The sequence below is a fragment of the Corylus avellana genome, chromosome 6, assembly GCF_965113065.1.
Source record: "Corylus avellana chromosome 6, dhCorAvel1.hap1.2, whole genome shotgun sequence".
In the NCBI taxonomy this organism is placed as follows: Eukaryota; Viridiplantae; Streptophyta; class Magnoliopsida; order Fagales; family Betulaceae; genus Corylus; species Corylus avellana.
Window position 1 is genome coordinate 23,258,897 of NC_142495.1, and position 63,129 is coordinate 23,322,025.

The 63,129-nt window shown below is 35.4% G+C and overlaps 3 protein-coding genes across 6 annotated transcripts; 1 reads left to right on the forward strand and 2 right to left on the reverse strand.

The window, feature by feature from the left end:
• Window positions 1–1,372: 1,372 nt before the first annotated feature.
• Window positions 1,373–40,319, reverse strand: ABCC13 (multidrug resistance-associated protein 11). 2 transcript variants are annotated; one of them, XM_059599841.2, is made up of 36 exons: window positions 40,227–40,319; window positions 38,544–38,584; window positions 38,356–38,443; window positions 36,906–37,061; window positions 36,669–36,800; window positions 35,637–35,737; window positions 34,621–34,684; window positions 32,612–32,863; window positions 32,192–32,261; window positions 31,374–31,434; window positions 30,562–30,649; window positions 28,750–28,868; window positions 26,904–27,001; window positions 26,115–26,181; window positions 24,737–24,854; window positions 24,510–24,626; window positions 24,286–24,366; window positions 23,952–24,206; window positions 22,879–22,980; window positions 22,724–22,791; window positions 20,676–20,807; window positions 20,410–20,557; window positions 19,775–20,055; window positions 19,476–19,635; window positions 10,185–10,360; window positions 9,972–10,083; window positions 9,812–9,865; window positions 9,284–9,406; window positions 5,896–5,994; window positions 5,187–5,279; window positions 4,907–5,017; window positions 4,678–4,839; window positions 4,345–4,532; window positions 3,989–4,178; window positions 3,080–3,247; window positions 1,373–1,736 (listed from the first exon to the last, which is right to left on the reverse strand). In XM_059599841.2, exons 1-36 carry the CDS (start codon window positions 40,266–40,268, stop codon window positions 1,656–1,658), a joined length of 4,398 nt encoding a protein of 1,465 aa, XP_059455824.2. In that variant the 5' UTR covers window positions 40,269–40,319; the 3' UTR covers window positions 1,373–1,655. The 2 variants fall into 2 exon arrangements, with proteins under 2 accessions (XP_059455824.2, XP_059455825.2); XM_059599842.2 differs by lacking the exon at window positions 32,612–32,863.
• Window positions 40,320–45,597: 5,278 nt separating this feature from the next.
• Window positions 45,598–53,093, forward strand: LPA3 (Low PSII Accumulation 3). Of its 3 annotated transcripts, none has more exons than XM_059603129.2 (12): window positions 45,598–46,071; window positions 46,930–46,960; window positions 47,244–47,336; window positions 47,414–47,476; window positions 48,230–48,341; window positions 48,876–48,961; window positions 49,871–49,929; window positions 50,022–50,124; window positions 50,212–50,272; window positions 51,773–51,855; window positions 51,951–52,049; window positions 52,755–53,093. In XM_059603129.2, exons 1-11 carry the CDS (start codon window positions 45,731–45,733, stop codon window positions 52,047–52,049), a joined length of 1,131 nt encoding a protein of 376 aa, XP_059459112.1. In that variant the 5' UTR covers window positions 45,598–45,730; the 3' UTR covers window positions 52,755–53,093. The 3 variants fall into 3 exon arrangements, 2 of the variants coding, with proteins under 2 accessions (XP_059459112.1, XP_059459111.1); XM_059603128.2 differs by having other exon boundaries at window positions 51,951–52,031; XR_009440900.1 differs by lacking the exon at window positions 52,755–53,093 and having other exon boundaries at window positions 51,762–51,855; window positions 51,951–52,031.
• Window positions 53,094–53,499: 406 nt separating this feature from the next.
• Window positions 53,500–57,528, reverse strand: LOC132187225 (putative cyclic nucleotide-gated ion channel 8). The gene is made up of 7 exons (XM_059601465.2): window positions 57,470–57,528; window positions 56,585–57,170; window positions 56,258–56,470; window positions 55,625–55,929; window positions 55,247–55,358; window positions 54,852–55,088; window positions 53,500–54,225 (listed from the first exon to the last, which is right to left on the reverse strand). The coding sequence occupies exons 1-7, from the start codon at window positions 57,526–57,528 to the stop codon at window positions 53,500–53,502; spliced, it is 2,238 nt and encodes a 745-aa protein (XP_059457448.1).
• Between the last annotated feature and the right edge of the window lie 5,601 nt (window positions 57,529–63,129).

Below are 63,129 nucleotides of genomic sequence, written 5' to 3' on the forward strand. Positions count from 1 at the left end.
GACGTCATTTTGTAGTTTCCGTCCAGACTGACGGTTTTGACTAACAGAGTGGCCAAAATGCGACAGTTTGGTAGTTTAGGGGGCTACTTTATGACTTTTGGAACATCAGGTGGCTAAATCGAAAACGGCTGGTAGTTTGGGGGGCTTTTTTTATATTTTTTCCTAATTTTAAAGACACGTCAGAGAGTGTGAGTGTATGACTGCATGTATCATTACTCTTTTTCATAGGTGGTCCATTTACATGGTATACCTAAATCTAGTGTCTATGATAGAAATGTGAAATTTGTACGCCAATAGGAAAAAAGTTCAAATTGTCTAGTGCTTTTTCACCCGCAAACGGATGGGCAAACCGAAATGGTAGATGAACCAATAGTTAGTTTTTGTATTTCTGTTGGTTGAGGTGTAGAGATTGTGTTGAGCTGCTTGTTTATGCAGCAATGCTCTGGTTAACTTTGGAGGGATGTGTTGTAATCAGTTTTGTTTTAAGTAAAATTATGCTTATTCATTAAAAAAAATAAATGTGCATGAGAATTGAGACACAGAATGGATGTTGGACAATCTCCTGCTTGGAAGCACCTACCTCTGATAGGTAAAATAATTATGATTGTGATTCTGATTCCTTAATGACTTGTATTTTATTAATTGGAATATCAAGTTGATTGGCACGATAGACTTGCACTTTGGTTGGTTTTTCGCCTAATACGCTTTGATGTTGATCTGAAATCTGAATCCATCCTCCAAAAAATTCAATCACTACTCCCACGAAATCAGAGGTGGTGGATTTCTCCTTGATGCCTGGGAAGTATTCATAAATAATCTACTTAAAAGAACTTCAGGACCACTCTATAATTCGAAAATGTAACCTAAAACTGATCCTGTTCTAGCACGTTAAGCTAAAATAATGGTAAAGAAATCTTTACTTTCATCAAAACATTCTGCTGAAAAGCAATCTTCATCCATAAGGGATGTTCGATTCGTCTTTGGAAGGTGATCCGCGAAAAGGGTGTATTCTTCAAGAACATTTTGTTGATTCTAGTCAAGCAAATCGTTTAAACACAATCCTCCCCTATTCTGAGAGCCTCACATGTAGGGCAACAATTATGGGTTGCTACCAAGCCTACCATACAATGTGTCGCCTCAGTTGATTGGGGGAAGGGGAGCATTTTATGATTTGCCTGTATACCCATATTGCTTCCTTAGATGGCATGCTTTACATCAGTTTAATCGCAAATTTCAGATTTTCGACCATGATATTCCAATATCTAAAAAAAAGTATTCGAACAGTTTTGGAAAGATCAGAACCTTTTTACGATGAGTTCACGATCAGGCGGCGAACCCCAGGTTGAAATGATAATAGTTTCAAATGGTCACATAGGAAATGAGTTAGCATGTTATAGAAATTCAATATAATTGTTGCATCTGGTTTCAGGTCTTGATTTCTACTATAAGCAGACCAGCTTAGAGCATCATATCTTGAAATTTATACACAAATCCACTATAGTTCTCAGATGAGGTGAATGGTGAGTTTTAAATACCAATGTAGTTGCCTGTTCGAATTGAGGTGAGTTATAGTGAAAAATCGGATCTGCAATGCAAGGCAAAACACTCACAGACCATGTTGTCAGCTTTGAGTGCGGTTGTACTTGGTTGGGTATTCACATTGTAGAAGCTTTAGCAAAACCTGAAAATCTAGAGAACTCGTCTTGAAGGAGAGCCTGTGGGTTACCCTGTTCAACCTATGCAAGTAAAAAGATTTTAAGAGGTTAATCCAATATAAAATGGCAAGGAAACATCTATTCAGCGACTACCAATTAGAATAAAACATTAGATAAAATTTTATTGAAATACTCAAATTCATAAATGACTTGAATGTACCACTTTTTCTTTCTTTACCAATGTAAAGTGCATACATACACTAGATATGCCAGCTCTCAAATGTGCTAAAGAACAAAGAGACAGATCCATAAACTTGATCACCAATTTGTTTAGCAGTTGACATTCATGATTCTTATCAAATAAAGCTGAATATTAGTGGTAATGCAGCATTGTGCGCTCAAGAAAGTATCCAACTTGGAAAAGTTATGAGATTGTTCATAGGCATTACCAACTAAGATATTAGGGCATAATACAAACAAATTTGTATACCATTTGTTATGTATAAGTTCCAGAGACCTAATACCTGTACTACAACTTCTTGATAGAATATTTCATTGAAAAATGCTTATGCTGCTCTGGACATTCAAAATTCTACATAAAACCAGTGTAACTATTGTTCATGGGCAAGGGATTTATGTCCGCATATGGTCCATCCACTTAAATCAATGATTATATATGAATCTAAACCAAATTAGCCAAGAAAATTAATTAATAAACCAAATATGATAAGGATAAAGTATTAAATCACTGTGTACTAGGGTTGCGCCCCTCTGCGCCTTTGATAAATATATCTTTACTTATCAAAAAAAAAAATAAAGTATTAAATCACTAATTGTTCCAAAAACTTAAGTTTATAGAAAATTATGAATTTAATTATTTAATTAATATTTCATTTGATTATTTTCTTGAAATTTGTTAAAATAATAATTAAGTGATTAAATTTATCTCTTCTTATGAGTTTAAGCTTTTGAAATAACTGGTAATTTAATATGGTATTAAAGCCAAAGGTCTTGAGATCGAACCTTGACTTCGTCAATTCACTCAATTTAAATTAAATATTCGACTTGTTGGACCCCACCTATTAAAATGGAGTTTGAGCCCATGCGAGAGGAGGAGTGTTAAAGTAACGATTTAGTTCTTCCTATGAGCTTAAGTTTTTGGAATAACTGATAATTTAACAAAATCAATTCATTAAATTCAAGAATTCAGTCCTAGTCATCCTAATTTATTAGGCTCATTCTCATCATCTGTTAGCCGTACCATTGTCCACACCAAAAGATATTTAATATTATCAAAATTTGTAACAGATTTCTTCTCCTTTTTAGAATATAATATCTGGGGAGGAAACAAATGAATCAATAACAAAAGACATACACCCATAGCACACACAAACGCATACAGAAGCACACCAAGATAAGCATACCAGGATCCCATGGTCAAGAATGAGGATATTGTCCATGTTCAAGACCATGGAAATGCGGTGAGCAATTGTGATCACTGTCATGCCTCTGCATTCAGTAGATATGGTATTTTGTATTACTGAAGCGGTTTGAGTGTCAACATTGGCCGTGCACTCATCCAAACACAGTACCTGAAATCATAATACTGTCAGTACTCTCTATTTCTCTCATATTATACCCCCTCCCCATCCCCAAAAAAATTAAAAGCAATACATACACACACACACACAATAATTTCTAATAAACTACTTTGCATACAACATACATCACAACCCTCTTGTTATCTTTTCCATTTGTTTATCACCTTTCGTTCTCTCTTCATTGTTTTGCTAGAAATCATAATCTGTTTCAAATTCTCATGGATGACAGAAAGAACAGGAGCATATACAATAAAAAACTAATGCGGTCTGTAAACTCCAAATGCACCCCCATAGGAGAGTGATTAGGATGTACTAATGAAGACAACTGACATAAATTTACCATGGCACTCAAGCATACATAAATTATTTTAAGTAGAATGTTGTCAAAAAAGAAAAGGACTAACATCTCTGGAATGTAACGATTCAACTGAAGCTACAATTATTACCAAGCTAGAAAGGTATGCCGGATTTCTGTTGCAAAACCGAGTAGGGATAGGCATCTAGGATCCATATGGAAAAGTGAATTTGGTTCTTTATATTTACTTTAAATCATGCAAGAATGAATTTATTGCTCAGAAGTTTGAAGAGATTATTTCCCTAAATAGTCTATTTCTACACTATCAATAAATTTAATATTAAGTGCTTTTCATGCTTGGATGAATTCATCCTAGAACTTTCTGCTTGAAACTTTAGTAGGTAGATAGTGTGGGCATCCAATCAGAAAAACATGACCTTCGTAGACTTGAGGAGTGCACGTGCAAGGCAAAGCAGCTGCCGTTGCCCAACAGAAAATGACATCCCAGCTTCCTTTATGTGAACATCTAGCCCTCCAGCTGCTTCTACTTCATCCTTGACATGGCATTTCTCCAGAACCTTCCAAATCTTAAAGTCGTCACTAACCCGGAATGGATCTAGATTATCCCTAGGGATTTGAAAGAACACAGTCAATGTAATCATATGATAATGAAACCATAACATAAATAACACTGATATATCTGAAAAAGGCACAATAGCCAAGAAATTATATCTGAAGAACATATAATCAACAAAATTGCATGAAAAGTATAAAAGACATTTCCATGGATTACCTTAATGAACCATCAAATAAGCATGGACTCTGGGGAACAACAGAGAAATGTGAACGGAGATCTCTAACAGGAACATCAGCTATGTTTATCCCATCCACCAAAATACATCCACCACTTATTGGTGTAAGGCGGAAAAGGGCATTCAAAACACTAGATTTTCCTGCACCCGTTCTTCCAATGATTCCAACCTTGAAAAAGGTGAAGAGGAAAATGCCAATGATGTGGTAAGAATAATCCAAATAAAAGATATGAAGCCTTAACTGAATTTAATCAATAAATGCGAATCCTGCACAAAACTGAATAATCATGATCTACCTAATTATATGCACCTACCTGCATCCCTTCCACAATCGTAAAAGAAATTTCATGAAGCGCATCTGGCAAAGATGGCATGTATCTCAAAGAAACATTTTGAAATTCAATCAGTCCTCGAGTTGGCCAATCTGGATCCAAGGATTGGCATCCATGCAGTTCTTCTTGAGGAATGTCCATATACTAAAGAGAACATAACCAAATGTAAGTAATCAGAAAAGGAAGTATCTATGGAAGTCTATCATAGTACCTGAAGAGCTCTTTCAACAGAAACCATTTCCTTCTCTGTTTCAGTAAAACTTGATAAAAAGCTGCCCAGCAAAGTCACAATTGGGGCGGCATAGGAAAGAGCCAATCCTACCTGTAAAAGAACACAGCAGTTTCCACTGAATTCCAGGTTTCACAGAGTATGCAAATAATTCAAGTACAATAAAAATTTAGACTTCTATCTAGTAATCAGAATATTATAGGTAGAAGGAATTGAAATGCATAATGGCAGTCAAAGATATACAAGGAGCAGAATAACGTACCAACCCTGGGGTGCCGAAACTAACTGGTAAACCACCATGAGATCCAATAACAGCCATCAGGGCAACAAATGAGATGATAAATGCTGCTAACAACTGGAAGAAGATGACTGGTCACCATACTAGTCACAGTAGGCAATAAGTATTATCCTAAACCACTAAGCATATGGCATAAAAGTTACCCTTTAAGTGTCCGATCACAATCCTCCATTTTGAAAAGTCAATACCAAGTTATAACTATCACCCTACACTATAAAGCACATATTTTTCTTTGAATGACTCCTTACCTTAATGTTTAACCATTCTTAAGTTAAGTACTGGAAGGGTAATATTTAAAAGCTGTAGTAGAATTAGCCAATTTCAAGAAATTTATTACAACCTCCATAGGACCATAGATTATTGAAGTAATGTTGTATATATCAAAAAGCGTAAGGCGCCCCTTAAGTACGCAGGAAAACCAACGTTAGCCCACAAAATGACCCCGTTAAGAGAGCCCTAATCCCCCCCAAAAAAAAACCCTAGGCCCGCAAAACAGACCTAGATTATTGACTTCTTCAAAGAGGATAATCTCTATGGGGCAGAGTATTGTCTAGAGCAAAGCTTCAGATCAGGGAACCAGCCTAATGAATCGAACTTCAGAGTAAAAAAAGTTTTATTAGATTAGATGTCAGTAAAAAACTATCATGAAGTCATTTCAATTCTTGTGATATACCTGAAGACGCAGGGAAAGCCACAAACTTGCCGTCAATTCGGTGTAAGAAGTTTGCTGGTACAATGTAACATGCTGAGTGAATGTGGTGAAGAAAAAGTCCTGCCCAAAACAAGCATCGATTAATTCCAAGATTTATAGATGTGATTATCAGCACAAATTGCCGATCATAATCAATACAGATAAATGTGAAAACAAGATTGGCAGAGTAGCTCAATAAAATAGGGGAAACCTTTTGTTTTAATAAAAAGGAACATACAGAACATTAAGTACTCTTTGCATTGGTATACTAGAGCAATACAATAAATTTAGCATACCTATGATAACAATGTTGTTTTTTTTTTTTTTTTTTTTTTTTTTTTTTTTTTTTTTTAAGAGTAATATATATGAGTAAGGGAAATCTTATAATTTTACCGTTAATATGATAAAAACAGAGAAGCTGCCACTCAAGGGTTGAGCTCTCATAATCTTTTTCACATGCTCTCTTTTTCTCTAGTTGTCAATGCCACATGGTATCAAAACACCAATTTAAAACCATAACCCTAAAGTCATTATTTTTTCTCTCATCTTATTTCCTTTTCTCTTCACTTTTCTCTTGTTTTTCTTTCCAAACCCTAAAACTTTCACTACCCCAAATAAGTCAAAGCAAGTATTAACGAGATTTGTTGTATGGACTCTGTATAATCGTGCAGCATAGATTAGAGATCATTGGGAGGTTGTATGTCACATATTAAGGTACTTTTTTTTTTGATAAGTAATGTAGTATATATCAAAAAAAGCGCAAAGCGCCTCTAAGTACACAATAATGTATACAAAGGAACCCAACCAAACACCCTAACAAACCAAAAAACCCAGAAAAACCCAATCAAACCAAACACCCAACCAAAAGGGTATACAAGAGACCCAACCAAAAACCCAAGAAAAGCCCTAATGCATCTAAGGTGGAAACCTAGTGCACCTTAGGGGGAAATGAAAAGGCATTTTTCAACCCCAAAAAACCCCGCCGACGCCGGCCCTTCACCGGAGAGATGGTTTTTTAACGTTCTAACAACTATGAGGTTGTTGGAATATGTAAAGCAGATTGGTGGGGAGATCATCTTCACAAACGATCTGTGCCAGCTTTTTGTACTTGTATTGGTAGTAATTTGGTAACCCAGAGCGGAAAGTGGTGGCATGGTCTAGCCTTGAAGTTGAGTATCGAGCAGCATCAAAGTTTAGTATCAAGGAGCATCGAAGTTGAGTATCGAGCTATGGCTCTTATAGCATATGAAATTAATTGTGTGAAATTTCTTGTAAAAGAATTGGATTTTTATTGTTTTTTGATAAATAAGTGATTTATTGAAAAGCGCAGAGGGGCGCAATCCTAGTACATAAGATCTATACAAAGAAAGGCTCCACTAAAGGCTAAAAGAGGAACATAAAGACAAAAATTGAAGCATAATGAAAAACTGACACTTTGAAAGCATCAAGCCCAATGAAACAGAGTCTGGATAAACAGCTTTTTGAGCTCTTCCAACAACCTTTCTTGATCTTCAAAATATCTTGCATTCCGCTCTCTCCAAATAGTCCACATTAGACATAGTGGGGCGATACGCCACACCTCCTTTGCTAAACTATTGTCACTCTGACCTCGCCAACAAGTTAACAAATCTGTCACCTCTTCAGACATGACCCAAGTGACATAAAAAAGAATAAATAACACACTCCATAAAGCTCGTGCCACTTCACAATGAAGGAGAAGATGGTTGACAGATTCGCTACTTTACTTACACATACAACACTATTCCACCACAATAATACCTATCTTGCGCAAATTATCCAAAGTCAGAATCTTTCCTAGTACAAAATAGCACCTAAATAAACTCCTTCTAATGCTTCAAGCAACACACCAGCATGAAAGCCACGCCGCAATCTATTCCACACAAGCCCCCAGCAGTCTCACATTGTAGCAGCACTGTTGATTCACTGCTATACTCAACTAGTCCACATGCTCGTACCAGTCCATGCAGAAGGTTTCAGTCCTCATGATCACAACAATTTCATAACAGCAAGCAACCCTCATCCACTTGCATGCCTTCATGATTGCTTCCTGCATACTAGCAAGACAATACACCCACTTGTGCAGTGCCTGCTTTCTAAGCTAGCAAAGCCTTCCAATGGTCCATGGTATTTAGTCAGTACATGAACAGCCCAACACTTGCTCACTGGCTGCTTTTGTCCCACACAAATGAGTACTTGCCCCAATGCCAATACCATCTCCTGACTTTGTTTGATTCAGTTCACAACATCATCACTATCCATATGGCCAAACCATAGCATACTCAAGTCCATGGTCATGCTAACATAATGCCAGCCAACACTAAGTGCATATGCAGCCATGCACATGCAGGCCCACAGCTGCCAAGAGTACCCCTTGAGTAGGGAAGCCACAATCAATCAACACAAGGCATCAATATCACTTGCTGCCTGCTATGTGCACCAATATGCAGCAACCATTCGGCCCATGGCATGGCTCCCTCATGCCATGGTCTTGTGGCTAGTATAGTTGCAAGGTGCCAACCATGCCCACCACCGAGGCACCCCAGTAATGGCTGTGACAGAACACCACCACCAGATGAAGCCGATGTCCCAGTCGGACACTCAATAATAAAGGTATGGCTCCCACATGTCAGGAAAAAATATTATTTCATTTACATAAAGTATTATACATAGTGAGCATAAGGCAAGGCCTGAAGACAATGCCTTGCACCTAATACTGCAAGCAGGAAGGCTGTATGAGCTGTCTGTGTTTCTCTATGTTTTCTTTGAAAATATTATTTCCTTTACATAAAGTATTATACATAGTGGGCGTAAGGCAAGGCCTGAAGACAATGCCTTGCACCTAATACTGCAAGCAGGAAGGCTGTATGAGCTGTCTGTGTTTCTCTATGTTTTCTTTGAAAATATTCGCCAAACTCTCAGATTTTAGCATGTTGAATGTAAATTAATTTACATTTTTAAGCCTTTGGTACCACTATTAGACGTAGTAAATATAAAGCTAGCAGAACGTTGTACAAATGAAGTACAAAAAATTTGAAGGGAAATTTACCATAATATATAAATTGCTCTAGTTTTTGAATCTGTAGTTTGAACACTAATAACTTTTTTTTTGATAAATAATGTATATGTATCAAAAGCGCAGAGATGGGTGCAACCCAAGATCCTCTACTGAACTTCAAAAGAATCCAGGGTTTGAAGAATTATACACGCATTTTTTGAGCATATAAAACATATTTGTGCCTCCAAGTGTGTTGTACTTTTCTTTTTCTTTATTTGGTTCCTTCCAAGTGACTATTTTTTCACCACATAACGCCATTAGACACACTTCGAAAAATAAAATACAAATATCTACCTCAGACTTGAATGCCCTTATAGTTGATGATCCATCCAGTGTTTCTGTGAAGGATGCATATATGGGAGAACGAGAAACACTGTCCAGCCTTCGCAGTTCCCTTGATGTTGACCTGTAGAAGAACTGAAGAACTAGACAGTTAGCTAGTCCAAGTTTTATTCTTTCCTTGTATGGACAACCAATATTAATATCATAAAGTTCACAAAAGCATTGGAATCAATTCCTATGTATTCAAAATATGCTATACATAATTGTCATCCCCAATAAGTTCTCATTTTTAATCAGCGACCAGCATGATTACATAAGAAACCAACTTTAGAATGATGCATCACATATTGTCATAATCTCATATATTGAAAAGGTGCAATTAAATCAGAATGTCCTCACCTATATGGGGTGTATTTGAGCAATGCACAGACTACAGAGAATTTTGATAAAGATCAAAAAGCTAATTATGGGTGCGCTTGAGCAAGCGTGTGCGCACCTATATAACATGAGTTCAAGCTTTTTAATAATATAGAGACCTACCTGAAGCTTGCTGTAGATATACCAAAACGGCAACAGCAAGAGCAGGAAGTAGACCTACATTTATACATCAAACCATTGAATAACTTTATAATTGTGAAAGACAGTTAAAAATGGATTTACAGAAGAGTACACAAGCAAAGTGGCCAAATTTTATGTGTACCTGTACATATGACAAAACTACAGCAATCCCCAGCAAGCCAACAAAATTGGCCAATAGAATGTTGAGAATGAAAGGAAGAGAGTCATCAATTGTATAGAGATCAGAAGACAACCTAGAAATAAAAACAAAAAAAAGATTTTTTTTAAAAAAAAAACAACTTATGGAGTATACATAAATTACTAGAATCATCTCCTGGAGGCATGTTATTCTAACCTGTTGAGTATCCTTCCGCCTGGTGTCTGATCAAAGAACTGGACAGGTGCATTAATAAGCTTATGAAGCAGTGTGTTATGCACCTTAACTGCAGCTCTTAAACCCCCAAATGCAAATGAGAATGCCCTCACCAATGTAAGAAAGGAGTTTATGATACAAAATATGGAAAGTATAACCTGCAAAAACAATTACTAGACCAAAATTAAAGCAGCAAAACAAACATTTCAATTACAAGTTCCCCAGAATTCTAATTCGCATGCTCTTTTCAACAACGAAATATTATGGTGAAGGGAAAATAAGATATGTAGCAATGTCTAGACTTTGTATCAGCAATACACTGTTCCTTCCACTCCCAAGTCCTGACCTATTGAAAACAAACACACATAATCACATAAAAACTCCCAAAATTAAGATCAATGATCTCCATTTGCGGAATCTCAAGGTACTGCAGCTTAAAGGTCTGTTGACTGAGATTAGCATCTTCCGACAAATAATCTGTTAATATTTTGACTGCATTTCTAGAAAAGCCATCAGATTTATCATTTCTTAGTTGTCTTCTTAAACTCGGTTCAAGCTTTAGTTCTGACATTTACTTGTACAATCAGTTGAAAGAAAAGGGAAAAATAGTCTTATTGTACTTGATTATTAATTGATTCTGTTACATCGTTTACATAGAGAAGTGATATAATCTAATATAGAAATATAATAAATGAAAAAAAAAAAATGGAAATAAAATCAAATCGGCCGTTTGGGAAGTTTCGTTCTCCAACATTCCCCATCAAGTTGAGGCGAAGATGTCTCGCATGCACAGCTTACACAGCGGAATGAAAAAACCTATTGGATAGTCCATCAAAATATCTGCTAGTTGCTCTATTGTCAATTTCAATGTATTTAGTACAATCATGCTGGACTGGACTATGAGCAATACTAATCGCAACCTTCTTGTCACAGTATAGTCTCAGGCTCCTGAAAATCAAATCCAAGTTCTTTCAGTAGAATCTTCAACCATAAATAACTCACATATCCTATGGGTCATGGCTCGAAATTCAGCTTCTACACTAGATCAAACAACTACTGATTGTTTCTTACTACGCTAGGTAACAAGATTTTCTCCCACAAGAGTGCAATAACTCAAAGTAGATCTTCGATCCGTGACTGACCCAGCTGAATCTGCATCCGTATAAGCTTCTACTTTTCAAGTGATCATGTTGAGCAAACAACAACCCTTTTCCTAGTGAAAATTTTAAATATCGAAGTATTCAGTAAACTACTTCCATATGAGACTCTTGGGGAGAACGCATAAACTGACTCACTATGCTAACTACATAGGCAATGTCTGGACAAGTGCGCAACAAATATATTACTTGCCAACCAACCAATGATACGTGTCTTTATCCACTAGAGGGCTCTCATCACTTTCTTCTAACCTTATATATTAAATTTTGAGGAATAGACTAAAAGACAATTTGGATACAAAAGATCGATAGAAGGGTGAAAGATGTTGATTGGATACTTTTAAACCACCACTTATCCCAAAAGCTTAAGCTGATAAGAAGGAGTAAATTTAATCATTTAATCAATACTTTAACACTCTCCCTCACATGTGGGCTCAAACTCTTAAATAACTAAGACAATGTTCGAACTCATGACTTTAGGCTTTGATGCCACGTTAAATCACCACTTGTACTGAAAACTTAAGCTAGTAAGAAATAGTAAATTTAATCATTTAATCAATACTTTAATAGATACAACTTAGATATAAGATGTTGAGTACAAGATCTAACGCCTTTACGTTGAGCAACAGGCAAATTCATATCATCGATAACAGGTATTGAAGAATTTAAATCAGGGGTAGAAGTACTATTAGCTAAGTCAAGGTCAGATGTTCGGCAAGTAGCATCAAGAATAGCCTTACTTTTTTGGCGTCTGGAGTAAATTCTCAGCTCCTCCACTGGCAGTGGCTCCTATGACTCATTAGTAGGAGACTCATCAACAAGTGGTTGTTGTTTGCCACGCTTTGGCACAGGAACAAGAACAAGTAAAGGACTAGGCATATCACCCATTTGGGAAGTTTCTTTGTTCAACACAATCAAACATAGCTTCATTACTCATTTCAAAATTTTCCCAGACGAGAACAAATTTAAAAATCCTAAAAACAATATAGTTTGTATGAACGGTTTAGACACAAAAGGCGGAGGCTATTATATTATTCAACTTATGTTAACCTAATACAGGCATCCTATTATATAGGATTAGGAAAATACTATAAAGACTAAAATACCCCCAAAACCCTAATGACTCAAACCCTAACTCTTCTAACACTCCCCCTCAAGTGGGAGCATATACATCTTATAAATCCAGCTTGGAAGATAAAAGCAAACGAAAAACAACTAGAAAACAAATTCTAACACTCCCCCTCAAGCTAGAACTGCTTGGACCACACAAGTTAATTAAATAAAACTTCAACGCCAGTCGAAAACTCGTTGGTAACTTGAACAACCATTTGATCAGTTCTCGCCGAAAAACACCAAGGCCGGTCAGATGCAACGATCACTTGATTGGTTCTCGCCAGAGAATCCAAGGCTGGTCGGATACATCGATCTTGGGATTGGTTCTCGCCGTAAAACACCAAGGCCAGTCGAATGCAACGATCACTTGATTGGTTCTCGCCGGAGAATCCAAGGCCGGTCGGATACATCAATCACAAACAACAAATTTTCACATGATTAACCAACAAAATTCACCGGAAAACAGATACTGGAAAAACAAAACAAAAAAAAAATCGTTGAAGCTTCGCTGGAAATATGCCGGAACTTTGTCGGGGCTTCAAAACTGGCCGGAAACACACAGAACTGGCCGGCAGTACCTAAAAACACAAGAAAAACACTGAAAAACAGAACAGAAACAGTCACTGGAGGCTCGCCGGACCTTTGCCGGAGACTCGCCGGAGCTTGCCGGAGAAGACAGAACACTCCGGCCACTTCAACAACAGCAACTACAGAATCAATAGAGGGCCACACAGTAACGTTTCAACACCAAAAACATCAAATCGTTGGAATTTTTTTTTTTTTTTTTTCTTTTCGATGGCCGCTGCAACTTTTCCGGCCACCACAGAATACTCCGGCCTCTTCAGACAAGACAGAAAACCACCACAGAACCATCCAGCTAGCATCACAGAACATCAAAAACAAACAATATATATATATATTCACCGGAAGGAGTTTCGGTCACCCTAAAACAAGAACAAAACAGCTCTACGGAGCTCTTTGAAGGTACTGCCCGCGTGGGTTAGCCCACACGGGCAGTGCGGCCACCAAGTTGAAAACTAAACTACCCAAGAATCGAAACAAGCTCTGATACCATGTTAATAGTGTTGATGCAAGAAGTTTAGAGGGAGAAAAGGAGGCTAATTGTATTATTCAACTTATGTTAACCTAATACAGGCATCCTATTATATAGGATTAGGAAAATACTATAAAGACTAAAATACCCCCAAAACCCTAATGACTCAAACCCTAACTCTTCTAACAAACACAATCAAACATAGCTTCATTACTCATTTCAAAATTTTCCCAGACGAGAACAAATTTAAAAATCCTAAAAACAATATACAACAATTCAGAATGAAAAGAAAGGCCTCCATGACAATCCTAGGGAGATATTCTGTAGCCTGCCCTATGCAGTGGAAGGATATAGTACACATAAATAAGACTTGGTTCCCATTTCCAGTCCATAATACACCCTGCCATTCTTCTATTTATTCATGTTTTAATAATTATTTACTTTGGATCTCATATTTGTCAGTCAGATACGGTCTATATGTATCATATAGCCATAATTAGTCTTTCTAGTTATGGCATGTTCTTGTATTATAACTGTAGTATATTGTCATTAATAGGTAGATTTTAGTTACCTTATTTGTTTCCCTAGATTGCTGTAATCACTGAGATACAGTCAGTAATTACCTAGACAATTTCTATATAATACGAGCAACTCTCACATTGAGAGGTATTCAGTACAATTGACATGGTATTAAAGCCATCATCTAAATTAGGGTTGTTCTAGGTTTTCAGTTACCTGTTGTTTTTTTTGGCGGTCGATAACTTCAGGGGAGTTGTCGATCATTCTGGTGGGTTCTAAACTGCTATTTGGCAGTTTTTTGTTGAGGGTAGCGGCAGTCTACATAGATTAGTGGGGCAGGTTCAGGTGTGGCTGATTCTATTTTGGTGTGGTGCGGAGTGTTTCCGGCGATCTGTGGTGGTTGTCAGCAGACTTGGGCTTTCGGCGATCTCCTTGGTGGCTGTCGGCGATCTCCTTGGTGGCTGTCGGCGATCTGGGCTGTCGGCCGTTTGGCGTTGACAGTGCGTTGTGGTGATTTTTTGGGGCTGGCAGGATCTGGAGGAGTGATCCCGGCGATCTCGTTCTGTCGGCGATTTGTGGTGCTGTCGGCGATTTGGCGCTATCGGCAATTTGGGGCTGTCGGCTGTTTGCTGCGGTGAGCGTAGATAGGTTGTCGCGATTTCTGTTTGGGAGCTGAAATTTCTGTCGGCTATTTGGTATTGTTGCGATTTCTGTTTGTGGTGCTGTTGGTTTGGGTTGCTGACTGGTAATTGGGTTTTTTTTGGGCTTGGGCTTTGTTGGGCTTGGACTTGCTGGGCTGGCTGGTTTGGACTTGCTGTTTGGGGTTGCTAAGTTGCTGGTAACTTTGGGCTTGCTGGGATTGGGCTTTGTTGCTGTTTGAGGTTGCTGATTGGTGTTTGCCTTGTGTGGACTTGGGCTTGCTGTCCAATAGTTCTGGTGGGCCTGTTACTTCTTTATCAAGTATTTTAATTTCTAATTTTCTTATTTTATCATGTCTTCTAGCGAGACTTTTGGGGTTCGTTTTACTAGAAAAAATTATGCTGCTTGGGAATTCCAGTTTTAATTATTTGTTACGGGAAAAGAATTGTGGGGCCATATTGACAGTAGTGATCCAGCTCCTACGGAAACTAAGGAGTTGGCTAAGTGGAAGGTCAACGATGCACGTGTGATGTCTTGGATCTTAGGGTCTGTTGATCCTCTTATTGTGCTTAATCTGAGGCCCTATAAGACTGCGAAGACTATGTGGGAGTATTTGCTGAAGGTTTATCATCAGGACAATACGGCACGCCATTTTCAGCTGGAATATGAGATTGCTAGTTACACTCAAGGCAATCTCTCCATTTCGGAGTATTTTTCTAGTTTTCAGAATTTGTAGGGAAAATTTTATGATATGGTTTATGCGAAGGTACATGCTGCATCTCTCTTTGCTGTTCAGGCTGTTCATGAGCAGAGCAAGAGAGATCAATTCCTGATGAAATTACGCTCTGAATTTGAGGTTACTCGCTCAAATTTAATGAACCGGGATCCTTCTCCATCTTTGGATGTTTATTTTGGAGAATTACTTCGTGAGGAGCAGCGTCTTCTCTCATAGGCTACGTTCCAGCACGATTCCAACCCGAATCCAGTAGCCTATGCAACCTATGGGAAAGGGAAGGGTAAGGATATGCGCAAAGTCCAGTGTTTCAGCTGCAAGGAGTATGGTCATATTGCTGCCAAATGGGCAAAGAAATTTTTCAATTACTGTAAGAAACCGAGCCACTTTATCAGAGAATGTCCCACTCGGCCTCAGAATCGTCAAGCTATTGCCTATCAGGCTGCAGTAAACACCTCTTCTGCTCTAGTGATGTCCTCAGCCTCTTCTTCTGCGGCTAGATCAGCTGTTTTTACTCCTGAAATGGTCCAGCGGATGATTCTGTCAGCCTTTTCTGCCTTAGGGCTCCACGGTAATGGTACTATTTCGTCTAAGTCTTGGCTTATTGATTCTGCAGCATCCAATCATATGACCAGATCGTTTGATACTCTTTGCAATGTTCGTCCATATCATGGTTCATCTCATATTCAAGTAGCTAATGGGAGTCATTTAGCTATTAATGAAGTAGGAGATATTAATCCTTCATTCAGAGATGTTTATGTATCTCCTGAACTTTCTAATAGTCTTATTTTAGTTGGCCAGTTAGTTGAAAAAAACTGTGGCGTCCATTTCTCTCGTGATGGTTGTCTTATGCAGGATCATGTGTCGGGGAAGATACTCGCGAAGGGGCCTAAAGTTGGCAGACTATTTCCACTACACTTTTCAATTCCTAGTTGTTATCTTTGGCTTGTAGGACAATTAACACTCCGAACGAAGTATGGCACAAACGTTTTCAAACGTTTGGGTCATCTAAATTCTGTTATTCTGTCTCATATGTTAAATTCTGGTTTGTTAGGCAATAAAGAACGAGTTTCTCAAAATTTGTCATTTGATCGTTCTGTATGCAAACTTGATAAGAGTAAAACTCTTTCGTTTTCTTCTCATGGTAGTCGTGCTACACAATGCTTTGATGTTGTGCATAGTGATGTATGGGGCATTTCTCCTGTAATTTCTCATGCTCGATATAAATATTTTGTGACATTCATAGATGATTTCAGTCGGTATACTTGGGTCTATTTTCTTCGGGCCAAATCTGAGGTCCTGTCTGTTTTTAAGACCTTTGTAGCATATATTGAGAATTAATTTTCTACAAGCATTAAGATTTTGAGGTCTGATTCTGGTGAAGAATACATGTCCCACGAGTTTCATGATTTCTTACACCACAAATGAATTGTTTCTCAACGCTCTTGTCCTTATATTCCTCAACAAAATGGAGTGGCGGAACGAAAGAACCGCCATCTCTTGGATGTTGTTCGCACTTTATTGCTTGAGTCCTATGTTCCTTCTAAATTCTGGGTTGAGGCATTATCTACTGCAGTTTACTTAATTAATCGACTGCCCTCTCAGGTCTTGCATTTTGATTCTCCTTCTTATCGTTTTTATCATCAGCATCCTAGCTATCTTAATCTGCATACTTTTGGATGTGTTTGTTTTGTTCATTTACCTGCTCATGAACGTCACAAACTTTTTGCTCAGTCTGTTAAATGTGTCTTTATGAGTTATAGTATTTCTCACAAATATTATGTTTGCTATGATCCTTGTTCGGACAAATTTCGTATATCTCGTAATGTTGTGTTCTTTGAGAATCAATGTTTCTTTTCTACACATGTTGAATCATTGCCTGAGATTAGTATTCTACCTTGTTTTGATGAATTGCCTCTTCTGCCTAAACAATTCAAACCTAGAATTATGTATACTCGACGTCTACCAACTTTGCCCCTTCCCGAGACTAACCCTTCATCTGAAACTGTTTTGACAACTCCTCCGATTGACTCGCCATCTGAGACAGTTCATGAGTCTGGTCCTCGACGATCTGCTAGGGTATCACGTCCTCCTGATAGGTATGGTTTTCCCCACACTTCTTTTAATGCTACTTTATCTTCTATTTCCATCCCTACATGTTTTTCCGAGGCTATTAAATGTGAATGTTGGCAGAAAGCGATGGATGAGGAACTTCGGGCTCTTCAGGACAATCATACATGGGATGTGGTTCCTTGCCCCTCTCAAGTTAAAGCCATTGGTTGTAAATGGGTTTACTCGATTAAGCTTCGCTCTGATGGGACTCTAGATTAGTATAAGGCCCGATTAGTTGCTCTTGGAAACAAGCAAGAATATGGGGTGGACTATGAGGAGACATTTGCTCGGATCGCGAAGATGACCACCGTGCGTACAATTATTTCTATTGCCGCCTCCCAAGGCTGGCCACTTCACCAGATGGATGTTAAAAATGCTTTTCTTCATGGTGATCTCAAAGAGGATATTTACATGACTCCTCCTCCGGGTTTGTTTTCTTCTCCATGTGCCGCTGTCTGTAAGTTAAAGCGGTCTCTCTATGGCTTAAAACAAGCTCCCCGGGCATGGTTTGAAAAATTCAGGTCTACTCTGCTTCTCTTCTCCTTTGTCCAAAGTCAATATGATTCTTCTTTGTTCCTTTGCAAGACTCCGATTGGTCTCATTCTTTTACTTGGTCCTCTTACGTATGTGGATAATATTGTCATTCTGGGCACTGACTCCAGTTTGATTGCACATCTCAAGCGGAATCTTCAAGACTCTTTTCATATGAAAGACCTTGGTCCTCTTACGTATTTTTTGGGGTTGGAGGTGCACATTGATTCTTCTGGTATATTCTTGAATCAACACAAATATACCCAGGACTTGATTAGCCTGGCTGGTCTTCAGGATTGTTCTTCGGTGGATACTCCTATAGAGGTTAATGTGAAATATCGAAGTGAGGAGGGTGATCTTCTCTCTGATCTTACTGTGTTCCGACAGTTGGTAGGCAGCTTGAACTATTTGACTATTACTCAGCCCGATATTTCCTTCGCTGTCCAGCAAGTTAGCCAATTTATGCAAACTCCACGCCATCTTCATTTAGCTGTTGTTCGACGTATCATTCGATATCTTCGGGGGTCCTCTGGCTGTGGGTTGTTCTTTCCAACCGGCTCTCCCCTTCACCTTGTTGCTTATAGTGATGCGGATTGGGTAGGATGTCCTGACACTCGGCGGTCTGTCACGGGTTGGAGCATGTTTCTTGGTGATTCTTTGATTTCTTGGAAGAGTAAGAAGCAAGCTCTCGTTTCGAAATCATCTACTGAATCCGAATACTGGGCAATGTCTGCTGCTTGTTCTGAGATTGTCTGGCTTCGTGGGCTGTTGGCTGAGCTTGGTTTTTCTCAAACTGATTCTACTCCTCTTCATGCTGATAATACTAGTGTCATTCAAATAGCTACTAATGCTATTTACTATGAACGTACGAAGCATATTGAGGTAGACTGTCATTCTATTCGGGAAGCCTTGGACACTCGTGTTATCTCTCTTCCTCATGTTTCTACTGATCTCCAGATAGCTGACGTCTTCACGAAGGCTATGACATGACAGCGTCATCAGTTCCTTGTAGGCAAATTGATGCTTCTTGATCGACCAACATCAATTTGAGGGGGGATGTCAGTCAGATACGGTCTATATATATCATATAGCCATAATTAGTCTTTCTAGTTATGGCATGTTCTTGTATTATAGCTATAGTATATTGTAATTAATAGGTAGATTTTAGTTACCTTATTTGTTTCCCTAGATTGCTGTAATCGCTGAGATACAGCCTGTAATTACCTAAACAATTTCTATATAATACGAGCAACCCTCACATTGAGAGGTATTCAGTACAATTGACAATATTGTGATAAGGACAATGTAAAATCTGACACAACATCTGCCAAAAACATCCACATAAAAAGCAGACAGTTCGATCTAGGGACCCTTATCAAATTGCAATTATATGGAAAAGTACGGAAGTTGAATACCAGATAAAAGGAGGTGGAGTATTCTGACTGACCACGTCCTGTTGTTGTATCAACCCAAAATGATAGCCACAGATCATTTCCATTACGAGAAGCTTGCATTAAAATTGCTGACAAGCATATTACAACGGTAATAAGCCAACCAGAAAATGCAGCATAATTCCTGAAAGAGATAACAATGAACAAATTTTATGGTACCGATAAAATGTTCAGGGAGAAATTTATCAAGAGAAAGGCCCTAACAAAGTGCAGTTTCAAGATACTGTTATGTCCTATAAGCAGGAGAAAATATTTGTACTCACTCATATACAGTAAGTTCAACTCTGCCCTCTTTTCGTTGCTCAACTTCAATTATCTCTTGTGCTTCCTCCGAAACACCAACAGTAATTTTTTCTAGGATATTTAGTTGGACTTCAGAATTAGTATCCACGCTGGAATCTTGTCTTTGAATGTGCAAATATGTATCAAATTCATTTAGTGGAGAGAATGCTGAATATGAAGAAGCTGACAAGTCAGCTGAACTCCCCACCCACTTCACATGTCCTTTTTCCAATACAACCACCAAATCAGCACAAGATATTGCCTGGAGGTGAAGAAACACAAAACAAAATTCATTTGCATAATGACTGCCACAAACCATAAATACTCAGTGAGATTAATTTGTGAAAACTAAAATCAGAGAAAATCAATGGTCTCTTTGTACCCAAATGGTAGTTGGAGAAGGATCAAGTGTTACAAATGCTAGTTCAAGGAGAATAAGTGTGTGTGTGTCTATATATATATATATTTCACAACTAACAATATGTTCTAAGAAAAAACAATAAATTTCTCTCTTAAAATATTCCTCTTATCCACCAGCTGAACATCAATCTAAATAAAATGTTTACTTAACTCAAGTAGATATCTTGAGAAAACCATAACATTTCAAGGGAATCACCTGAACATTATGCGTACAAAGTACACGTGTGTGTTGCTTCATAAGAGGACCCAGAATTGCATTACATAAAATCCAATGAGCAACCTTAGCATCAACTGCACTGAGGACATCATCAAGCATAAAAATATCGGAGCCATGATAAATAGCCCTGTTCATAGCACAAAGTTGCAAGTTGTAGTTTGATAAGAATCCCATATGAAATTTCAAAGAAAAAAGAATAAGGTAGAATGGAAGCTAGCCACAGTGGGAATGGAAGATGCTATAACCTTGCCAAAGCAAGACGAGCTCTTTGTCCACCTGATATGTTCATTCCTTTTTCTCCAGTATAAGACATGTCTCCCCCAACCATTAACGAAATATCAACATCCAGTGCACATGCCTGTAAAGTATCTGAGTATCTGCTCAAAGAAGAAAAATATTCATGTATCCATAGTTGTCAATGTGGAGAACTACAATTTTCAAGATTTCTGGTTTTTTAGGACTTGGAACAATCGAAGATGAGAACATAAGATTTGTAAATAAAAAGGGTAAGATTAAATGGTGAGGGAAAAGAAAATTTGTATTGTTGATAGAATCAGAATAATTTTAATAAAGTCTGTCAGTGTAGTCAATATATCAGGAAAATTTGGCCATCCAGACATTCATTAGCTACCAAAATTTGACTATCCAGACATTCATTAGTTCTCGTTGGAGATGTCGGTGTTGTATAAGGTTTGGCTCGTATTCTTGGTTGTAGAGTGGCATCTTTGCCAATGAAGTTTTTGGGTCTTCCTTTGGGAGCTTCGTATAAGGCTACATCTATTGGAAAAATCGTATTGTTGAAAAAATGGAATGTCGTTTGGCTGATTGGAAGAGGCTTTATCTGTCTAAGGGAGGTAGGTTGACTTTGATAAAAAGCACTCTTTCCAATTAACCTACTTATTATTTGTCTATTTTCCCCATTCCTGTAGGTGTGGCTAATCGGATTGAAATGCTTCAAAGTAACTTTTTATGGGGTGGAAATGAGTTTAAGTTCCACTTAGTTAATTGGTCGAGATTTTTTCTTCGATGCTATCTAGTGGTTTAGGGTAAGAATTCTAATTCAGTTTAACCAAACTCTCCTGAAAAAAATGGTTATGGCGTTACACCACAGAAAGTGGGGCTTTGTGGAGATCGGTTGTGAAAACTAAATATGATAGCATAAGGGGAGATTGGTGTTCCAAGGAGGTAGTGGGGCCCTTCGGAGTGAGAGGGTGGAAATATATAAGCTGGGGGTGGGGAGTTTTTTTTTTTTTTTTTTAGTTTTGTTAGATAGGAAGTAGGAGATGGATCCAAGATCAAGTTTTGGCATGATTTGTGGTGTGCAGACCAACCCCTGAAGACAACATTTCTGGACTTGTTTAGTATTGCGTGTTGTAAAACGCAAGGGTGGCGGATCATATGTAGCTCCTTAAGGGAAATCTTCAATGGAATATATCTTTTACCAAACTTGTGCATGATTGGGAGGTGGATTTGGTCGGTCACTTCTTTCTTTGAGCTTTTGTATTCTATCAGATTGACCCATGGCGGTGAGAATAAAATATGTTGGAACCCCTCCAAAAGGTAGAATTTTTGAAGTTAGGTCCTTTTATAATGTGTTGTCCATTCCTGCTAGTTCCCCAGTATTTGAAGAGTTAAGGCTCTTTTGAGAGTGACGTTCTTTGTGTCGATGGCAGCATTAGGAAAAATCTTGACTATGGATAACCTAAGGAAGGGGAACGTTATAGTACTGGATTGATGTTGTATTTGCAAGAGGAGTGGGGAGTCCATTGATCATCTTTTTCTTTACAGTGAAATAGCAAGAGAATTATGGGGTTCGCTTTTCCGTCTTTTTGGTGTTCAATGGGTCATACCTAAAAGGGTAACAGAGTTGTTGGCTAGTTGGAGATGTTAGTTGGGAAGCATAACATTTTAGAAATTTGGAGGATGGCACCTTTGTACTTAATGTGGTGTATTTGGAGAGAGCGAAATGCAAGGAATTTTGAAGATTACAAGATTTCGGTAGTAGAGCTAAAGAATGTTATCTTCAAACCCCTTTACACATGGATAGCAACGTACAATAGTCTGCTTTTCTCTAGTTTTTCTGACTTTTTAGAATTTTCTTTTCCCTCTTCTCCCTAATAGGGGGTTTCTCCTGTATACTTCCCGTGTACTAGGATTGCGCCCCTTTGAGCTTTCTATTCCCCTTTGAGCTTTCTATTTAAAGTGAATTACTTATCAAAAAAAAATATATATATATATATATATATCAAGAAAATCAAGATCAAAATATTTATTATTGTTGACGGAATAACACCTTCTGGGATCATAATCCTTTCCAAATAATATGTTATCACGTATCGTTCCAGATAGAATCCATGGTACCTACAGTTGCAAACAGCAAAGGACAACATAAGAAACTTTCATTTTGACCGTAAATATGGTAAACCAATGTGCAGAGAAGCTTTGAACCTGTGGTACATATGCTATAGATCCACTTGAATGTATTAATCCATGAAGAAGGTGCATTTCTCCCAAAATTGAATTTAATAAGGATGATTTACCTGAACCAACCTGAATACATGTGGTTAGGTGGGTGAAGGATAATGTAGTAAATCTTAATATGGAATTTACAGCAAATGAGATTCTTACTTCAAAGATTACTACTTATCAGAGTGCTAATCTCCATTTCATTTATCGACATATACAACTAACAGAAAAGCTTTAGTTAATATTATCATTTCCAATGCTCCAGATGTACAGGAAAATCTTGGCCAAGAAATTTCAGACTAGTGGCCAAGCAGCTTCTTGACTTTTCTAAAACCACCCACTTCCAGTGCCATTAGCAATACAAGGTCACAAAATGAGAGGCACCAACTGCCTGAAAGTAGTATTCTTAATTGCATATATATTGCAATTAAAGATTTTAACAATCGTTCACAAGCCGGGAACAAAGGATATGGGTTGCAAACAATTGACAGCCAATGAAAAACATTCACAGACCTTCATTAACAAATTCTACAATGGGATTGCACATTATGATGACACATCAGTAAAAACTATCATTTAGAATCATATGCAGTATCAGTACTATGACAGATTTGAAATAAAATACTGTTACCTAGACTTGACATATAATGAACTTAAAGCAAGATAAGTGGAAAATTTAAATAAGGCACTATGAAATTTTGTTAGAGCATTCTAGGCTATGATTGAATTCATCATTTCCTTAGACTTTTGGGAGAAGTTGCAATCTACCATGGTATGAAAGCAGGTGTCCCATTTGAAAATTTAAAAAGTCCACATGTTGAGCCTAAATCACTGGAAGTCTAGACTCACACGTGAGAGAGCTAGAATATTGATGAAATGATATATTCACCATTTTTTATTAGTTTAGATTAGGGGGATTGGTAACAGATAAAAATTATTGTCAAACTTTTAAGCACATAACTAAAATAGTTCAGGACTATGTTACCAAAATACCGAGACTAGATATGTAGTAATGGATGAACAAAATTTTGAAAAACTTCAGGTACAGGTCTGACCTCTCCAATTACTGCAACAAAGGAACCCTTTTGGAGGTCTAGAGTCACATGATTCAAAACCATATTCAATTCTTTTTCATCACTGCTTGACCAATTACAACATGCATCTTGGATAACAATAGCCATGTTTCTAAAGGTAGCTTCAGACTGTTCATCCAAAGAAATTGGTGAAGGAGAATCAGCTGTCTGTTCCACCTCAGGTTTGCGCTCAGAGCAAGCAAGGAACCTGCTCAATCGTCTAGTAGATATTATGGCCTGGCATGAAGAAATCAATCAATAACCACCAAGCACAATAGAGATCTGCTTCAAAACTAATGGGACGTAGAGAACTCACATCAATGAGTCCATTAATGACCCATGGAAATGAATTTAGAGGAGATATCAAGGTATTAAACAGAGCAAGACAAGTGAAGGCCTGCAATTAAGGGTTTTCAGAGAGATCAACTTTATTGATAATAACTACATTGATAAAAGGAGATGCACGTAGAAGAAAAAAAAAATAGGAAACAATACTGTGTCACTAAGTTATCACAAGTGCTTGGGAAACAGTTAGCATACCGTTGCAGCATCAAGTTGATGTCCCATGAGTGTAAAGAGTCCGAATGTGAACAGGGAGAAAAGAGTGGGTGTTGTGGCCCAAAAGAATACACACCACGCATCTAGGTACTTCCGCGTCTAACAAAAATGCAATCAAATTCAGTACTTGTTTAGGCATGGGAAGATGGAAGTCGTCTAATCCATTGCATAAATTTTGGGTACTCAAAGAGCACAAGTACAAATCATACAGTTAGATGGGTCACTTCTGAAGATCTCGTTTCCATCAACCAGCTAGAAAAAAGAAGCTCCCAGCCATACATCTTCAAAGTGCGAATATGCCTCAAAAGTTCACCGGTCCTTCTTATCCTATTAAGCATCAAACTATTTGAATGTAAATATTCTAAAAAATAAAATAGATCTAAAAGACATGATAATCGATTCTATAGTTGCAACTGCTATCCTTTGCAATTGTTGATGTTCAAGTTGTTGCCAACTCATCCCAGCTACCTGAGGCTAACAGCCCAAATAAAGCTATAAAATTCCATGTCCAGGACAAAGCATTATTAATCTCTTCCCAGATATGCAAGCACCAGCTTTCCTTTGATTATGAGCATAAAAAGGGATAAATTTTGAACAATCACTAAACCACTAGAGAAAGATAACCATAATGTTGCAGGACAAGAACAAGAAAAACTATGTTTTGCTAGAAACGTGTCACCTACTGGATATTCCTTGTGGCTAATACAATAGTAAGAACTAGAAGGGAAAAAAACAAAATAAATTAAAAATTAAAAATTAAAAAACAAAGTAAAACAAAATAAAGAAGACAGATATATGATTTAACCTGCTTTGAAATAGTCATAAATTAAGGGTTATGACTACAGAAAGAAAAGGAAAGAGTATCTGATTACTAAAAAGTAAGATTACATTTGGAATAGCCAAACATGGTTAAAAACTACACAAACTAATAGACAATGTACCTCTTTGAGCAGAACAGAAAATATAAGCATATGAATTGACTTCAGCAGAAGAAGGTTTCAAAGAGAATGGATACACACCATCATGCAAGAATACACATACAGAAAACTTCCATGATAAAGATAAATATTATAACTACAACAGAAAGATCGAAAGGACCAAAAGTAAGCCTTCCCCTCGTTCTTTCCGAAGGCTCTTTAGGTATACTATACCTACTTCTCCAACTTATACAAACCACTTGAACTCAAAATTCCACCAGGAAACTTATTCAATCTATGTTATTGCGAAGAAGACATTAATTCAAGAACTGCACTTTCTGTGTTCTTACTGCTTGTTTGTGGACAAATGTTCTCTAACACATCCCCCCCCCCCTAAAAAAGAAAAGGAACAAATTTTTTTTTAAAAAAAGGAGGTAAACCTCAAGTCCAACTGATAAAGCAAAATTTACCCCAAAGCAGAAAGAGGTTTTAATATGTTTGGTAGGGACTCGAATTCTCAAATTGCATACTATTACACAATACTTCAACCATATTGTAATACTTCAACCGTACAACATATCTATTGCATGTATCATAAAAAAATACAATTATTTCTTTTCTTAACAAACTTCAGTAGTCCTAAGGAGAATGAGATAAAAGATATTTCTACCTCTCATCCTTTTGCTTCATCATTTTCTCAGTAGCCCTCGCAATCAATTTAGAAATCCATTTATTGACTGCACATGAGAAAATTCAATCACAAAATGAAATACTGTTCCTAAAAAGTAAGTTGCAACAATTTAGAAATGTGCAACACCAGAGAATGATCTGTCCACAAATGAAGAGAATTAAATTGGCAGATAATCACCAGTGAACCCACCAATAAGGAAATAAAAGCACTCATATATATTGACAATGGGCAGATCTCACCAACATTCATACACATTATGAAATTAGAAAACATCAAACGTATTAACTGCATGTCAACAATGTAAACAAAGAATATTGATTTTAAGGTATCAAAATATGTTGGTGGGAATTCTATAGAAATATTCAAGGATACTTTTGAGATATCATTAGTATTCATAGATGCATCAATAGATTTGTGAGTCAAGGGTATTTCTAGTCATTCTAATCATTGTTGGACATGAGAGCATAATTGTGGGCCATCAATCTTAATCTTTTAGTATGTGAGCCTTATTTAGTTATTGGGCTTATAAATGACCTTTGATTTATTTTAATAGTCAAATTAGGAATTCATTTAGATTTCTGGTCTTATTAAGATACGTAAAGAATCTAATCCCTGTCATTGTACCCAAACAGTTTGAGATTTGTCATTGAGAAATTGGGTTCTGGGTCATGAAAGGCATGTTTCCCTAGTTTTGAATCCAATAATAGAAAAATACATGGTTGCTTATTACTCATGTCATTTGAGAATTAGGACACTGCATATACATACCTGGTATCAATAAGATGGTTATTGCAATTCCAGAGACAAAAGCAAACCTGACTTGCATATACAAAAGACACAAAGCCACTCCTATTTGCAATGGCAAGCTGAAACAATCATCAAACCAGAGTGGTTCAAAAAACTATTACAAAAGATCAACGCACAAACAAGCTCAGAGTTTAGATTCTAAGAAACAGGCAGAATGCTGAAGAAACTATTTACATATTAACACTACTACTTCAACGTTTTTACTTTATGGCCAATATTATCATCAACAGAAGGAAAATGGGATCTCGAGCTGCATATTGACACATAAAAATTTGTATAAAATGAAACCTAAAGAAATAAAAAGAAAAACAGAATACAAAAGCTTCCTATTGGTTATGTTTCATTGCATTATTTTAATAGCCAACACCACTGTCTCCATGTAGACCAAGGGGCTTTACAAAATGTAAATCTGTTAAAAAAAAATAAAAATATTATACACCTTTCTTACTGTAGGTAGCCTATAACACTTATATTGTTCATTACCATTTCACATATATAATTGGTCGTGCCTCAACTGTAAAACACACTTCCAACATTTTCACTTCTTGTTTGTAACATGATAGCAGAGCCCCACAGAAATACTGTTGCCACTTTTGAGCAATTGATCAAGAAGGCCATCTAACCAATGGAACATAATACATTTACAGGTCTATTGTGTTGGACAGACTTAAGCGCTTCGGCCCAATTTTGCTCTCAATACTGACATCAACTATGCCAAGTCACTAGAGGTGGCCTGAATCATTGGTTAGATTTTTTCCCCCTTTCTAATATTGCAAAATTATTGTTCAACCATTAATTAATTGTTTGAATTCTGGTTCTTTCTTTCTTCAGCTGTGAAGAAAGGACAGATGCTTTTGACCACTGGTTAATTACCATCACATAAAACTTCAAATATGTTTTTTTTTTTGGTAAGTAATAATGTCTATGTTGTCTATGTTGTTTGACATAGACAGCATTTTGGCAACACTGCTCAACTGAGGAAGCCTCTGGGCCAGATGCTTCTCAATGCTTTTCAGAATACTCATATATAACATAAACCAGGAATCAGCCATAGTTGTGCCAAAATTGTTCAAGGAAAGCTTGGCTGGAAACAGACTCATTCAACTGATGTTTTTCAATAATTACAGTGATCACTTCCACTTCTGAGAGATCAGTATGAGACCTGAGTGCATACGTTCAAAATTATGTATTATGAACTAATGCCCAGGGAAAAGTTGAAAAATTTTGAGGTGAGTCTTGCACATATTCGACAGGGAGCCTAGTAGATACTCAATAAAATATCTACGCTAACAAAAGTATCTGCTATATATTTAATTTCCGTTACCAGATTTGCAAAATTGAGAAGGCTAAGATGTCTATGCAAAGTGCCAAAAAAAAAAGGGGGCATCCTTTGACATGGTCACCTTGAACTTCATCACATGAGAAGAAGACCTAAAAACTGAAAAACAATATTGGGTTCGTTTGATAAAACTTTTTGGAGGTGCTTTTTGCTTTTTGGTTGAAAAGGTGTTCTAATGTGACATAAATGTGAAAGAAGTTTTGAGTGTTTGTGAGTATATTCTATTTGGAGTTGTTTGTTAATGCTTTTGCTTTTTTGTTAAAAAGCAAAAAGCTCCTCCAAAAAGCATTATCATATGAGGCCAATAATTTTTCAAATGTAACAATGATCTCTACTTCTGCATTTAGAACGCAGGGGAAAAGTGGGAAAAATATGCAATTCATTTGCATAAGAATAATTAAACAAAACTAATGATAGTCAATTTACTAAATTACAAGAGGAAAGGAGTAATAAAGCAAGAGCAATTACCTCCACATATCATGGAAACTGTTACACAAGTTGACAGTTCTATCAGCATCTATGGACATGAATGTCTGAATTTCCCCCTCAGAAAATTTCGACCGCTCTGCTAGGCTGATACATAGACACTGTAAGAAAGAATAAAACTTCAAATAAAGTAATCATGTGAGTTCTTGCCAGGTAAACTAAAGGCCTATCAATTCAAGGGGAAGGGGACAAGGAATGGGACATATATATATATATATAAAGGAACATGCAACAGTAACATGCACAGACCTAGATGACAATATAGGCAAAAGGAGGGGGAGGGAGGCAGGGGAGAAAAGACAACAACAACAACAAAAAACAATCTGACTGTATGGTTATAGCAATAATTTCCTCGAATAAAGATATCAATAGAGATAAAGAGAAATTAAGAAGGTATCTAAAAGGAGCTCTACAATATGCTTGAAATTCAAAATGTCAAGCACTATCATATACATGATTTAACAGCAAGCAATCCATTGCCACCTAAAAGGGCGCAAGCTGAGCAGCTGGATGAATCGTTATTTTTTGACAAATTCAAAATCATGAAAATGTAAATCAACTGATTATTTAACAGGGCAAATCAAGTACCAGGAAACCAGTACAAACAATTTGATGTTGCGAGTATAAAACAGATATAATGGGTAGACCAAGTGAAATTATAGGTCTTCATTACCCAGACCATTTTTAATAAGTTTTCCTAATATTGCTTTTAATAAGTACACCTGCATGGAGTTCAAGAATATGAAACAGGACTACAATATTATGTTAAAGCCTTTAATCTATGAGATGGAGAGGCACAACTAATACATAAACCCATATCAAGCCCCCAAGTGTTGTGGGACTTTCTAACATAAACTTTTTGACCAGAACTTCTGGAAATCTCACAGCTAGAACAAATTGACCATAATAGACTCCCACAAGGAGATGGAGATTGCCCACAGAGAACAAAAGAGATTACATCAGAATTTCCCATGATTTGAACACAGGACTAAACAGAAAACTCGGACTTCAATCCTATGTTAGAAAACCCATTGCCCCAAAAGCTTAAGCAGTTCTAAAGTGAGAGAAAACAGGCTGCTTTTAAAGAGCAAAAACTGTTAATATATAATACATAGGATGTTCATAATTGACCTCACCAATCTAGTTATATTAGAACTTGTAACATCATAAAGGATGCCTTAAATGCAATTTCATTAATATTTTTTGAAGGTCAAAACTGATACAGTTCTTTGATGAAGCAGCTTATACCAGTTAGTAGAACTCAATATTCATCATCTGATCCCCAAGATTATGTATGACAACCTTTTCCTGCTCAATTATTTCCTTGTCAAGCTTCACCTTCATTTGACCTTTGTCGAGCTAGTTTTTTGCCATTGCTGGTGGAGAAACAAAATTATCTTTTTCTTTTAAAGTGATCAGAGTGAACAAATATCAGCATTTCAGCATGGTCATGTTGTCAAAGTGAAAACTTTCTATCAAAATGCCCAAAATTTTGTATTTATTAGGACCCTAAGATTCAATGATAACTTCAAAAATATGGTACAAAACCTGCTAATGGTTACATGACCAATAGATCCACCAGTCCTTGTTTTCCAACCAAAGCATTTTAATTAAAATATGTGATGTGTTACAATAAAGACAATCTTTAAAGAGTACATAAAAGACAACCAATTTTTCTCCTTTTACCAGTCATATGTTACAAAAGGTTTATGGATGGTCCACAATTATGTCATCTCCAGTAAGTTGAATGAATTGATATTCATACACTTTAAACAGAATACGGAGAAGACATACCTTCTGGTATATTACAGTCATGATACCAGATCGTAACTTTAGCTTCAGCTTGGAAAGATGGAAACTGTATTGTGTATCCAAAAAAGATCTGCGCAATTGGGACAACCATTCAAAAAATATTACTGTTAGTGGTAAACAGCATTAAGAACACAGTATTTGACAGCAGAATTAAAGTATATGTCTCTCAGGGAGAGAGAGACAGAGAGAGAGAGGTTGTGTAAATTAAAAGTAGCATAGGCTGTGAAGGTAAAAGAAACTATATGCCAGTCCATACATACAATAGTCATCCTCCAATCATGTCTGCTACAAACATAATCTAGGTACAAAAAAAGATTTCAAAGGAAAATGAAATAATATTCTTCAAATGGTTGATATTGTGTTAAGAAGAATAACTAATGCATTCAATGATTGTCTAAATGTGACATGGTCAAGTAGAGTAGTGAACCACAATAACACTGCTATGAACACCAAAAACCAGGTTTATAAAAGGCTGACACCATACAATGATATCAAGTATTCCAGAATTGACCACAAAAAAATAAAAATAAAAAATAAAAAATCTTGTGAATATAATATATCAGTTTCCTGTTGATGTTGTTATAACCATTTTAATTGAATTTGACTTCAGAATTATTGCTTGACTAAAATTATCAGGAATATTTTGTTCTTTTCCTAAACTTATTGTAAGCAGAGTTACTCCTGTTTCTCTTCTACATTGTTTAAGAGAGAAAAGCAATACTTGGAAATGTGAAACACAAGAAAAGGGAAAACAAAAAGATATAAAACAATCATTAAAAGTTCAAGAGAGTTACTTAAAGACAGATGTGAGCCCCAAGGATATTGCAAGAGCATAGCCATCCAAATGCCCAGAACCTGATAAAAGAAAGCAGTAACAAATTCCATAATAAGAGGTATAAAACCAATTAAAACTTCATAAAGAAGTCATTACTAAGAAAAATCGGTGAAACAGTAATGCAGAGTCTGCCTCTTAATGCTGTAAAACTGAAAACTGAATTAAATGCAAGAGTTCTTTGAGAACTTCTCCCCAGCCGAACCAGTTGCTAACCAAACTGCGTATGCTTATGTTTTACTCACCCCTCTTAGTGAAAGATCACAATTTGGTAACCTCATTTTTAGTATATGGAGGTAATATCCCAAAATGGGCCTAGATATCCAATATTTTTTGGCAACATCACTCATGATATGCTTGTGTACCCATATGTACGACCACCCCCTGTACGCCATGAGTGACTCTTGTATATTAATACACCTTGGGTGTCTGATGACTTCTATAACCTGTTCTTATTTTCCTGTTTTCTTTAATGAAGTTGTTACTGAAGAAATGCATAAACGTAAAGGAAATTAAAGGGAATAAAGAAAATAAATAGAAAAGATTTACATGGTTTAGTCTATGACCTATATTTACAAGACCAACAAAGGTCAAAAAATTGGGCCAACAATTACTGGCTTAGAAGAAAAAATTAAATTAAATTGAGGTTTCACCCAAATTAGAAAGAATTTTCCAGAAAAACAATGGAAATGAATCATGCAGTGATGTAATGGATCATATTATAATTTTTTTTCAACATTGGAAGAATCACAACTAAGAAGTGATCATTTGCAGCAAAACCTTGTTGAAGGAATCGAATCAGCTTATTGAGAAGCAATGGTCCCGCAAAACCAATACAATCATTAAGCACCTAGCAATATGCCAATACAATTTCATTATTATTAATTGAAATCTGCCAAAAAATATTATGTGAACTTATTTAAAAAGTAAACAAACCAGTAAGAACAAAACTATATGCTACATGTTTTTCTTCTCTATCTTCAAGAGACAGAGCAGGAATTAGAGGCAGCATCATCATTATTATTAATTGAAATCTGCCAAAATATATTATGTAAACTTATTTAAAAGGTAAACAAACCAATAAGAACAAAACAAAACTATATGCTACATGTTTTTCTTCTCTATCTAAAAGAGACACAGCAGGAATTAGAGGTAGCATCATCAAAATAAAAACAAAACCATCTACAAAGCTAGAAATACCTTTAACAAACCTAGGCGTACATATGGCCACCCATATGCACAACAGATTGCTCTAAACAAGGAGGGATTAGAGCGATTACTAATCCACTGATCTCGCCAACAGCTTAACAATGTATTATGACAGGAAGATGGATCCATATCAGCAGGTAGCTGAAGCAAATCTTCAAAGTCCAGCTGCTTTATCACACCACGATTCAACACAGAAGTGATAGATTTAAATGTCATAAGATCCCAGAAGCTCTGTGTTTTTCCCTTTGACAATCAAATTACAATTGGTACAAATTTGTCAGCTTTCGGGAAAAGGACGGAGAAGACTTAAAATAGACAGCATTCAAGAGTAGTAGTCTCGTTAGGATTTTAAGCCTCAATTGCTATGATTTATATGCAATGATTACATAATTGAAATTGTACTCTTCATGGTAAAGGATTCCTCTAGAAAGTAAAGAGTGACATTATACTCTTTATTAGAAAAGAAAGAAAAAAAAAAGGGGGGGGGGGGGGGGGGTGGGGGGGAGTCACCAGTTAATATATTATAAGGTAGTGGAGAACTGACCAAGCAACAAATATTTCACTAATTGTTCTTGTAGGGAAAGTTTATTACAGCTGCTAGGCGTCAGTCAAACTAGATATATGCTTGATTAGGCATGCCATGTAAGGCCATGTCTTAACAGACCTGCTAAAATAGATATATGCTTGATTAGGAATGAAATGTAAGGCCATGTCTTAACTGACCTGCTAATCATTATGAGGTCATGCTACTCTGATAGAGGCTAAATAGCCATATTCACATAGCGGCATTTCTTCGAATGAAATTATAGAAAGCTTCCAAATTAAAAATGAAAGAACAAAGTGGAACATTATCCTTGTTAAAGTATTAATTAAACGATTAAATTTATGGTTTCCTACCAGCTTAAGCTTTTTGAATAAGTGGTTATTAACATGATATCAAAGCAAAACTCCTAAGTTCAAATACTAACTCCACAGTTTATTCCACATTTCAGTTCAATATTCTACGTGTTAGGCCTCACTTGTTGAGAAAGAGTTTGAGTCCATACGTGAAAGAGTGTGTTAAAGTATTAATTAAATAATTAAATTCATCATTTCCTATCAGCTTAAGCTTTTATGATAAGTGGTGACTTAACAATCTTGAACTAGTGTAGTAAATGGTTCTTTTACTCTTACATATTTGTGGAGCAAGAATGACACAAGGTCTCTTTTGGAAGCACGCTTGTTTCTGTAAAGCATAGAGTCCCACTTCATTTACATTGGTTCAGATTTTCTTTTACAAAAGACTAGAGCATACAAGTACATTGAATTAAGATAATTCTTGTACAGTAGCCATAATCAAGATCTTTGGTGTCTTAAAAATGTAATAATTTCGTCATTCGTACTCCCGAAATGCAATCAGAAACAGGATAAATCATGGAAAGCAAAAGGGAAAAAAGAAATCCATATTACCTTCCTCCCCAAAAAAGAAAAAGAGCGAGTTAAGGAAGCATTTGAAACTTAGGAAGAAATTTTAAGGAAAAACAAAAGGAACTTATAAAAGATGTTTGAGAATCACCTTGTGGAAGACCTAAGGAAACATAAAGAAGCAACATATTGCAATAGTGAAAACAAGTTCCCAAGTGTTTCCAAAAGGATTCCAATCAAATTAATAAAGTTGCCCATATGCCTTTAAGACCTTCCTAAAGTGTTGGCTAGAAATTTTCCCACAGACATCCACATCCATTTTGTAAACATGCTGATGGAAAATACATTTTCCTGGTAGGACAATGTTCTTTGGCAACCAATGCCTCGGTATGAAGCTTAAAAGGTTAGAACTGAAATAAAAACTTTAGGACTGGGTGTGCATAGGAATTCCTTTGGAACATAGATTTCCCAATGGATGATTACATATAACTTCTTACATTGGTTGAATTTTATCACCAAACATATTGAAAAATCGAGAATATAAGCAACGAAATAATTCAACAAAATGAAAAATAAGATGATTGCATAATACTTACAGAATCCCTATGACCACCTTCCTCAAGGTCCATGTCAGTGGACATCAGTGACTCTTCCAATGAACTACAATTTGGGCAAGACAGTATCGTCAATGGATCTCATGAATACGATATTGATTAGGACAAAGTGTTACATCTCTACACATTACACTTAGAAGTCCAATGAGTAAATAATATAGCATATAATGCTTGCTATAATAACTTTACCACCATATTGTTGATAATTAAAGTAAAATGGAATCACAGCCCAGACAAAATTATATGCTAAGAATTGTAACCTACCACTATTACTAGATCAATTTGGATATTCAAGTTATTAGCAGGGGCTTTGCCCTCATATATGCGAATCTCCTTTCTGGCTTTATTATCAAGTGTAAAACCCAAAACCTGCTACTTTTCTTAAATGATAGTGCAACATCATGTTAAGCAATGTCTTGGAAGGCCACTACATAATCAACTACAAGAGAGGGAGTTATTGGTTTATGCAAGCGTAGAAGAAAAATTCTGGTGGCATCAATTGAGCCATTAGATGGTAAATAACTGCAGAACAAAAGAAAGCATATGCTTTTTTTTTTTTTTTCTTTGTTCTTTTTTTCTGTTTTTGAAATAAGGGATTGGGGGGGGGGGGGGGGGGGGGAAGGCTGCTGGCCTCATGTTATTCGGCTAGGTAATATTAATTATGAAGCAAGAATAAAATCTTGTCCCAGAAAAAATAGTAAAAAATAACTGTTTTTCTATCCCTTTTTGGGGAGGGGGAGAGAGAGAAAATGGTAACCATACTCTTCAAATTGGAAAGAAAACCTCAAAATCCGTTGTTCTCTTTTTAATACTCTTCTTGGTCGTAACCTTGCTTGTATTCATAACCGGGTATTTTACAAAAATTATTCAGAGACATAAGTTTTTTACCAAAGCCAATACCAATCATAGTGCCACCTGAATTCTCAGTTACAATTCTCTAGATGTGACTATGATCCAGAAAGAACAGGACTAGAAGAGAATAATTAACCAGATAATACCTGCTCTTGGAAGATGTCAGCTTTATTCTGATAATGTTAATGGATATGCCAAACACGATATCCAACAAAACAGCACAGCTCTCTTTAAGACATCTCAAAATCTGTCAAATGAAACTTGTAATGAATTGTGATTCCATCTAGCAAAAAATTTCAGATGCCGCATGATTTTACTGTACCTAAGCAATTCAGAATTTAGTACAATGTGCCAAAGAGTTGGAAAGACTTTAAAATGTCCTCAAGACGAGTAATTTTAATCACAACCTAAATGGCTTTCTGGCTAAAAGATATAATATTCCAAGTACTCTAAGATTGTATAAAAACCTCATTACTGAAATGAGAACTTAAGTAATCTCATCACCTATTTGGCATCATTATAGTGTTTCAGTTTTTAGAGTGGTCATATTAAGCCTGTATAGACTCTCTGGTTTGGAGGAGCTGTCAGACAATGGAGTGTATTTAGTTACCTTTACACACAGTCAAGCTGCTTTTTTAAGATCATTATTCAGTTACATCTCTATCTCATTTAGCCCTTCTTATCTATTTCCTTTTCAGATTTCAGGTTGATGATCTCCATTCGTTGTGCCTCTTTGTGCTAATGATAAATTCTTGAAAGAAAAAAAAAAAAAAAAAAAAGATATATACATATATAGGACATGGAAAAAATATGAAGAGGTAAGTACTAGTTGCAACCGTCCCACATCTGGTCATCCAGACACCTTTTTATTTTCATGAAAAGTAAAAGCCAATGAAGCATTTTACAAAAATAAAATCATCCCAGGTGTTGAAGGTTTAGAGAATTGATTTAAGCCTTCTTCACAGAAGATAACTTAGCGTGTATGTTTGTGACCAAGCTATGCAACTATTGAGATCTGAACTATGTGTAGTGAAGCAAATAAAACAGGCAGACATTTCTTAAATAGGAATAGGCAATGTAATGTCCCATCCATCCAGAAATGGAAAATTTACCAACAGAGAAAACCACGGGAGACAACAGAACATGGCAAGAAGAAACTTCTAAGAGAGAAATAGTACCTCCAACGAAGAAAATGTTGCTAGCAAATAGAGGATGCCCAATAGTGGTTTTACAATCCACCAGAAACAAAGCACCGAGTTGCAAAACACGTACTGATAGTTGGCCAACCTTGAAAAGAGTATGATAGTTGTCTACATATTTGTAAAAGCAAAAACTAAGAACACAAACATAAAGTTAATATAAAAAAAATTAAATTAAAAACAATGTAGCCAATGACTAGAAGTTGAAAAGCTTACCCAGACTGCAAACTGAGAACATCTGAAAAACCATTCATGATGAACAATAAAATCTCCATGAAGTGCTTTCTTTAAAAGCAAAACCACGTCCAAAAAAGACAAACACGCTCCCAAAGCAGGAAAATAATGCAAGAAGAACTTTTCTCGTGCATTTATCTGCATGATCTTCTGAAAGCTTAGTGTATCTTAACTTCTTCAAATGAAATTTGAAAAACAAAAATACACTGACACAAATAACAGAGCACCCAGCTTCCTATGTAAATTAGAATCAACTAAGAAACCAAAAACTGTGCTCTACACAGTTCAGAAGTAAATAAAGAAGCTTGATAGATATCATATCGTTTATGCGTATACCACATATTGCAAAGAATCTCTTTTAGGATACACGAGCCAAAAGCCAAAAATACTACAAACACTATAGATAACAGGACACTAGTTATGACATATGCAGATAATTAGAATGCATAATAGTGTAAAGAATAAAATGAATAAGTTCTTGTGTACACATTGAATGAGTTGTATTTTATGCATTATAATATTTGTTATATTGAAATTATCAATTATATTCTTTTTACAAGTCAAAGAAGTGGTAAAGAAAAATGCCAATTCAAAGATTAAGCCAGACAGTATAATAGGCGGAAAGTGCACTATAGGACTGTCTGCAAAGGTTAAGCTGGGAAAAGAAAAATAAATACATAATAATGTTTTCTAATTAATTAATGGAAGCCCATAGACCTCTAGTGGATTTTAGAGGGAAAAAGATCTAAAGGCAAACCAACTGATGATACCACAAATTGGTTGAAGACGTTAAAACATTTTGTGGATTTCATCATTGTCAAGTTTAAACTCGTATCTTTATGTGCTATATGTGATAGATCAAATTTTCAAATTCAATATGAGATTTCTTATTTGTCAATGAACAAGAAACTATTTATCAAGAAAAGCGAAAAAGTTAGAACCATAACTTGAACTGCCCATTCATTGAGAAGGACAAATTTTAAAAATCATCCAGTGGATAAAGGTAAATATGATGCAAATTGAGCAATTTGTCAATAGTTACAAATGTTTAAAAGAAAGTCCTTTTAAGCATGAAAGCAATTCCTAGGAGAAAAAACATTAGCATGGACAAATAGAAAATGTGTTCTATTCTCTATCCATTTGTGTGCATGTGAGTTTATTTTATGCATAGAAGTTCCCAAGAAGAGTTAACAAAGTAACCATTGAGATCTGAGACAAAGGAGTAAAAGAGAGAGAGTGTAACCAGTTGACAGTCATCTGGCTTTCATTGTTTCTTTTCATTTTCTGATATCACTTAAGTATCTAATCAGATTCTAGTTGAGACAAAGGAACAAACAAAAAAAATAAATCTTGGAAACTTTAACTCAATATAGATTTAGGTTTTTGTTGCCCTATAAGCAAGCAAAATGAGCATATATAACTTAGGACCCACCCTCCATCTCTGTCTGGCCCTCCTCTGAGTAAGTATGATGACTAAAATCATAACAACAGTCACCGAATTCACTCCAAAACCTAAAACCGTATGCATCATTAAGGAAATGCAATTTGTCAAAACATCAACTATTTTTTGCGTCAAAGTAAATTAACACTAATGACTAAGCCCTCGAACTATAAGGATATATGTTGGTGAAACACTCGGATATTTGATTTCCATCCCATACCTGGAAACCAGAAAGGAAAATGTCAATTCATGATCAGAATCTATTCCCTTCTACTTTTAATTCTTTGTCATATTACACAATCAATTTCATTTTAAATTATGAAAAATGAAAAACCCAACTAAGCCAGTAAATTGCATTAGCCTCAGTATTGCTAAGTCTAGGTTTTTATCAGAATTTTGTGCTACATAACAGATTTGCAAAGTCTATGACAAAAAACAGTCCAGTTTATTTTGACTTCATAAATATTAAAGGAAAAAAAGGGTCCAGATATGTTGCCACAAATAATTCAGTGAAACACTGATAGAGTGAGAAAAGAAAATAATAAATTCATTGCAACAGTAGAGACGATCTATTCGGTTATTAAGAGAACTGCAGAAAAGAAAAGGGAAATAAAATGCAATTATTGAAAATGGAAAATTTATCACCCCAACAAAGCCATTTAGTCTGACCTCGGTGAAGCAACTTCTTTTTCTCAGGATCCAACACAGTTCAAAAAGAAAAATAGCTTAGGCTCCATTAGTCTTGACGTAAAACGTTTTCAAAAGACTTTCATGGAATGATTCGTTTTCTGTTATTTAGTTTGAGACCCTTTATTTTTATAGTTTTATGTTGCATCGAAAATCTCTATATCAAAACCAACAAAAAAAACCCACAAAAACTAGGTAGACAATGGTAGTTGTGGTGGCATTGCTGGCGGGAGAAGGACGGGGGCAGTGATGGTGGTGGCGGTGCGGAGAAAAGGGAGGGAAATGATGGTGGCAACATGAGAAATGGGTGGAGGAAGGTGGTGGTGGCAGCATAAAGGAGTGGCGGAAGAGGGGTAGAGGCCTTTGTTCAAAAAAATCATTTATACCGTTTTTCGCTACATAATTTTCTTTTGCTTTTTTTTTTTTATATAAGCAGTTTAACAATATCTACATTGAAAACAGAGTCTAAATATTCTGCACAAAATGATACATCTGCTCCAAATGATACATCCAGGAACAGTTTCAATGAAAGTAAGAAAGACAAAAATACGCTCTATTTGGCTGCTGAGAAAAGAAAGGAAAATAAAACATATTCAAAATTTAAACCCGTTAAAAGCATAAAACTGCACTCAACTAAGCATAACATCAAAATTTGGTATATTGTGATAACAGCTCGTTCATTTTTTAGAAACCAAAAGAACATGTTAAGAAACCAACAAATTCAAAGTTTCAGTTACTTTTCTATTTCTTTTCCTCAAACTTTCAACTTTTCCGTTTGGCTACCCGAGAAAATGAGAGAAACTAAAAGACATTAAGAAATTGAACATTTAGTTAATTTTATTTTCTTTCCCTCAAAATTTTCTCAGCTACGAAACGGAGGTACAGCTGAGGTTCAACTAGAACAAATATTTCAGAGGCGAAGTTAGTCTGGTCAATTCTCTTTTCTTTTCTTCAAAATTGTCCCGGCTACCAAACAGCTTCACAGAAGAAATAAAGTACAGGAATTCTCCGTTCAATTTCCAACATAAACCTTTCTTCAACACTCAGCTAAATTTTCTCTTATTTTCCTCAAAATTTTCTCGGGTACCAAACGGAGGCCACCATGAAGGAATTAGAGAAAGAAAGGAAGGAAATAGGGTGCGTCAGGAAGTGAGAAAGGGAATGCGAGAACGTACGGATGGAGAATTAGGGCAAATTAGAGCCGTGAAGTCGTCCATGGATCGTTTGAAGTGTCGACTGCAAAGAGCAAATGTAACAGAGCTTCCGACTCCGCTTCCTTATTCCCCCTGTCAATGCTCATTTATAGCACGAGCAAGTTTGTCTCTGAAAAGTCAAGAAGACAAACTTTTATGTTTAACACGTGGCATACTTAGCAAAAACAAAAGGACCTACATCATGGATCATGGATGTTGCCACACCACCGATTTAACTTTAAAAATAAAAGGGAAAAATTACACTTTACTCCCCTAAAGTTTGGGACGATTTTTAATTCGATCATCACCAATATTTTAATTTTTGCAATGCACCCCCCAAACTTGCAAATTTTTTTTAATTCGACCAATTTCATCCAAAAATTTTCATATTACCCCTAATTTTTTTACTTTTTTATTTTTTGTAAGAAAAAAAAAAAAAGAAAATTTGGGTTGCAAAAATGGCCACATGGCCAGCCACCCCAAATATTTTTTTTAATTTTTTTATAAAAAGTTAAAAAAAAAATTATGGGCAATATGAAAATTTTTGGATGAAATTAGTCGAATTGAAAAAAATTTGCAAGTTTGGGGGGTGCATTGCAAAAATTGAAACATTGGTGGTCGAATTGAAAATCGCCCCAAACTTTACGAGGGTAAAGTATACTTTTCCCAAATAAAAACCTCCTCACATCAATCAAACGCTCCATTCTCTTGCATCTTCATTCCCACTCGTTTTTTCATAATTATGAATTTTATTGATTTATTCTCTAAAGTTGTAATTGTTATCAAATATATCAGTATGTCTATTTTTTGCTAAATTTCTAACCGTATTATCATGGCATACTCAATCAGAAAGCGACATATGTTTTCTTCATTAAATAAATATTAATATAAAAATTTTAAATTTTAAAAATAAATAAATAAACCATAAGATAGGGTGGTCATTCTAGGAAGGGACACAGCAACATCAAAGACTTATGCTCAATGGGGCTAAGAGAACGGAGAAGTATTGAAATGGATAGGATTTATTTAGTTGTTTAAAGAAGGTACTTTTGTCAAAATGAAACATAGGGAGCCTAGAAATAATAAAATTACTCCTTAAAAACAACTAACTTGTTTCTCTCCATTTCATTTGAAATGGAGAGGATCCAAGTCCTCGGAGAACCTGCAGGCTATCAAATGAACCATTAATATAAATGAGTTATAGCAAGAAAGCTCATTTTAGCTTGACGGTGTTTTATGTCACTCAAAATTAATTAACCAGTAATTAGCCACTTTGTCCTATGTTAAGGGCTCGTTGGAGCCACCCCTTAATTAAGGGGTGTCCTTGAGCCATCTCGTCTTTTGTTTGGAACTACCTCTCTTCTTTTTTTTCTTTCTCTTTTTTTTCTTTTTTTGGTTAATTTGAAGTTTTTATTTTTTTATTTTTTTAGTTAAAATATTTTTAATATGAATGGTATAATAATCTTTTACATTTTTTTATTATTTATTTAAGGAAAAAGAAATTACTGGAAGTGTTTTGAAAACTCGAGTATTGGCCAAATTGAAAATTCTAAACGTAAAATTTTAAAAAGTACATGCCAGTTTTAGATTTTTTTTTTTTTTTTTTTTTTTATAAGATCACGGATGACCATAATGAATGCTAAAGGGCTTCAAGGATTAAATGAAAGAGTAAAGATATAAAAAAATTAGAATCCTCGTGGGTTTTTTTTTTTTTTTTTTTGACATGTTCGGGAGATTCGAACTATTGATCTCCGTTTTAGGAGATATTATCTTCAGCCGATTGAAAATGTAATATAACATTTAAAATCACTAATAGATGAAAATTTAATTTTACAAGTCCAATGCAAATTGATCTGCCATAAGAAAAGGTCATTGTAGTGTACCTTTCATTTTCTTTTCTCTTTTTTCTTTTTAAACCAACCTACAAATTAATGGTTCTAACCAGAATGGAAAAAGAAAAGAAAAGGAGTGGGCAGTTTACTCTTTTTAGATCAAATCTTGTGAGTGGGGCAGCTTTTCTTTTCTTTTCTTTTTCTTCTTTTTCTCTGAGCAGTGGAGCAGGTTTTGTGATAGGATCAAACAAAGTTTCTTCCCATTCAACCTCCTAGATTTCTGCGTTGTAATTAGACATCAGAAAAAGAAAATACAAGATTCCCTTCTTGTTCATGAATCTGCTGAAAAGTAATGGTAAAAGGTTTCATGGTGCGCTCCACATCACAGCTCCACTCCAACTTGGGAAAAAGCATGCAACCACATCACGTACGGTACAAACTATAAACTAAGGTATATATTTATAATATAAATATATATCGCCAAAACTCGCACTCTCTCTCATTAGGTTTTTGTATTAAATGTAAAACCTTGATATCTAGATGTGTTCCTCATTGCTTTTGGGAAGTTGTACGACTCTTTGGGACATTAACTTGGAATTGATTAGATCGAGTGCTAGGGGCTTAGGAAGACCCAAAATAGGTACTAGATCGGACCAAGATCGATCCTTGGCCTCCCAAGATCGATCATCACAGTCTAGAATCCTTAAATTGTGGTTTTCTTAAGTATATTAAGGTTTATAAGCGTGTTTTAGGGTTTGTGTTTAGTTGTTTGGCTAATATTAAGTTTTGAATTTGCAGAACATGGAGTTAGATTTCAGTATGTTTAGGGTTAGATTGGAGCGTTCGACGTTAGTAAACTCACTTAAGAAGCAGATAAAAACTTTACTACATGATATAACAAATGAAAACTAGAAATTTTCTTAAAGCATGAAATGATATGATTTTCAACCTGATGTGAGCCCTTATTATATTTCAATAGTTGAATTATGTTTGATTTACCAAGCGTCATTACAAAAACCCTTAAGAGTTGGGGACATTTGTTTATGGGATCGTTTTAATAAAACGACCCCACTAGAAGTCATTTTAATAGTAAAAGAAACTTCTCAGAAAGAGATGGGTCGTATAAACAGTACAACACTGTTCAAACGACCCCTCATTCTGAGAGGTGTCATTTGAACAGTAAACAACTCCACTAAGAGGGGACATGTGGATAGTAACACGTCCCCTTCTAGAAGACTACGTGTACTGTTCAAACGTCCCCTTCTAAAAAGGGACGTGTCAATGAAAATGTCAGTGTAGGGACATTTTTACTATTTAAACGTTCCTAATTTTAATTCTAGTCACTATACTTAGGAACACTTGCACAATGTCACTATTTGAGCGTCCCTGATTAAACAGAGATGTTTTTTTATCTTAAAATGTCACATTAAAAATGTCCGTAATTTTAAGGTTTTTTTGTAGTGCATGTTTTATAAATGGAAAGTCATGGAAATGTTAAAAAGTATGAAGGTCATGAGATTTATGATTACCTTGAACGAAGAATCGGTATGAGATTTATGGTTATCCAATGAGGGTTTATTTATGAATTACAATTATCTTTGTTAAAATAATAATGAGACATTTTGATACCATGTTAAAATAATAATGAGGTTATGATACCATATTGAAATAATGATGATGCTTTGATGTTATGTCGAAGTTTGTGGGGCAAAACTAAATAACAAAATAATAATAGAAGCAAAAGAGAGAAAATAATACAAGGAATTTACTCGTGGTTGGGTGTTAGACACCTACGTCTATCACTCTGAATAGCCCTAAGGATTACATTGTGCTCATTAACTTATTTTGCCTACAATACGAAAGTCCCTATTTATAGGATACGTAGTAAATAAATACAAATATGGTAATTTGATTACAATCGACATAATATTTGATATCAACCCAATATTATAATATTTTTCATATATTCTAAATTTCTAACAATCTTGAAGGGAGAGTCGGTATGCATTATAGATTACTCGCTAATGAGTTTCCGGTATGAGTTTACTGCTACCATGTAATGGAGTGCTGGTATGCGGTATGCATTATGTTACTCGGTGATGTGTTTTCAGTATGAGCGACGACTGCCTTTTAATAGGGTGCCGATATGTTATAACTACGTAGCCGGTATATATTTACGGTACCTTGTGGCATGGATACCCATTTGTTATGGATTACCTATAATAGGTTCAATATGGCATGCTAACCCCTATTGTACAATGGATAATGTACGTGTATGCTACGGTGTTTTCTGTACCAATATGTTATGGATCATGTGTAATAGGGTTATAGTATGATAAGATAACTTCTACCGTATAAACGTTGATATACGAGTATGATGATATAATGAGATTAATCATTTTTCAATTGTTATTCTGTTTTCATTTGCTCAGAAAAACAAAAACTCCCCATACAGGAAAACATTTCCACCATTCTTATGATACAACCATGTGAATTAGAAACACATAATGAGAAAGAAAAAAACAAAAAACAAAACAAAAAGGACATCGAAATTGGAATTAGTTAAGGGGTTAAATATCTTTTTCGTCAATATGCTTTGCGTTTTTATCAAATGAATTTCAAAAGTAACAAAAATAGTCCTTGTGCCTTCGTCGTTTATTGTTTTACTACTTTTGTCCATATCCAGTTAGAAAAGTTTAACATATTATGTGCCACGTGTTCAAATCACCACATAAGACTAATAAAATAGAAAAATATTAAGGATTAATAAGTTCTCTATATTTGATCAATACCATTTTATAAATTGATTATTAGATTTGTAGATTTATGTGAACCTCACATAAATTAATGGTAAATCCTACAAGTCTAATGATCGATTTATTAAATTTATAAGAAAATATAGACCAAATATAAAGAATTTATTGACCATAACTAGGGTTATAAATAAACCAGTCCATTCAACAACCTCCTCGGTTTAACTCGACTCGAACTCGAGCTTGATACTATAAAAATTCACTCAATTAGTAAATGATACTCAACTTGCTCGAGAAAACTCGATAGAGACTCGCGAGCTCAGCTCGTTTAAAGCTTGAACGATTCGTTTACTCGATTCATTATATATATATATTTATATATGTATTACTAAAAATTAGTTATATAAATTTAAGTATGTATATCGATAATTAAGTAATATATGTAATATAAATTACTTAATATTTATATTTATACTATAGATAAATTAAAGTTTGAGCTTGATTTTGAACTCGCCTGAACTTTAAATGAGCCGAGCTTCAACACATTTTTTAGTTTGGCTCAAATAAGCATGTTTGTAAATGAACTAATCTTAAAATCCTAAAGCTCAATTCGGCTCGGCTCAATTACGACCTCCATAACATATATATATATATATATATATATATAAAAGTGATTTGTTGATCTTTTGAATTGTGAATCGGTTTTCGGAAGCACAAAAGTACTTAACCAGTTTAGCGGGGTGATACTAACATTCTCCTAAAAGCAAAGCACCCAACGGTAAGAATCAGCGGTACATCCTTCAAGTTCGTTATCATCTAATCCATTTTGGATCACTTTCCCTCCCTCATTTCCCCTCACTCTCTCTCGCTCCCACCCACCAATCCAACCTTGGACGCGGCCATGCCCGCATTCATGGCCTTCTCATCTCCACCGTACACTCCCTCCCTCCTCCGCCCACCCTGTCACCCATCTCTCTCACCAACCCTCTTCACTTCCCATACCTCCCACCTTCTTCTTCAATTCCCACTCTTTTCTATCTCTCATGCTTCCCCTAAGCTCCCTCCCACTACCAAAATCCAATGCATTAAGAAAGAAGAAGCCCCGCCATCCCGGAGCTCCGATCCCAAGGTCGGAGTCTCAGTCTACAAGCCAAAGTCCTACGAAGTTTTGGTCACTGATGCAGCCAATTGTCTTGCTTATGCTCTTGATGACGGCAAGACCCGCTTGGAGATAGATTTCCCGTGATTCTCTTTCTTTCTCTTATGTTTTAAATTGCTCATTCTAACTTCATGAATCATGAAATTCGTCTGTGGTTGTCAAAATTGAGGAAAATATGTGAGAAAGAAATTCAAAGCGGCACATTTTTTGCCATTGGGTCTTTCGGCTAAGTTTTTGTTCTGTTTTTTTTTTTTTTTTTTTTTTTTGGGGGGGGGGGGGGGGGGGGGGGGGGGATGAAAACTACTGTTTTAATTGTAATTTTTGATACCCTTTCTATTATTTTAGATTGAAATTGGGTTATTGGCAATACCCCTATCCTAAATTGTAATCTTGAGCATGTTGTTTGTGTTCTTTTTAGAACAAACCTGTTTTAGGTATTTGATTTATTGGTTTTCTTTATTTTTCTTCCTTATGTCTTTATCTTCTTATTTTTCTTATTCGCTTTTATTAAATGTGTTCTTGGTGTTATAATGCCGTTTGGTTGATGTTGGAAAAATTTGGATGCCTGTGGCAATAAGGAAATTTGGCAAGGCCTTCGGGAAATTCTCATTAGGGAAGTTAGAAAACTGAATTTTGTAATGTCTGGAAATTACTTGTGTCACTCAAGTTATTTTGTGTACGTGGAAGCTCTGCAAGTGCTCTGATTAGAGTGCATGACATTCTTCAAAATTGATCGAACACTCATTGTATGTAATTAAATGGGCTTATATGATCTTAGTGACAAATACAACCAAGGATGTTCCTCACCCACCCATGAGAAAAAAACGTATTTTTAGTTATTACGTTATGCTTTGCACCTTATTATATAGGCTTCCTGACCATTTTCTATGCTAATATTTGGTTTGTTTTCTGCGTATTTTTTTTGTTGGTTGTGCGGTCAGGCCCTTGCCTAGCAACATTTCTTCCTATAAGGTACATCCTGCTGCTCTCATGTTTCTTAGGTGATTAAGTCACTGGCATGTCATGCACTGCACTGCTCATGTAAAGTTGTTTTCTTTAACAATCTTTATTCAATTTTTCCCTTTTGGTATCTTAATCTTGGAGAACCAATTGTATAAAAAATACCGTATGATATTGCACTATCAATGTTGTTCTTTGGTGCAATCTTATTATTGGACTTGATATGGCTTGTTAATGAAACAAATTAATCTGAATATATAATACATGATTTTCTCAAATTCCTAAATATGTAAAGGGATCTTCAGATGAGTTCATTGATGCAAACATTCAATTAGCCTTGGCTGTTGTGAGGAAGCTCCAAGAAAGAAAGGAAGCCAGGGCATGCATTGTAAGAAAAAACTTCTTTCCATATAGCATGTATATCTTTGACTTGAAAATTTCTTAAGATTTTATTTCTGATTTTAGGTGTTTCCTGATAAGCCAGAAAAACGCAGGTCGTCTCAGCTTTTTAAAGCAGCTCTTGACTCGGTAATAAAATAACTCATCATGATCTACCAGTTGTTTTGTTCTGCCATGGTATTGTGGTAGGGTCAATTGGTCTTGAGGGCTGATTTATAGTTTAAACTTGGTGTTGACCCCACAAGAGAAGTGCTCATTAGTCGTGCCTTCCGAGCTTGTGAGCTGGGTTTGGGTTTGAGAGTAATTCTAGAAGTCACTCTTGTATCCTTCTTGTGTCACTCCTAGAATGAGGTGGCTTTTAAAATCATCAGTTGATCAAAATTCAATAATGATCAATCTCAAGCCCAATAGTGATTTGAGAAGCCACATCATTCTTGAAATGACACAAAATGGACTTTTAACATTACTCATGGGTTTGGTGGTCAAGACAAGGTACTGAGAAAAGACTAAGAATACAAGAAGAAATTTTGATTGACAAATGATGATACACATATGTAAATTAACATCATAATTAAAATTTAAATACCAAAAAAAGTGATGAAATTTAATGTATATTACCATTTTTTTTTTTTTTTTTTTTTTGATGAATAAGAGATCATTTTATACCAACAAACTAAACACTTTACAAATTGGTAGTATGCCAATTTAGTTATAAGTATATATTTGTTTAGGAGTACTTAATTTTGTTAGTTAGACAGCATACAGTTTATGACCTCCTATTGATGTCCTGTTGCTATGGGAAATCTTTAGTAACTGGAGAAACTTCGATAATAAAGTCCTTGGAAATTTTTCTGATTTTAACAATGGAATCTTTTCTTTCAGATCGATGGAATAAGCATAGGTTCCCTGGATGACATACCAAGTGGTCCTGTCTCCAAATTCTTCAGTTCTATTAGGAATACTCTTGATTTTGATTTTGAAGATGACAATGAAGGTACTGTTCTAGAAAATTAATTGATGTCAACTACTAATTTTTTTTAAAGAAGTTTCATACATTGGTCCAAATTTTTTGAAGGGCTTTTACCAGTGGATTGCTTCTGAATTCTTCACTGACATTGATGCAATAAGATAAAAGAAAATATGTGTGCATGAGTTTTTGTGTTTTTTGGAAAATATTTTATTCAGTATCTACAAAGCAATGAGGTATTATGGACAAAGAAAAAAAAAAAAACTGTAGGTCAGAACTACTGCTAGCCATAATCTCTGAACCCTTTCCTTCTATACCTTTAGTATTAATCTTGTTAAAAAAGATCCACTTTGCCAAAATAAATAGAAAATAAAAAGAGGAGTTCAAAAACTGATAGAAGATAGAAGTCGCGTTTTTCCAAAGCTATAAGGTGTTGTTTTAAAAGGTTCTATGTGTCTTAGGTAATATTTTTATGATGCTACGTTAATTGCATTATTTTTGCATCATGTGCATGAACAATCTTTGGTTAACTTTTGACTCTGTCATCTCTTATAAATGCAGGTCGTTGGCAGTCTAATGAACCTCCATCACTCTACATATTTATTAATTGTAGCACGCGAGAACTTGCATCCATAGAGAAGTATGTGGTATGACATCTTTGCTGTTCTAATATTCTCTCACTTACTTTTTAATTATTGACATGAAAATTTAATCTCAATATCACTTTATGAGTACACATACCTGCATCCTAGCGTAAAGGGGGAAAAAAACGAATATAAGCAAACCTCCATCCACCTGTCGATAGCATATTTATTCATTTTCTTCTTCTAGTTAGGTGTTTCTCTTATATACTTCCTATGTACTTGGGTTGTGTCTTTTGCGCTTTTTAATAAGTTCTGTTTACTTATAAAAAAAAAAACAAATCTATTCATATTGGCCCCTTTTCCTTGATGATCATATTAACTATGGTATCACAACTTGATTAATCTCTATTGATTTTGATTTAAGAGTAAGATTAGTAACTCTTGAATATATGAGTTGATGAGTTAAATGCCATACATTATTGTACACTGGCAATCACACTTCCATATAATTTTGAAGAACTTGGAAGAAAACGTAATTAAACTATATGCATGTGTATTTGAATTTAAAAATGTATGTGTTTAGACAAATTTATTTATTCAATTGAAAAATGAATTTTGTCAACCTATTTCAAGATTAGTTTCCAAATTTACAAGGGTCGGAAATATTTATGTATTGCATGCTCACTTTTTCATTCCTTAGCCGGTGGGAATAACACAATGATTGGGTATTTTTCACCATAGCTTATAGCTTTAGTTCACAAAGTTACTAGTTGCAATTCGAATTTGGTCTAGAGGCGTCCTACTGTCAGCATAGTTTGGAGTTGTTGGCAGTGTTAAGTTCTAATGCGCATGTTGATCACGATAGTGATCTAGATATTTATGTTGCTTTCTCATGTCCATTTTTGCATATCACAAAGACACTATAGGAGGTGGCGTTTCTGTTTATTTAGTGACTCTGTTTTGGATCTGCAGGAAGCATTTGCCCAGTCAACTCCTACACTTCTCTTTAATCTGGAACTTGACACATTGCGGTTCGCATTCTGCCTTATGCGGTTTAATTGAATTTAATTCTTGTTATTACTAGCTACTCTTTTCATTATGAAATCAAGTTGTTAATTGGCAGTGCTGACTTGGGCATTCTGGGATTTCCAACAAAGGATTTGCACTACCGATTTCTTTCTCAATTCATTCCAGTGTTCTATATTCGAATAAGAGAGTACTCAAAGGTACCTCTACTTTTTGTCATCCTTCTTATTTCATTAATGGTTTTCTCAATTCAAGTTTTGTGTAATCCTTTGATTTTTAATTTGAAGACAGTAGCAGTAGAACCATACATTGTGAATTACAATGGAGCGCTGTTTCGCCAATACCCTGGTATTACAAATATTTCTCTGAGAACTAAAACTGGTTGATAGTTCTACTTTTAAATTTATTTACTGTTTAAGTACTTTATATCTTTCTTTCAGGTTTTATATCCTTTTTTATGTGTCAATTAGAACATATACCTTATATTATGTAATTTTGCACAGCCAGTTCTTGATGAAAACAGAATGAAAAGAATGATGACGCTTTAAGCCAATTGGGGAACTTAGAGTTATGATATAAATCCAAGTTCATGGATAGTTTGGGAGAAAAATGTTGTCCTTGTGATGCTGATCCAGTCTTGCATCTCTTAAGAACTACAATTACACTTTGTGGTCGGCAGAGTGTAGGGGCTAAGTTTACAAAGGTCATCAATCCTGTATCTGGTTGATAAGGCTTTAGACCTAATAGGAAGGACTCACCACCATCCTGGCGTGACATAATTATGTGGCCTGAATGGAAGTAAGAGAAACAAGAACAATAACTCCATAAAGCCCTAGAATCCGCTAGGAAGTACTTGAATATACAAGGAAGATGAAGTAAAAACCACAGGAAATATTATGATGAAAACAATGTCTTCAAATGGACAGCTCTGTTTATAATTTATTGGAAACTCTGTCTATGTCATACATTATTGTCATATCCTTCTGCACAGCTGGTTTCAAGCCCAGATAGGGAAGGAGGGATATGGTCAGTTGACAGCTAGTGTAAAATTTTTGTTGCATCTTATGGATATGGAACTAGTGATGTACACATTGCGGCACTCCTTTCTAGAGGCTTAAAAGGATCCATATTGTTGACTACAGATCGTAAGGATTATTTTTTTGACACAACAGTTAGTAGGGATTAGGGCTTAATTAAGTTGAGTTATATTTATAAATTAGTGGATAAGACTAGAAACTCTAAAACTGTAAAGAAAGTGAAAACTATCGATATTTGTTTAAATCTCCTAAAATATTCTCAAAACTACTCAACTAACCTAAAATTATAAAGAACTTAAAACCAAATAACAAAATAGAGCTTCTATTTCAGAAAAATTAAAAATTACAAAGATCCATCAAGATAATTCCCATGGTCCTAATTTGCCATTGCCAGACTCTGTAAGTTGCCCTGCATGAGTCGCCTCCACCATTGGAGCACTCAACCACACATAGCAAAAAGAATGCCACTTTCGCAAAAGTAAAAGCAAATAGTTTGTCTTTGTCAATTTAATCAACACAGAAACTTCAATCCTAGACTCAATTCAAGCATCGAATAATGGGTGCAGTCTTATTTGAAAACAGCTGATCAAGGATGAGGCAGAGCCTATAGATTTAGTTTCCATATACATCCGATTATGCAGTCATGTTATATCCACACCATCATCAGCTTATTGGTGATTGTTTAACTCTTATTTCTTGCAATTGTGCATTTTTTTCTTCTTCTGAAAAATCCTTTATTTTCTGCAATATCAATGTGTGACTGATCCATCACGTGGTGTTTGGTCCCTTATCCTTCTTAGAAATGGTGCAGGGCCTTGGCAGGTGATGCTTAAACAAGCGGATGGTTCTTTTGCTTGCATTGCTGAGAGTACAACACGCTTCACGCTGGGTGAAGTATATATCTGTTTTAAACTCCAAGCCCCATTTCTTTTTGTGGTTGTTAGAAATAATTGAATATGTTTTTATACTTATTATTTGGATTCCTCTAGACTAAAGAAGAGCTGTTGAGGGTGCTGGGACTGCAAGAGGAAGAAGGCAGCTCACTAGAATTTCTTCGCAGAGGCTACAAGGTTCCTCTGCTTATCTAAGTAGTTTCTCTCTTTCATTTGTACATAGTTATACCCTTTTAGAAATACTATTAGTTTCTTAGTATCGGCAGGTTCTCTCAATGTAATCTAATTCTCCCTTCTATTTTCCTCTTTTCCCCTTTTCCCCTTCCCATCACCATCATCAGTTTTTCTTGTTCAACAAAGTGATGGATTCAAATTATTATGATAAGGTTTCCCATTTCCAAAGAATGACTTTGGTTTTGATGCCCATTGTGCTGTCGGACTCGGTGCATTGCTATAGTACGACTGCTTAAAGGATGGAACAAACTGTAGTTAGTAAAGTGTAGGAACCTTCTTCTTCTTCCTAAGTTGCTGGAGCCTAATCCCTGTATACTTTTTCTAATCTCATTTGTGCATTTTCATCCGTCTTATTCCATAAAAATCCTAGACATCATCAGTTTAGAATTAAAGATCTTATTTGGATATCTTCTGTGCCAAAAGGCTTAGCTTTTTAGTTATCGAATGTGATTGGATGTAAATGAAAAACATAATTGAATTACAGTCAAGTCAATCATAAGGGTTACTTAAGTTTTCTATCTTGTTTATGTGATCGCTTGGTATGTGCCTTCAAAAATTTGGCAATTTCCCTGTTATTATTATTCATTATTGTTTTTTTTTTTTTCCCTCTTGGTTGTTTAAAATGTTGACTCGAATATCTCTCAGTTATATGCTCTAATATCGCAGGCTTCAACTTGGTGGGAAGAAGATGTTGAAATGGAAGCATCTTCTGCTTGGCGCAGTTAAGCAGCAAGAGCAACATAAACACCTGCGGTTATTGAAAGAAATAGATGTTGAAGTTCCAATTGTTAGGGGCACTCAACCCCACAATATTCAACAAGATAAAGGCATAAGGCTTCAGTTTCTTTTTTCTTCTTCTTATCTTTCCTTTAATTTTTTATTTTGTTCTCACTGTAATGTAATTCTTTTTTTGTTCTCATTTAATGTGATTATTGTTTTCTCTGTTGGCTTGTAAGTGATGTAACTCTTTCAGTAGAAGAAGAAATCTTATCTTTTTGATACCCATTTTGATTGTGGAGAGTATAGTATAGAAAAGAAAGGAAAATAAGTTCATTCTGCTGGAGAACTGATTTATTCCCTCTAATGTTTCATGAATAATAGTTATGTTGAGCCTTAACAACATGTTGAACCTTGGACAAAATTGACCAAAACAAATAAAAAATGGAAAAACATACAACTATTTATGCAATTTTCAAACATGAATACAGAGACCAGTACCAATTCATTATTGACAAAAAAAAAAAAAAAAAAAAAAAAAAGACAATATTCTTTGGCATCTAGCAGAAAAAAACTAAACATTACTGCTAATAGCACATTTTGCAGCTGAGATGGTGTGTGAGCAAGGTACATAGTCTACAGCATTAGCTAGCAAAACAGCTGTTTGGTTTTCAACATCTGAATATAAAACACACTAAGTCTCTGCATCATAAGCAGTGAAGTCAGGCTCAGGAGGCTTCGGCAACCTCACCAAGCCCCTGCCACTGGGGTTGCGGAGCCTATGACCACGAAGAGCATTAGCTGCAAACCGGGAAGCTAAGATAGTTGCAGCAAACTTTGATGCACTATTACTTCGTGAAACTATTGTCCTTACATCATCACCTAAATCTTCGTAGTAGTATTCTTCTTCTTCTTCTCCCGCCTCTTCTTGGCGGCGGCGTTCCGCCGATTTCCTCTTGGCATACCGGCGCCAAGTCGCCTGGATAAAGCAGGCAGCCCATGTCCTCCACTGCTGTGAGTAGAAACGGAAGGTGTGCTGAACCTGCCTGCTATGAAGGCGCCTAAATTGACTGGCAACAAACCTCATCTCCTCTGCTTCCAAGGCAAAGGCTTCCACCTCTGTTAAAGCCTTCACTGTCCGAGTAGATGATGGTAAGTTGGAACCAGCTTTTGGGTCCAATGCCCATGTTAAGAGCTCCTCTCCACAGAAGTCCCCTTCTTTAAGCACACCTCTGTTGAAAAATCCACTCCTCCCACCATCTGTGGTGACACTCTCTAGGCGGCCTCGTATGATAAAGAGCATCTCATCCACGGGGTCTCCTTCCCGGACTATGTAGGTTCTCTCTGTGTATAAACTTGGCTTCAGTCGCTCACAAATGGCATCGAGCAGCCGCTCATCCATATTGGCAAACAAAGGAACCTGCATACACCATTACATAAAATTGTCACTTCTAAATGTCTTAAGGATATAGAGCTCTGCTAGATACAAGACTGAAGTCGAAGTGTTATTGTTATGATCCTAAGTGTTCCATATTGTTTACGTATAATCTTAATTATATGTATATAAGCTCTTGGACACTCTCCCCTTATAAGTCGATTTTCAAGGGTTTGTATCATTTGGTATGAACTCAGGGTTTGTATCATTTGATATCAAAGTCAATCACCACGTCGAGTATGGAATCGGACGTAGCTAGTCTACTATGGGATTGAATAAGTTGCACCTTTGTAGTCAAGTTGCGAAGGGGTAACCTATATGCTAGGTTAAAATGTCTTGGTACTATGTATGAATGTAGTCCTAAGCCATTGAAAGTGTTGATAAAGTGGGCCGTTGGGAAATTGACAAGAGCTCTTCGTGTTTCGTTCCTCAATAAAACACACATTATCCCATTGAAGGGGCTATTCCCATTTCTGGCAGTAGCTTGAGATGTGGAAAGTTCACAAGACCATTGGTCATGGGATTTAATACTTTTCCACCCTATATAGCCGCACATGATTATACTGATAAGAATGTAAAATAATCACAAAGTAATTATTATAGATACTTACCCTTCTCACTAAATTCAAACAAAGATGCCGTTTGATATCCCTCCTGAGATCTTTTGGTAAACTCTGGACTAAGCTCTCTTCATCTACTCCCCGTGTTTCCAGCCACTTGTACTGATCATAGCGCCTAACTCTCTCCCTAAGGTCCTGAGGAAGCAAGCGGTGATGCATCCACTGTTCAGAGTCACGCCTTTTGATCCTCATCTCCTCAACATGAACTGTAAGAGACTGGAGGTAGGTCTGTTGCAATCACAAGACATTTTTAAGGTTACCGTTATTCTAAACCCTTTACGTTTCCTTAAAAACGTAAATAGTAATTTTAAAAGTCACGTCTAAGAGTATAAAGAGTATAGGAGTGGGAACGAAACATCCTTGCTCTACAAACCAAAAATACTCACCTGCATATTGCCAATCAGAAGTGCAAAGAGTAGGAGCCCAGAAATTGCTATTAATATGGAAAAGAGAACCTCTCCAGGATAGGTACTGGTTAGAAGCCCCTGACCAAGGGTACTGTAAAAATTGAAATAGAAATGTGCTTTAGTTAAATTACCATTTTCAAAACTAAACTTCAACCCTGAGTAATGATTAAGAAATGAACTCTATATGCATCATATGCATTTGTTGGGTATATTTGAAAGAATCCTTAAATCAAGATTTGAATTCAAGACTAATGCTTTCTTAGTGCATAATAGCTTGTACACAAGCCAAAGTTGATTTCTTTTATCAAGACATGGCTAAAGTAGTGTAAACATATCAATTAGCCAAAAGTAAGATACCTTAAATTTTGCAGGCCCCACCACAAACAGTAGCAAAATTTAGAGAAAAAAGTCCTGGATGAAACTATGCCAGATGATATAGCTTGTGTGTAGATTCCATAATTGAAGGCTGGATTGTCATCAACAACAGAGCACTTATTACCAAGAACACCCTCGCTGATCTTTCTCCAATTATTATAGCCTTCCATATGCTTATTCCCGCAATACAAATAATTTATGTTACACTTCCCGCTATCTGTACATGCTTTCCTCCAGCAAGTGTCATTACGCTCTACAGCAAATAAGTACCAGAAAGCCCCAGCTATCTGTAAAAGTCCAGCTAATAATTATTCATAGTGCAAATTGGATCAATCCCTCTCTAAATATTTGAAGAAAAAAAAATGGTATCATAGCAATTTTCTTGTTTATAGTCCCTCTCTAAATATTTGTTTGTGTACAGTAACCAAAGATATCTAGGGATCATTACAATTAAAAGGGTGAGAGACTAATCAGCCATTCAAAACTTCACATGTTCCATTCTTCATATGATGTTCCTTACACTCTTTGTCAATCTTTTTTACCAAGCTTCACCTAACATGCAAAACAGAACTACCCAGAAACAGAAATCTTATCCAACATGACAGAAATTCTTACATGGCTGGAAAGCATATACCAAAGCAAATAGTATGCAGCACCAACCAAAGCACTTTCAGCAAAAACACCAGCAGTCTTCTTAAGTTCTGCATTCAAAGGAAAAAAGCGGGCAAATCTTGGAATATATTGAAATAAGACAACATGTAGCAATTCCTGTTTTGTAGCCAATACTTCTGAACCCTTTGATCTCTGAAGGAATTGCCACACCACAATCTGCAGACAATGAGAATAAAATATAATCAAAGAATGCTTTCCTTCCTACTACTTCACAAGAGTTCAGCATTGTTAATAGGCAGAAAGCTCTAGATTTAACTAGGCATGCAAAACCTGTGGTAGGGGTAGCACAGAAAGCAAATCAACAATGAAATAGCGCTGTAGATATCTCTTAGCTATCTGTGCAGGTTCTATCACAAGTTCTCCTCGACCGAAAACCCGAGAGGATGGTGCAATATAAGCTGTTCGGAACTGAAGAGCGATACGAATAAGATAGAAAGCATCAAGAAATGTCCGCAGAGTTGTCGTCGTGACAGCCAACTTTGTATCCATACCAAGGCAATTTGAGGCATGATTGAAGACAGGAAGATAGAAAAACAAAGGATCAATAGATACTGCAAGAATACAAGATATGACAAAAAGCCTATTCCATAACAGGAGGGATTTATCTTGAGGGTCAAATATCTTTTTCTCAGATACTTTAAGATCTTCTGGGAACACTGCCCGGCTGACGCCGGATCGGAGTGATCGTCCAAATGTCTTTAGTCCATCTGATCCAATTTTCACACTGTACCTAAAAGATTTTGATGGGTTTTTCTTTGCACGACCAGGAAAATTTAACTTCTCCAAATTAAATCTGCATCGCTTTATTCCACTTGTATCAGAAGGCATCGATAATGTAGAATCCAATTCATCCAACCTACAGGGTGCCAACAACATTGAAATCAATCACTGCTAGTGCTTCTGTATATTATGCAGGATAAAATATAAAATGAAAATGAAAATTATCTAAATCTCTGATGAAACTAGAGTTCTCAAAAGTTCATCTTAAGTTATGTCTTGTTATGCAATGATAGTAAACAATTTCAATTCCTTGTTAACCCAAATTACAAGTCTCAAATAAGAGCAATGTATCTATAAAGAACAATGCTAATCTATAAAATTCATAGGGAAGAGAAATGGAAATCAAGGAACATGTATATGTTGTACATTCTGTACCTCACAAATTTCTCCTTCTGGCCACCAATGTACTGCGACTTGTAAGCATAGTCAAACATTTTGTAGAATGAAGTACATAGATATCAGACTAGAAAAGCTAGGATTCCCAGGCAAGCTCAAGTCAATCACTAAACGGGGTCAATGGAAACATGAAATTTGATCAATCAAAATTACTGCCCTGCATGAAAATCAAGTCAGGTGCTGTAATTAAAATTATAGTACATAACAAATCATTCTGTCTCTGAGCTATCTATATATGTAGTTTGATATCCAACAAAATCAATAGCGTTGCATTGTTTGGTATTCAACTTTCTACTGCTAAGACTAGCTTATGAACTAAACATTTTCTTGATTCTGCTAACCATAGATATCCTAAAGATTGTGAGCAAGAATAGACCAAGAAAGTACAACGTAAAATAGTGAAAATAAAAAAATAACACAACGCTAAAACACATGTTTACACTGTTAAGCAATGGGCCTACATCGATCCCTGGTTCATCGAACAAGAGAAATTCATTAAAGGTTTTTTATTAGTTTGTCCAAAAATGACAATTGCTTGATCCTTGTCAATCAGAATCCTTCTCCAATATTCTTTACCATTGCTCTTTTCTCCGAGGATTTTAATAACTTGATTAGAGTCCCAACAAACTTGCTGCAAATTAACTTGATTCACCATTTTACGCAAGTTGTTTCTGGCAGCCTAAGATTCAATAATGCCAGAGCCATGTTGCAACATTCATATGGCTTCGAATGCAGCACAAATTAACAAAATGTGGGTTTAATCTTAAATTTTCAATTAACATTTTATTTTTCGTTTTTTTGATTGGTTTTGTTTATTTATGTTCATAATTAACAAGCATATCCTCGTACAACAAGAAGCTCGTGCATAACCCTAGTCCATTTCCTCACAAACAAGGAAAACAATACATATGAGAGGATTTTTTGCACGGAAATAATAACAAAAAGTAAATCTAATTGCTGATCAAAGATATATCTGAATCACAGAAAGAAAAAAAGGGAAATTATTTTTTTTAAAAGGAAAAACTTACAGTGGTTATCATAAGGTCTTGATTCTGCATAATTTGTTCATGCGGTTTGAGAGAGAGAGACAGAGAGAGCCTTGCTTGAGGAAATTTGGGAGAGTCAGACCGTTATTACGGTTATGCGAAAGTACTTTTCAAAATTTAATTAATTAATTATTATTATTATTATTATTATTATTATTTTTGAAATTTTTTGACGAATACGGGCTAGGGCCTAGGGGTATGGGCCCTATGGGGCCATTATTTTTTTCTCAAAAAAAATTGTTGTAAAATTAACTTGGCCTATTGGACTTTTGTGATGAAAAACATATATTTGAATGGTAATTCTAGATGGAGAAGATTATTATTTTTTTTTTTCATAATGATTTTGAAAAATGAATTTTAGTTTTGATTTAAAGAAATGTTTTGATTTAATATAAATGTTAGAAAGTGTTTTTTAATGGGGTCTATACTTCAAAAGTGTTTTTTTTTTTTTGCTTAAAAAACTATTTTTAATTATTTGTTAATGATTGTAAGACAGATATATTTTTAATTTTGAAAATGAAAAAGTAATTTTAAAACCGTTGCCAAATGAAGCCCTACTTTCTAGACATTAATGAAATGCTAAACATACGTATTTATGTATGGAAAATGCTAGAATGCAATCATTTCCCTACATTTGGCCCATCAAAAACTGATGTAGCAGGCCACTTTTATTATTTTATTATTAAAAATATTTTAATTTTTAAATCAAAATTAAAACAATAAAAAACTAAAAAGAGGTTGCAACTTCTTGCCATGGGGGTGACCGAAGTCGAACCACCCCTTGCAACTTCTTTTTATTTTTTATTTTTTATTTTTTATTTTTATTTTTAGTTTTTTTATTGTTTTAATTTTGATTTAAAAATTAAAAGATTTTTAATAATAAAAGTGGCTTGTCACATTAGCTTTTGATGGGCCAAATGTGGGAAAATGATTGCATTCTAGCATTTCTCTTTACATATTAGTCTTATACGCTGATGTGGCAATGCGATACGACAAAACGAATGCCTCATCTTTGCCATTCATTCAAGAAATTCTGAGATTTTGAAACCCTAACCCTCTTCCTCCCTGTTGATCAGTGCCACCGTCAACTACCACGTAGGGAGGTGGTTGTGACCACTAGATATGGTGTGGTTTGTTTTGCACCAAATTAGGGTAGTCGCAATCCAGATCTAGCTTATGATGGGTGGTCTCCGACCACTTCAGAAGGTTTAGTAGGGGTGATCGACCCCTTCCTTATCCATACGAAGATAGCCAGCCACCCTTGAGAGTGGTCGACAGGCGGATAGATTGTAAAAATGAGTGATCTGGCCGCCTCTTAATTGCTGTGCCTTTTCTATTTTTGTTTGCTTTAAAAAACTTGCTAGGAATCGGATTAGGAATCTAGGATCCACGAGCCTTAATCCAAATGGTCTGGGCTTGGACTGAATCAGATTTAGCTGAGACTCGTTAATGGGCCTACTAATAACTATCACAAGATGACTACTAGGCCTAGCTTTATAAGGTTTAGTTAGAGTGGGCCTAATAATTAATCTTTTCCTTTCTTTTCTTTTTCTTTTCAAATCCAGATCTAACTAATGCTCAATTTTTTTTTTTTATAATTTTTTCCTACAAATGAATTTGACAACATTTTCAGATGAAGAGTAATTTAAGAAACTATATTTTTATCTTATAAATATTCGAGTCCCAACTAATTCATGTATCCATCCTTACTAAAAAAAAAAATTAAAGAATAGTTGGGATTGTCACGTTAGCATTGTAAAATAATTTTAAAATAAAAATGTATTATATAGCATTTCTCTTCATATAAATGTACATGCAGTGAAATAATGGAAGATACACGAGTAAGGTTGAGATGTCACCGTGTCAACTTCTTAAATAATATCTACATACTGGGAGTAGGTTGGTTTGCTCAACCGCTATCAAAGGTATTTCACTTGTCTTATTTTTGTTAAAATAGTAATTAAATGATTAAATTTATTAATTTAAGTCTTTGGTATTAGTGGTGATTGGATCAAATATCACCCTTTTTCCTGTTTAACTTGCCTATACCTTTTATGAGTAGAGTTGTAATTAAGCTTTTTGGTACCAATTACCCTTCTAATTGTGTCATCAAGTCATTACCAGAATTCTCTATATAAAAAGAAAAGACAAAGTGAAAAATACAAGGATTAGCATGTTAGCAGACAAATATGGACAGAAATTTCCTCCAAACCAGTCTAAAAAAAATATTCTCCAACTCATGTAAAAATAGTGTCAAATGTCTATAAACATTTAAAATGTATATTAAATTTAGTCTAAGTTAGTAAACTGCTATTAATGAGGTTAAGAATTCAATATACATTTTAAATGTTTATAGACATTTTATACTATTTTACATGAATTTGAAGATATTTCCTTCAGACTGGTATAGATGAAATTTCTGTCCGACAAACATAGTGTTAACTACGTTGATTTTCTGATTTTTGGCCACAAAGAAAAACTATTTGAAATGCATTTTTTATTCTTCCACCGAAAGATGAGAATCATCATGATATCTACAAAAGCAGCATAGAAATTGGCTTTTTAGCATAAGAAGAGAAAGTGGTGAAAAAGCAAGAAAAAGTAGATAAATATACCAATTTGGGCTCGTTATCTAATTTTTTTTTTTTTTTTTTTTTTTCAATTTGCATTTTAGTTATATCGTGACATAAAACTAAAATAGTTTGAAGTGTCTTGTAAGCGTTTATTAATGCTTTTATTTTTTTACTAAAATAAATAAAAAAAAGTCCTAAAAAACATTAACAAACGAGCCCGAATTGAGTTTAGACGTAAGCACTCTATGCCTTAACTAAGGTTAATATCAGATTCCATTTGAACACAATCATGTTTTAGCATATGTATCAAATTTTCTTCAAAATGATTTGGTGAGACTGGCAATCTATATATATATATATATATATATATATATATATATGTGAAGGGCACATCATGATAAAGACATGGCTAGTTATTATGATTTAAGTCAAAAGTAGTCCAACGTCTAACGCACATTTTCACTGCAGTTGACAATAAGGGGTTTCAATTGCAGAGACATGTCATGTTTCATTTGGCTTTATTAAAGTAAAATCTCTTACATCATCGACCATTGAGTTGAGTTGAATTGCTTCTTCATTATTGATCTAAAGATATGGAACTTGAAAATTTATCCTCCACCGATGGCCTACTTTTCATGAATTGATTATGTTATCTTTTTCTAAAGCATAATTTCTCTTTGTGGGAATTTTTTTAACCACTTCTGTTAATCGGAGGTGTTGAATGTTACTTCTTCTTTTTTTTTTTTGGAAAATATTTTTAACGAAATTATATTTTATGATAAATGATTTTTTTTTTTTTTTTTTGAAAATATTTTTTGTCATTTGGCTTGTACTGTATAAAACGATCAGCGAATTCTGGCAAACACAATAGCAAATTCAGACAACCTCTGTTGTTAGCGACGGGTGACCAAAGGCGAATTCCGACAAACTCCTATGGTTGGAAGCGAACTCTGGCGATTGGCAGTGGATGACTGAGGATTCTAGCAAACTCCAACGACCTACAATGGACTTCAATGGCGGCTGAAAGCAGATTTTGGTAAAATCCGATGATGACCAGAGGCGGATTTCGATGAACTTTGACTGTAGCAAAAAATGAACTGAGAAAATTTGATGTTAATTTTTTTTTTCTTTTTTTTTTTCAAACTTAAATTTTCACCATGAATTTGAGGAGATCTTAAAGTAATAAATGTTTACTCTTTTTATTAGATGTTAGAATTTGATGTAGGTTGAAATAATGATGAGGCTTTAATATTATATTATAGTTTGCAGGGAAAAACTAAAATACGGGAATAATAGCAGAAACAAAATAGAGAAATTAATATATCGGAAGCAAAATAGACACATACGTCTACAACTTTGAGTAGCCTTGAGAACTATATTGTGCGCATTAACTTATTTTTCCGTTTGAATGGAATAAGGAGAATAATACAAGAAGAAATAAAGAACAATTATTAACAATGTTTGCCCGTTTGAAAAAAAATAATAATAATAATAATAACAATGTGTGGCTGGAGGCTATGCGTAAAGGGTAATGCAATCCTATATGGTGGCTGGATCACTCTTCATTTGGCCACCCCTTTTTGGTTTTTAGTTTTCTTTTTTTTTCTTTTTTTTTTTCGAATTTATAAGAGTATTTTTGTTTGATTATTTTTTTTTTTTTTTTTTTTGTCTTTTTTGTTAGCCTTCGTGGGACATTGATGCGCCTTCATGCGCATGATGGTTTTGGGTCAAAATTCCACCTCACTTTTTTATGGCCTCTTCTTTGAACTTATCTCAAATATTTAGAATCGACCCTTAAATAGAGAATATTTGATATCAACATAATATAGAATATTCAGAAAATGTAATATATTATATTTTTAATATATTCTAACCGAATCTATGTGAATTCAATCAGTGACGGAGCCACTTGAGGCTTTGGGGGTGCCAAAGCTTTTTAATTTTTAATTTGTTTTTCCTACCCAAGTTCTACACGGCACTTCCAAAAAAAAAAAAAAAAAATTACTCCTACTTATGCAAG

Bases quoted from the DNA above. Each gene is read 5' to 3' on its own strand.
- ABCC13 (XM_059599841.2), bottom strand. From the start codon at position 40,268: ATGGACGACTTCACGGCTCTAATTTGCCCTAATTCTCCATCC. The intron at 32,864-34,620 runs GTAAGTATTATG...TGATTGTCAAAG, and splicing joins AAGGTGGTCATAGGGATTCT to GGAAAAACACAGAGCTTCTG. The intron at 20,056-20,409 runs GTGATTCCCTTG...CTTCACCTCCAG, and splicing joins TTTGTACGCATAATGTTCAG to GCAATATCTTGTGCTGATTT.
- LPA3 (XM_059603128.2), top strand. From the start codon at position 45,731: ATGCCCGCATTCATGGCCTTCTCATCTCCACCGTACACTCCCTCCCTC. The intron at 48,962-49,870 runs GTATGACATCTT...TTGGATCTGCAG, and splicing joins CATCCATAGAGAAGTATGTG to GAAGCATTTGCCCAGTCAAC. The intron at 52,032-52,754 runs GTTCCTCTGCTT...CTAATATCGCAG, and splicing joins TTCTTCGCAGAGGCTACAAG to GCTTCAACTTGGTGGGAAGA.
- LOC132187225 (XM_059601465.2), bottom strand. From the start codon at position 57,528: ATGTTTGACTATGCTTACAAGTCGCAGTACATTGGTGGCCAGAAGGAG. The intron at 57,171-57,469 runs GTACAGAATGTA...GGCACCCTGTAG, and splicing joins CAGAAGGAGAAATTTGTGAG to GTTGGATGAATTGGATTCTA. The intron at 55,089-55,246 runs GTGAGTATTTTT...TGATTGCAACAG, and splicing joins TTCTGATTGGCAATATGCAG to ACCTACCTCCAGTCTCTTAC.